At 45.9% G+C, this 72,089-nt stretch overlaps 2 protein-coding genes across 3 annotated transcripts; one reads left to right on the forward strand and one right to left on the reverse strand.

Moving 5' to 3' along the window:
* Positions 1–23,167: 23,167 nt before the first annotated feature.
* LOC123399086 (2-alkenal reductase (NADP(+)-dependent)-like) lies at positions 23,168–35,393 on the forward strand. The gene is made up of 5 exons (XM_045093505.1): positions 23,168–23,601; positions 32,764–32,941; positions 33,895–34,061; positions 34,686–34,768; positions 34,889–35,393. The coding sequence occupies exons 1-5, from the start codon at positions 23,368–23,370 to the stop codon at positions 35,265–35,267; spliced, it is 1,041 nt and encodes a 346-aa protein (XP_044949440.1). The 5' UTR covers positions 23,168–23,367; the 3' UTR covers positions 35,268–35,393.
* A 925-nt stretch (positions 35,394–36,318) lies between these two features.
* On the reverse strand, positions 36,319–43,348 carry LOC123451854 (F-box/LRR-repeat protein 3). Of its 2 annotated transcripts, none has more exons than XM_045128397.1 (7): positions 42,292–43,348; positions 38,726–38,851; positions 38,323–38,427; positions 37,738–38,137; positions 37,515–37,644; positions 37,124–37,425; positions 36,319–37,048 (listed from the first exon to the last, which is right to left on the reverse strand). In XM_045128397.1, the coding sequence occupies exons 1-7, from the start codon at positions 42,943–42,945 to the stop codon at positions 36,996–36,998; spliced, it is 1,770 nt and encodes a 589-aa protein (XP_044984332.1). In that variant the 5' UTR covers positions 42,946–43,348; the 3' UTR covers positions 36,319–36,995. The 2 variants fall into 2 exon arrangements, with proteins under 2 accessions (XP_044984332.1, XP_044984331.1); XM_045128396.1 differs by having other exon boundaries at positions 37,131–37,425; positions 42,292–43,333.
* Between the last annotated feature and the right edge of the window lie 28,741 nt (positions 43,349–72,089).

Raw genomic sequence — 72,089 nt, forward strand, 5'->3', positions numbered from 1 at the left:
ATACCAAACAATAAAAATTCAACTTCTTCTTCTTTTTTCTCTTCTTGTCCTTCTTATTTTTTTCTTATTCTCTTCTTCTCTTCTTCTTTACTTCTTCTCCTTCTTATTTTTTTCTTCTCTTCTTCTTCTTCTTCTTCTTCTTCTTCTTCTTCTCCTTCTTATTTTTTCTTCTCCTCCTCCTCTTCTTCTTCTTCTTCTTCTTCTTCTTCTTCTTTTTCTTCTCCTCCTCCTCCTCCTACTCCTCTTCTTCTTCTCCTCTTCTTGTCCTCCTCCTCCTCCTCTTCTCCTCCTCCACCTAACTAACCAAGCTAACTAACTAACCTAACTAAAACTACTAACCTAACTAAATCTACCACTAAAACTACTAACAATAACAACTACTAAAACTACTAAAAATAATAAAACTACTAAAAAATAATGCGGGTGGGGGTGGGGTGGGGGTGTGGGGGCTCACGGGGAGGGGCGGCTGTGGAGGGGCCGGGGTGTTGGGGGTGTTGGGGAGGCGCCGGGGGCGCCAGGGGTGGCGGCGCGACGGTGGTGGGGCAGCGGCAGCGGGGGCGAGGTGGGGAGAGAGAGAGGGGCGGCGGCGGGGGCGACAGGGGCGACAGTGGGGGAGACAGGGCGACAGGGGCGGCGACGCGATGGGGGCGGCGGCGCGACGGTGGTAGCGGCGGCCGTTATAGAGAGAGGGGCACGCGGGGTGGGGAGAGAGAGAGAGGGGCGCGTGGGGTGACCGTTACAGAGAGAGAGAGGGGTGGGGTGGGGGAAGGAGCCGTTAACGGTGTTAGAGTGTTGCCGTCTGCCGGCGGACGGCAAAGAGTCTAGACTATTTGTCGTCTGCCTCCGGACTCTTTGTCGTCCGCTAGCAGACGGCAAAGGTCCCACTCCAGTTTGACCTAGCCACCCCGCGGTCAGGTGGGCCTATCTATATCTTTGCCGTCTGCCTCTGGACTCTTTGTCGTCCGCTAGCAGACGGCAAAGATGTGACAGATGGCAAAAAGACTTTATGCCATCAGCCTGTGCTTTTCCGTCTGTTTTGCTGAAGCTGACGGCAAAGACACTCTTTGCCATCAGCTAGCAGACGGCAAAGACTAGGCAGATGGCAAAAAACTGTTTTCCAGTAGTGCCATACATATCACAGTGCATCACACGTACGCATGACATACTAGATATGCATAGATACAACAATGGCATCACAACATAACCATACAACATCACGACATTTATTTAGAAGACTCGGAAGAGTCTTGCATAATATGTTCATACAAGCACGGGTCACACGACCGGACACTCAAAGTCATAAAAACAAAGACATACAAACCAACGGAAGCATAAAAGTTGTCTGAGTACAGACAGTTGAAAGGATAAGACATAAAGCCTGACTATCTACAAATCCCTTCTGAAAGGGGCCAGATCGTAGCTGGGACACCAGCTACTCATCATCATCGATATCTAGAAAGAACCCACATGTTGGCTCGTGGGTATCCTCTGCAACAACTATTGAGCAAACATGGGTACAAAAGTACTCAAGACTTTAGAACAGATCTATCTACTCATGATCAGGTATCAATACAGGGGGTTGTGGTGTTTCATGCATCAAGCCAGCTTTGACTCTTGGCTATACTAAACTACGTTTTTCAATAGTTTTAACAACTTTGATTTCTCGCACACGAGTCCACTAACTCCACAACAATACACCATCATGGAATCATTCCTGTCTTCCTACGGAAATGCCATCCATGACACTCACACTTATCTTGATACTTTATGAGTAGCCATTAAAGTTATCTATGAACAACATATGTCTCCAAGTAGTCCATATCCGCGGACGCGGCTATTCGAATAGAACATAAGCCTACAGGGGTGTGCTTCTTCACACACGCTCTCGCCACTTATCGCCATGTGCACGTCATGCACCTCGGCAACCTTCAAGCGGAAGCCCGGCGAGGGAGTCGGCCACGACCGTTAACCACGCTAATACCTAGTACAGGTTTATCGCCTATTGGAGAGTAACCCGCACGGAAGTCCGGCCGAGGTTTCCGCTACGGCCCCAAACGATGTGCGAGGGTTCCCAAGCCCACCATCTGGGTGCCACTTGGTACACCGTGCCACTGTCTACCGCATCATAGCCTACCTCTAAGGTCAGCACTATGCACGGCCTCCAGCATGACTATAAACACCAGAAACTACTTGCAACTCCTCGACCGAGTACTAGGCGATTAATAAGTCGAGAGGGTCAATTAAGTATCCCAACATGTGGTAGTATCTAGTCTTGTATTACATACACGGAACTCAGTTCCTAAGGACGGTTCCAATGAAACAACCCGCCATGTACTCCTACATAGCCTTTCATCGGTACATTTACCAAATCAGGTTCCACACTTATTCCTTGTCATTAGAACACATTCATCCATTCCTGTTCATCACCCACATGAAACAAACATGACACAACTCTAGTCATAGCAAGCATAGAAGGAATAAACACATCATAGCTCAAGCATCTGCCAGGTATACTGGGTTGGATGGTTTGGCTATTTACTATGACAATGACATGTCATGCAAAGGAATAGGTTCAGCTACCGAAGTAAACATTTGAAATATTTTGTCCTAATGCAATAAGTGGGAGCAGGAGCAAGAACATGGGATTATATCGGGATGATCAAAAAGGGTGCTTGCCTTGTTGCTCAGCAGAGGGGTAATATCCGTCAGTCGGATATTCAAACGTATCCGGAGGGGCAGAGCCTACCGAAATAATAACAATCAATCAATAACAATTGTATGCAACAATATGATGCATGATCATGGCATGAACTGAATTGTAGCATGGGTTAAAGTGGCTATCAAACTTATAGGATGACACTGATTTGAAATCAAATTCAAATATTAATTGAATTAACATATTTATCATAATCATTTAGTTGATTTGACCTGATGATGTTTCATAATTTTGTTTTTCATGCATGAAAGTAGCACCATTGTGTTCATTGAATTTTTCTGATCAATTTGCATATATTATTTGTCAGATTTGGAGTTATAATTAATTTTTATGAATTTTCAAAGTTTTGAACTTATTCTGCAATTATATTAATCAGAATTGGAATTATTGCATGAGCATGACATCAGCAGGTCAGCTCGCCGTTTGAAAGTTAAACCTGACCAGTGGGACCCACTCGTCAGTGACTCTGGCCAGAAAATAGTTAAGTTTTAAACTAATTAAGTATTTAACAAGGCTGGACCCACATGTCAGTGTCTGTTTTACTTTTAATATAATCATTATTTTTATTTTGACTAATCTTAATTAGCCAGGGGGCTGGCCCCACTTGCCAGTGACTTAGGGGAGTAAACCCCACCCGCGATGGGGTCAAACCCACGTGCGGCGAGGCTCCGGTGACCACAGAAACGGCGGAGGGCGTCGGGTTTCTGCTTCCGGCGACCAAACGAGCGGCGGAGGGCACCAAACGAACGAGCAGATGATCGCGGTTCCATTTTTGCACGGCGCAGGGGCTAAGATGGCCGAGGATGACGCCGACGACGAGCTCGGCGGCTGCCAGAGCTCGGGCCAGGTTGAGGTCATCGAACCAGTGGCTAAAAGGGGCGGGGCTTAGCTCCTACGACATCTACACGTTGCACCGAAGCTGTTGGTAGCTTCAGAACGACCAGCCGATCACCAGAGAGCTAACGGTGACGAGCTCCCGCGGCGGATCTCGTTGGGCTCCGGTGGAATCGGACGATAGAGGAAGGAATCGAGCGGGAAAATTTTCTAGGCTCACTGGGATTCCAGGGGCGTTGAGATCGAGCTCTGAGATGGACTGAACACGGAGAACGACGGCGGCGAACTCCGGGGATCCGAGGAGGAAGACAACGGCGACAGCTCGATGCAGGGCTCGAGGGCTTGCGTGGCTCGCTGGGAAGCTTCAAGGGGTCGAGGTGGTTCTTATGCGCGGCTTAGGCAAGACGGAGGGGGACTGGAGCGACGGGGATCTCGAGCTCGAGCTCGCTCCAATGGCGGCCGAGATGGGAGAGAGCAGGGGGGCGAATGGCGAGAGGATGAGCACGGGGGGAAGCTGCGGGAGCTTATCTCCTTCACGCCAGCGCGATGAGGCGGCCAGGCAGGCACGCAGGTGCATGGCCGCACCGGAGGGAGCGGCGGCCACCTCCTCCTGCCGACTGGCAGGAGGTAGACGACAGGAGGGGAGGAGCTGGGCTAGGCCTGATCGAGGTATAACCTTTTTTTTCTTTCTTTCCTAGTTTGTGTTTTATCTTTTCTAACTTAGTTTTATTTTATTTTTGGCTCCAAACTATTTCTAAAATAGTTTGAATAACGCTGGGGTGTTATTTGGAATATTTCCAAACACATATAAAAGATACAACATTTTATGAGAATCTGAAATATTTGAAATCAAATATATAATTGATTTTAGTGACTTTTATATTTAAAATAAAATGCTAAAAGCATTTTGAAAATATATTTCACCCTTGATCTTTTGTTTCCAAGAATTATGAGAGAAGATGAACTTTTAAGAAGGCCATTTTGGGTTCATTGGTTTGTCACCTAGTTTGAATTGTTTTGAATATAGAGTTGCTAGGGTTTGCTCTTGTTTTCATTTCTTTCTTATGACTTCATTTCCTTTTCTTGGATGCAAAGAATAAAATATGAGCACAAACTTGCTAAACTCTATTAACGATTCAGGGATGTGACAGGAGAATGCAAGTTCGTCCACTCCTGCAAGATAAAAGCCACAAGCTCAGTCGACAAGGAAATTACAAGCACTCGGTTCGAACGCAAAAATATTCAACACAGCAGAACTAACCTTGTTTTCGACGGATTTTCAGCTGAGAAGGACAGGACCCTTTTCACTCCCATCGAATTATCATAAGGACCAGCTATTCCGCGGATCCACTTCACTACCGTGTCTTCACTCACTTCTTCGGGATGAGACCGAGTGGAGTTTTCAGGACCGGTGTAATGCCACATAGTGTGGTCCCAGGCCTGGAGAGGCTGGATGCGTCTGCCAAGGAAGGTCTCTAATAGATCCATTCATGTCACTCCATTGCGGACCAGACCAATCGGCGCTTTGACTAAGGGATCAACCTGAGTTCTCTCCTCCTTCGTCAACGCTAACGTCCTCGGAGCACTCAGTCGCTCTAGAGTAAAGGGAGGGATTCCACTCGACATGTTCGGGAAAGCAACATCATTACAGTAGAACCAAGTGGCTTTCCAATTGCAAACCAATTCAGGAAAGTTCATGGCAGGATAGCTACTTTTGGCCCTCTTCTGAAGCCCTAAACCCCCACACAACTGGATGACATTAGTCTTGTCATCAATCGGATTAACTTTCTTCACCGACTGAGACCGCACGGTGAAGATAGATTTAAAGAGTCCCCAGTCAGGAGGACATCCCAAGATACACTCACACAAGGTAATAAAGCAAGAAAGATGCGCAATGGCATTCAGAGGAAAATGATGCAACTGCGCCCCAAAAAAGTCCAAGAACCCGGAATGAAAGGATGGGTGGCACAGAGAAACCTCTTTCAACGTGAGCCAGGAGGAGAACCCGTTCTCCTTCCCGCGGCACGGGCTCGATTTCATCTCCAGGAAGCCTCCACGACTTGTCCGCCAACATGTCATGCTCAACGAGCTTGAGGAGATCCTCCTTCCGAACAGTGGATCGGAGGAAATCCCCCTGGATCCAACCTGGCGGCAGAGTTTGCTTCTTCGACTTGGCGACACCCTTCTTCTTCGCCTTCTATAGCTTGCTGATCTACCATTTCGTCATATTGCCAGCGCCGAGATTGGTTTCTTCGGTTTGCGTTGGTGGCTAAGGAGAAGGAAGACCAGAAGAGAGGAAGAAGGCGATGTCGTTCCAAACCCTAGCGCTCGAGGATTTTATAACCAGACGACTAGGTCTCTAGCAAGTGGGCCCTTGACTTATCCCTTCGGAGGCCACCACGAAACACGTGGCGGAGATAGAGGTGCTAGAATCGAGGCGACGGGATCCACTTGATGGCGATGACGTCATCACCGTGTAACATGCAGCAACCGAAATTTTCAAATCCAAGAAAATCCGGAATTGATAGGGTGATTGGTCACATCAAAAGATCCTGTGAGACGCGCTGTTTCGTTTGCTCACTCGGATCTTCAAATCCACTCAGATATTTTGTACCAAGCAGAATCGATCAAGGCGAATGACGAAGATTGCAATCGACATCCAATTCGGCAAAACTTTGAAGAGCATTCAAATTCAGTCTGCTATACCAAGATTTACAGTTAAACCTTCATCACTCGAACCTCGATCCATTCGGGGGCTAATGATGGGGTTATAGCCCTAGGGTAGTGTCATAGGCCTGACCTATAAGTCCTGCCCAAGGGCACCTCATTATTAGCTTGAGGATCACAAGATACCTACTGACTGGATTAAGACAACCTCTCGTCCACTCGGTAGAAAACCACTCGGAGGATTATCTTATACTCGACGACTCGATTCCACTCGGTGAAGACCATAAGCCAGTCGACATAGAAGGCCAGAAGCCACTCCAGCGAGACTAACAGTGAGACATTAGACTATTGTAGTTAATGTTATTTATGGCATATGTTACCGGTAACGTACGCATTCAATCTCACTTATTGCACCCTTGAAGGCTGGATACTTATGAGGAGCATCGCACTCTATATAAGCCACCCCTCCCCTCTGGCACAAGGGTTCGCATTCTGTAACACCTGTATTCCACTCAACACAAAAGCTCTAGAGCACTAAGACGTAGGGTTGTTACCTCCACCGCGGAGGGGCCTGAACTCATACAACCTTGTCGTAGCTAGGACTCTGCCCTCTACTTTCGTACCCTACACATCTACTGTCAAACTTATATCCACGGCAATGATCATTCCCATGAATAACATGCCATAATTATGCGTTATTCTGTCAATTTTCCAACACTAATTTGTTTACCCACCATATGTTATATTCCAGAGAGAAGCCTCTATCGAAAACTATGGCCCCGGGTCTACTTAAACATATTTACCAAGACCCTAAAATACCTATAATTTATTTACTATTTTTACTTTTTATATTTATATTATCTATCTATCAGTATTTAATCCTTGCGAGTAACAAGTGCAAGGGGCTTGAGAACCCTCTTGCCCGTGTTGGGTTCAAGTATTTGATTTTGTGTGTGCAGGTGTTGGAAAAAGGGAGTTTGTGTGAGTCTCTTATTGGTTCGATAACCTTTGTTCTCACTAAGGGAAATACTTATCTCTACCGTACTGCATCTCCCTTCCTCTTCGGGGGAAAACCCAACGTAGTTTACAAGTAGCAACCTCCCTCGTACTATGGCCTTAATAATCCAATGTCGTCGGGCCTTGAAAACTATGGTGGGAAGATCCTTTCCCATCAAATCTGGAGGTGGGAGTTTCAATTCCTCGATCAGATTTATGAGTTGCTCCATGAAAATGGTTATGGTCTCTTCCTTGGCATAGACGTGCTTGGTCAAGTCAGCCATCTACAATTTGAAAAATGAGAGTTCAGAGACAAGGTGAAGAGAGATATAAGGTAAACAAAATAGTTTTGTTTCTATGGTCTCGTTCAGTACTAGGGTTATGTCCAATAGTCAACACATTGCTTTGATGCCATCTGTCATGACTCACCTTTTCATGTGTATGGCCTCTCTGGGTTTCTATGCCAACCCCCGGATCGAATCTTTGCTATACACGGTAACGATGGTGTATCGTACACAAATCCGTCCTTCCTTACATCGTATGATTCAGAAAGCAAATAGTCTTACAAAATATAGCCAAAGGCTAGTCAAATACATAGTTATACAATAAGCAAACATAGTCCATAACAAGCGAAAACAAAAGAAAATCTAAGATAGATGTCTTGGTAATTCCATCAATACCACAGGGAAGCATGTCGAGTGGAGGCACAAAACCTTATGTAACTTACTCCTCATGATAACACCCGCAACATCATATGTCGCACTGTAACGACTAAGATGCGGTCCTTTCCGATCTGGGCATCGAGGCCCCGAATTGGAAAGGAGCGCATCTAAGCGTTTCGCAAACAAGATAACATAGCACATACATAATATCAACAGAATGACAATAAGGGATTCAATTGCCATCTCAAAAATATATCAGAGTACATCACGCATAAAATCAAGGTAGTTCCGCTATGGACTACAAAACATGGGAAATGACTATGCTACCCTGCCTGCTGGCCCACGATCACGACCACGCCTCAATCTTCTGGATAGTTCACGTACAGGTGGTCGCTCTCCTCGTCGTACTGCCACGCCAGCTGCGTGCCGTCGGGATCACCTGTGTCGAGGGTACCTGAACATGTTGGTGTTGTGAAGGAATCTGTGAGCCACGGGGACTCAACAATCTATGACCTCGGTGCCAGAACTAGTCAAGTTATTAGGTTGGATAGGGGGAGTATTTAGGTTGTAGCATCCTAAGCTTGATATGGTGGCTAACTTACGTAGAACATATATGAAGGTGGTCTATACTAGCGGTCGATGAACAACTGATCACTAAGTGATCCTAAACACCTACCTACGTCAATCATAACCCCACCGTGTTCCCGATCGAAGAGAGATCTTCGAAGGGAACAGTCACGGTTACGCACACAATTGGCAATTTTATTAGTTTATGTTTAAGTTATCTATTACCGGATGTTAACAAAATATTCCAAGTTTCCACATAACCGCGGGCACGGCTTTCCGAAAGATTAAACCCTGCAGGGGTGCTCCAACTAGTCCATCACAAACATACACGGGGCGCAAAGTAATCCTCTATCACGAATCTCGTGATCTCGTCGGATTCCTTAGAGGAAAACCTCAACTCTGGGGAGAACCAAAGCTTCACCGGGATTCCTATACGCAAGATATATCGCTAAGGTAAGACAAGACTAGCAGGACCTCCCGACGTGTCGACGACCCTGATAAGAGCCGCGTAACTCAGTCTCAGGACACGCCGGATGAGCACAACGTACAGTGGCCTAATAGACATCTCCCGAGTTGCCCCGGGTTGGCCCCGCACACGACTCTAGTTTGGACCAACACTCATGAGGAGCACTGGCCCGGGTTGTTGATTAAAGAGCCTCGGGGTGATCATTCCCTATGCAGATTATTATTAAGTGATTAGCAAATTAACACCAATGTTCGGTCCTGCCGGACAAGTCTTAACACTACGCGATTTATCGAGAGGGTCCCCATAACAACCCTGAACGTGTTAGGAGCGATCAATATGGAATCAAACACCGGTAGCCGGTAACTATGGCGGCAATAACGGAACAAAACACCCGGCAAAAGGCTAGGCCTTCCGTTATTTACCAAGTATATAGGTGCATTAATTACATAACAGAATTAAGATAATGATATCAAGCTCATGTTATCACATGAGACAAAGCACCTGCATCTAGCAACGCTAACATTAGTAGCTGAGCAAAGCCTACTTAGCCATTCATGATTTGCTAGGAAGGGACAAGTGTTTGGGTTTCATGGAAATTCAGGAGGCAATTATTTCAGTGGTAGTCAGCGAGCTTATGATGGAAGAAACGTAAACTAGCATAACAAGTCTAGAGATGGAATCAAGGTCATATCATCTTGCCTGTGATATCCTCAACTTGGAACTGTTCTTGATCGTCCTGCACGTACTCTCCCGAATCCACGTACTCGTTCTCTGATCCCGGTGCTACCCAACATAATAATAACATCCAATGAACAACAGCACCTCAAGATTCAACAAGCACATGATGCATGAGATGAATATGAGCATGCATCACTATTTCTATCACTAGCACAAGCATGAGAAGTAAATACATGTCCCTGGACAGAAACGCATTCTAAGATATATGGACATGCATGAGAATGACATGATCAGATGCGTCTCGAGAAAACGATGCAAAACCATATAAAGAACATTACAATCGGAGCTACGGATCAACGGGAATCAACAAAACAAGATATAAAGCCCTACGTGTCAAATTCATCACACCACACTCAAATGGCTCAACTCTGGTATTTCCAGGTAGCCAAGACATAAAACAAACCAACATGGATGGGGTGGAGCAAATAAGAACACCACATCATCAACTAAGCACTCACAAACATCAAAATACCTAAACTGCACAATCTGCCAGAAACTGCATCATAGCAGTTTGTGAGCTACATGCAAAGCACCTACAACCACCCAAATATGCCAAATAATATATGTGGTTGTAGCTATCCAAGAGTACTACAAGCACAAGCGAAAATCTCACACAAAGAAGTTAAACACGGAAAGTTACACAGCTGCAAACTTGCCCAAAAATATCAGATTTCAGGGACTTATTGAAAATTCCATATTCCCACTTTCTGTCTATGCTCTGAAGCATTTTGAAAGCAGTCAAAACAATATCTACAGGACTCCAAATGGAAAGAAAATTACAGGGAGCTAGACAAACATATCAGCTTCAACTTTCCAGTTGAAAGCTAAGGCTAGATCACAACACATTGACCTGCACAAGCTCATCTACACGAGAAGAAAATATAAACAGATTCTCAGACTTAGTGAAAATCTCAGATTTTCACTAATCTGGAATTTCAGCCACATGCCTACTTTGATTGAGTACAACTTGCACATATGGATTCCTAAATATTAAATGAAACTAACATGTGGTAGAGGGGGTCACCCTCTACTAGCACAACCAAGTAGCAAACCTTTGTGTTCAACAAATCACATGGAACCAAGCTCTAAACATGGAACAAATCTAAAATATGTAATCTCCATAAAATGTTCCAATGGCAAAAATGATTTCACCAATGGATTCCTGGGATGATTCTACCCCAAAAACATATAAAACACCTATGCACTTGCTTGGAACAAGTGAGCACAAACTAGGGAAGAAAAACTACATAGAATCACCTCTAGTGAATAGTGCATCATCACATGTGCTATTCACTAGAATAAAACCTACATAAGCATATACACATGACCACAATATCTATGGGGGTACATGAGGGATAGACCTCATGCCTAGGTGCCTTGGCACATTACCACCCCATCACAAACAACAAGCAAACATAATAACACCTACACTATCAAGGGAGTATGCACACACTCACATATGGACATGTGATGGTGCATACTTGCCCTAGTAGGTGGGGGTGAACCCACACACACCCACACTACTAAACACTCACATGAAGCTACACATGCAAATCTACTTATATCACATCTACACACACACTCACACAAGGCATGTGAGAAGGGGGGAAACCCATCTGCACACACACCACACTCTTGAGTTCATAAGCACAAACCACATCACTTCACTATATCTCATGAGAAGTAACTACACATGCTGCCCTAGATCAAGCTCACACAACCTCATGCACACCCTCTTACAAGTTAACAAAACAACCTACACATGCTACTACCAAGTATATAAACACACACACAAGTACAAGCATGAATATGCACCAACATGTAATCTTCACTTGCAGCAAACAAGGACACAACAAAAATATGAAAAACTAGCCTAACATATCCTGATCATTTGCACCTGCAATCACTGTTGCTAGCAGCAAAAATTACACAGCAAAGAAAAAATACAGAGAAAAAAATATGAAAAACTAGCCTAACATATCCTGATCATTTGCACCTGCAATCACTGTTGCTAGCAGCAAAAATTACACAGCAAAGAAAAAATACAGAGAAAAAATAAGAGGCTTGGGGGGGTCGAACCCAAGCTCTCTCTGCAACTACATTGCTATTGTTGCCACCCTGCTACGGCCATGGCTTCGACAGAGAAGGTGCAGCTAGCAAGAAATACCTCAACTTTGCTATCTACTGTCGAACAGGAAAGGAAAAACAGGGAAAAAGGGGGTGCACCACAGGGGACTCGAACCCTGCACCTCAAGGGAACAAACAGAGACACCAACCACTCGCTACGATGCGGGAGCTTGACAGAGTAAGGGAGCTAGCTCTGAAGAGCCCCTGCAACTACTGCAACCACCACGCGGTGACCTAACCAGAGGAGGACGGTGGCGACTACCACGGCGACCCACGAAGGCTACAAGCTACTGGGGCGACGTAGGATCCACAGGGGAATCCATTCCCGCCTTGAAAGACACCCGAAGGCGCATCTAGCAACGAGCCAAGCATCTACAGTACCACTGCGCTGCACTCTCCTCTCTGAAACCGAGCAGAGCAGTCCTCAACGAGGAGCTCGAGCCTACCGCGCTAGAGAGGGAAGAGAGGGGACGACGGCTGCTCACCGAGGGGGAAGGAGAGGAGACGACGACGGCGTTGCAGGAAGAAGAGACGGCGCCGATCCACTGCAGGAAGAAGCTGTCGGAGCCGAGGAAGGAGGCGTTCGTCATGGACATCAAGGAGGAAGCCCCTGCTCCGGCTCCGCGCAAAAATGGAACCCCTCCTGGGTCCTCTTGCTCGCGCGGCTACGGGGAGGCGACGAGGTCGACGCTACGCCGGCGTCGAGCTCGACCCGAAGCTAGCCATGGCGATGGGGACATCGAGGTGGTCTCTGGCGGCACTGGAGGGAGAAGAGGAGGGGGAGGAAGAACCCTAGCTGCAGGGGGAGGCGAGGAGCAGCTTATATCACCCTTGGGGGGCGAGCTGGAGCCGCTAGATCGAGGTATGGACGATCGGGAGGCTGAGGCTGGTTCGTACAAGCGTGACGTCAACGGGAGGAAGAAGAGGGACGGCGAGCTGGGCTCCTGTGCTGCGAAGAGGTAAGGGAGTGGGCCGGCCTTGTGAGAGGGAGCCCACAGGGTGGCGCCACTTAAAAGAAAAACACACTGGGCCTTGTCTATTTTAAAAGCAACGTCACAGAAAAATAATATCCCTAGGAAAACTATGTGTCTAAAAATAGAAACAAAATATCCCTAGGCATAAGGGAATTATGCCCCAAATAAATAAAATACCAAAATGACTATTTGGGCAACCAAAATAATTACCAATCAGATTTAATTAAATCTGAATTAAAGGTAAACCACAAACAAAATAAGTTTTAAAAACCCCTCTCCTACATGCCCACACTCCAACTAAAATGCACTAAAAGGGTAACATTTTTAAAACAGCATTCAAACAAGTTTCAAAATGCCTGTCAAAAGAAAAGGAGAAGGAGGAATGGTTTTTTTTGGAAACAACATGCTTCAAGATAATAGGATGCCCACACTCCACATACCCATCAATTCACAACCATCACATTGCTCACACATACAAGCATCAACACAACAAGAATGAGACAAGCATGCAAGGAGATGGCAAGGCAAAACAAGGCATGGAAACCCACATGGAATAACACATGGTATGCCAATCCCCATCACATCAAGCAACACATGAAATCACAAGTCTCAACCAAGACATGGAATGATATGGAATGCATGCATGCAAAGGAAGAAATACAACGGACATCTATGATAATAGGTTACTACATGCACTTTGGCTTGTGGGGTTCAAGGCTCTTTGCAAAAAATGAGTTTTGACCTATGAATGTATAATATAGTGGTCTATTCTAGTAGATGGTCGTACCATATCATGTGGTAGACATGGACATACTGTATCATGCGACAGTCCAATGCAGTTTGAGTGTGTGGGCCTCCGCATCTCACTTCAGCCCAAGCTTCCCTCCAGAGATCCTGTTTCACTCCCAGTCCTCTGAGGAACAGAGCCTCAACTACCTTTGGTTCAACCCATTGATTTTATAAGGAAGAAGTGGTGAGATCAAGCTGACAATTCTCATATCAGTTGCTCAAAGTTGTCCATAACCGGGGAAATAGATAAACATCATCAGTTTTCTACACTCTATAGAAGTTTGTGTACTTGACCCGTGATTCCTGATCACACCCTTCTACTACTAAATTCCACTCGTGAAGTATCTAAGTAGATCAAAACGGGACTTTTGGGAAGTAATCTCCCTCTCAAAATGAAAGACCCAATCCAGCCTAGACACCTACATATTTCGATCTGCCTCAGGAGGGTTCCCGCAACCTAGATGGTCCAAACAGGGCCCATATTTTCTCACGGTCACACATGGAAGCTACTCAACTTTGAACTCATACAATCCCTTTGAGCATGGTCGGTCGCCTACAAAACACGCGACCACCAAAGCTATATCGAAGCACTGCCCGGATAATTCATTAATTAAGTTGTAATTAAATAGTCAACCATAAGGTCATATGGTGGAATAATAATTATTGTTTTCCAATCCAATTGATAGCAACAAAGCAACTACTCGATGGTTACAAGGTCAGGGTAAGTTTGGGCCTAAGTGGTCAACTACTACGTTGTACAAAATTTAGCATCCTAAAATCACACTCCTATCATGGCAAAACTACAATGCAAATAAAATACTCTATGCAATGATGAAGTGCAACTTTCCTTGGTTGTTGTTGTCAGGGGTGCACTCCTCATAGTGAGAGGGGTTGCACTCCTCGTAATCTATCATTGACAAACAAGTGGCGCATATCAATCATAAGCAATCAATTCATCCAAAGGGAAAACTTGCATGAATACGAAAGCACAAATACAACACAAGGGTTCTATTCTTGATTTTACTTTTGTTCAATTTTACCTTTCAAATTGGTTTCCTTATTTGTTGGCATTTGTCTTCACTCAAATGTTTATTTTATTAGACAAACCAGGTTCATACCTAATCGTTTCAATTGGTCAACTGGTTGGGTTTGAACATATAAATAATTTAAGTCCTATTGGTCAATTTTCAATTGAAGTTTAAATAAGTTTTAAATTCTATTTGAACCTCATTTGACTTTTAAATAAGTTCTGAAACTATTTAAGCTTCATTTGACTTGACTCTCATTGTTTGGAAAACAATTGAAAATTGCTCACCCAAGTTTGATTTGAAATTATTGGAAAAACATTCTAGTCATAATGTTTCATTAAATGAGTTTTATTAATTCATTACATAAATATTCAATTTCATTTCATAATTAATTTGGGTTTATTCTTTTGTTTTTTCCTGATTCAAATAATTTTGAAATAATTCATAACATGTCACAATTTGTTCTAACAAAAATAGGAAATGTTTCTAATTTATTTATAAATTTTCATTTATAAAAAGAATTCAAATAGCTTTGAATTTAGAGTTTACAAGTTTCTATCCAAAAACTATTTAAGTAAATTTTATAATTTAAATCAGAGTGAGCTAAATTAAACTACATTTCAATAGTTTGAATTTGCAAAAGATTCACTTCATTTTGGCTTTGTAATTTGAAAGTTACTGCCTATTTGGTACTTAAATAATTCTGTTTGACATTCAAATTTTAAAAGTTCAAAATTTATTTTATTTTCTACAATTATTCAGAAACTACATTGCCTAAGGATTCAATTGCAAAAAGAATCATTCAATTTGGACCTCTCGATAATTAGTTATGATAGATTTAAGTTCTAGGAGTTATTCTACAAAAATACATTTTCTTTTTAATTAAGGAACTTCTTCTAGATAATATTTTGGATAATGTTGCCAATGTGGCAGCTTCTCGTTCACTTGTACCGGCTCGTTTAAGTGATCTATTGTGGGTTGTTTGATCCAGATCTAACGGCCCGTATTAAATAGAGGGTTTAGGGTTTGAGCTCAATGGAGATCGTCCCCGGAATCTCGTTGAAAAACATGAACGCAGCAGTGCGACGTTCGGTAGTCAAGGTTGCCGGCGTTCTAGGGGCTCATAGGTTGTGCGGGGGGTATGGATGGATACGGTGGTCAACGACGTTGACGATTGTGGCACTGGCTGGCCTTGGGGTGACAGAGACGACGACGAAGGGCTCGCTGGAGTTGCGGGCGGCTCGGGCGGCGATGGCATGCTCCAACGTGGGTGTTCCTGGATGGGTGGCTTGGTTAGAAACTGCGTGCGGCCATAGCGATGCGAATGGACATGGTGCGAGGACAAATGGGCGGTGGAGCTCACTCGAGCAATGACGGCGCAACGTAAAGCTTCGGACTCTGACAAACTCGAGGTTGCAGAGGGCCTCGGGCTCGTCGGCGATGTCCAAGGGGTTGGCCTTGGTGCGATGAATCTCCTGGAGGGATCGGTTAGTCGTGAGGGGATCGAGGTGGAGAGGGTGGTGGCGGTGTGGGTAGCCCGACGGCTCTCTTGTGAAATTGATCGGGGAAACGAACAAGGAGGTCTTGGGCTTCTTATAGGGCAGCTCGGATGATGTCGGGGTGCATGGAGACCGCGCGGAGTGAAGATCGTGTGCTTGGTCGTGCTCGGGTCGTGCGCGTGTGGGGCGAGGGGCGGTTGCGGGAGGTGGGCGAGGATGCTGACATGCGGCGCTCGCGTGGTAGTGAGAGGGGGAGAGAGAGCGTGGGGTGGCCTGGTCGACTAGCTAGCTGGGCCGGCCAGGCTAGGTGGCTGGCTAGGCCTTTTTTTCCTTTTTGATTTTGTTTTTTGTTTTTGTTTTTCTGCTCTGTGTTTTTTATTTTCAAATTTGAATTTGAACTTTTTTCCAAAAGAGTATATGTTTCTAAAATATCATGGGAATATTCCTCATCATATGAACATTTCTCCAAGGATTTTTGCCGCGCTAGAATAGTGACAGTGACTAATGGGCCTATTTGATTGTTTTTTATTTTCTTTTCTAGTATTCTGTTTTATTTAATTATTCTGGAACTTTACTTATAGCTTAATTGCCCAAATTAAACTATTTTCAACTTCTGGTCCACTCAAAACAATTAGGGCAAATATTATCATAGAAAATTCCTTTCCTGCCCTTATGCAAATTTTCAGAAAACATTTGGAGTCATTTTGACTTTCATTTGAATTCAAAATTGAATTTGAATCCAATGGTGGTCTTTGTTGGCCTCAAAATTCAAATATGCAAGGAAATCATGGGTACATATGCTCCTGTTTTCAACCAAAATTTAGAAAAAAATTAGGTTGTGAAAGTCTGGCAGTATTGACCTCTTCTCGTGCGTGGCGTAGGCCCTCACCACGTACGCTTGATTCTTCAGGATTGCAATGTTGTTGTACCAAGTGTACACCTCGTGCACATAGGAGAGCTTCGTGTTGTCATCATCGAGGATCTCCTACATAGCCTGGTCCCATCCGAGGCCAAACCCCATGGCGCGGTGGAGGTTTTCTTTGGTTTTTGCGGAAGAGGGAAGTTGGATGGAGCGGAGTCGATGGAGAGGTTGGTGGAGTGATGGTTATGTGTGCAAGGAGGGTGAATCAATGCAGTGTATGTGAAGACCGGAGTTTTCTAGAGAAACCGAACAGGTGTGGTCAATCGATCAAAGGGTTTCCCTTTTTAAAGAAACGAATGAGTAGAACGAACGTATCGGTCCAGTTTACGAACAAGTCCAGCCGAGTAGACAAAATGCACCGCTGCCCGCTTGCTCGCGGTCGGACACATCAAAACGAGTTCAATTTTTTGCTCAGTATTTGTTGTCACTGATAAATTTTTGATTCGGTGTAAAATGTTAGGTTTTTCGCAAGTCCTCGTATGAAAATGATGTTGTGTGAATTTAACTTCAACAACACTTGACTGCACACCCGAGGACGGTCCGTCGTCACATCCCAGCTAGCCCAACTGGAGAGTAGATCACTAGACTCAGATGATATCTATTGCATCAGAGGTGTTACACATATATACGCCCGGTGGGCAGTGTTACAACGGCCAAGGCCATGCATGCGGAGAGGTGGATCACGACTAGGGCGGCAGGAGGAGTGGTGCCGAAGGAACCAGTCCTGGTGCCGCAAGAAGAGGTCGTGGGGGTTATCGTGGAGGTGGTTTCCAACACCCCCCCCCCCCCAGTCGAAACGTGCGGATCGCCGATGTTGAGATTGGAGCGGAAATCGAGGAACACACTGGTCGACAGGCCCTTGGTGAATATATCGGCGAACTGCGAGCTCGTAGGCACGTGGAGGACGCGGATTTCACCAAGGGCGACGCGCTCGCGGACGAAGTGCAGGTCGATCTCGATGTGTTTGGTGCGTTGATGTTGCACCGGGTTGCTTGACATGTACACGGCGAAGATGTTGTCGCAGTAGACCACCGTGGACCGGGATGGCAAGTGGTGGAGCTCGGCGAGGAGTTGGCGGAGCCATACCGACTCGGCGACGGCGTTGGCGACCGCCCGATATTCTGCCTCGGCACTCGATCGCGAGACGGATGTCTGACGCTTCGAGGACCAAGAGAGAAGGTTGGAGCCAAGGTACACGCAGTAGCCCGAGGTGGAACGCCATGTGTCGGGGCAGCCTGCCCAATCGGCGTCGGAGTAGGCGATGAGCTCAGTGCCGGTGTCGTGGTGAATCCAGAGCCCCAGCTGAGTCGTGCCACGGAGATACCTGAGGATGCGCTTCACGAGCTGATAGTGGCAGTCGCGAGGGGCATGCATGAACATGCAACACTGCTAAATGGCGTAGGAGAGGTCGGGGCGCGTCAACGTGATGTACTGGAGTGCACCAACTAGACTGCGGTAGAGCGACGGGTCGTGGAAGAGAGGACCGGTGTCGATGGAGAGCTTGGCGGACGTGTCGACCGGAGTGGAGATGGGCTTGCAGTTCCGCATGCCCGCGCGGTCGAGGATCTCCAAGGCATACTGTTCCTGGGAGAGAAACAAGGCATGCGTAGTGGTGGTGACGTTGATGCCGAGGAAGTGATGAAGCGCACCGAGGTCAGTCATCGCGAACTCGCGGTGGAGCGACTGGATGACGGAGTCGAGGACCGCGGTGGAGCTGGCGGTGAGGATGATGTCATCGACGTAGAGGAGAAGGTAGGCGAGGTGGTCACCGCGACGAAGGATGAAGAGCGATGTGTCCGAGCGAGACACGACGAAGCCGAGTGTCCGGAGGTAGGCGGTGAAGCAGGTGAACCACGCACGCGGGGCCTGCTTGAGACCGTAGAGAGAACGGTTCAGCCGGCACACATGGGACGGTGAAGCAGCGTCGACGAAGCCGGAGGGTTGATGACAGTAGACCGTCTCGGCGAGGTGGCCGTAGAGGAAGGTGTTCTTGACGTCCAGTTGATGAATGGGCCACGACCGGCCGGCGGCGATGCTCAGGACCGCACGGATCGTGGCCGGTTTGACGACTGGACTGAATGTCTCAGCGCAGTCGACACCGGCCTGTTGGGTGAAGCCGCGAAGAACCCAGCGCGCCTTATACCGGGCGAGCGTGCCATCGGGATGGAACTTATGGCGGAAGATCCATTTGCCGGTGACAACGTTGGTACCTGCAGGGCGAGACACTAAACACCAAGTATTATTCCGCATCAGTGCATTGTATTCCTCAAGCATCGCAGCGTACCAGTTCGGGTCACAGAGGGCGACACGGTAGGACGAAGGAATGGGACTGATGGAGGAGGTGGTGGCGTGAAAAAGCTTGGGCTGGGCGAAGCCAGACTTACTACGGGTGCGCATGAAGTGTTGATTAGCAGGAGGATCGACGAGCACGGCGCACGGTGGGACGTGAGGCGCGCGCGCGGCAGGTTCTGCATGGGAGCTGATGGAAGGTGGGGTCGCTGGGACGTGAGGCGCGCGTGCGGGAGGGTCGGCAGAGGAGCTGACAGATGGTGGGGTCGCTGGTGGTGGGACGCATGGCGCGCATGTAGCGGCTGCATGGGCGCGTGGGGAGGCAGGAGAGGGAGGCGACGTGACGGTGGGGCCAGGAGTGCCGGGCAGGGGGGAGGCCACGGCTGGGGAGGTTGGTGGGTTGCCGCATGCAGCGGCCCAGGCGATGGGGCGGGAGGCACGGCGATTGGTTGTTGCACGGATCCAGGTGGATCGGGAGCGGATCCCGGGGCGTGGGATGGGCGGGAGCTGGTGGATGCGCGTGGTAGGCGCGGAAAGAGAGGAGGTGGGATTGGGTTGCGATTTTCTGTGACAGGTGCTGCGGGGGCAGATGGGTTTGTGGCAGTATGGTAGGGAAAACAGCGTTCGTCGAACGTGACGTGCCTGGAAATGATGACTTTGCAAGTGGCTAAGTCGAGGCAGCGGTAGCCCTTATGTTCCAAGGGGTAGCCAAGGAAGACACACTGGGAAGATCGCGGGGCGAGTTTGTGTGGGGATGTGGCAATGGTGTTGGGAAAACAAAGACGGCCAAAGACACGCATATGATCATACGTGGGGTGTTTTCTGAGGAGTCTGTAGTGAGGGGTGTGAAAGTGGATGGCGGATGAGGGGCGTCGGTTAAGGATATATGTTGTTGTGTGGAGGGCTTCTACCCAAAACGGTGGTGGGAGGGTGGCGTGTATACGCAGGACGCGAACGATGTCATTGGTGGTGCGTATAAGACGTTCGGCCTTGCCATTTTGTGGGGAGGTGTGTGGGCAAGAGAGCCGAAACGACGAGTTGTGGCGAGAGAAGAGAGTGCGCAGGGAGGAAGTGAGGAATTCACCGCCATTGTCGCATTGCATGCACTGGATGGTGACATGAAATTGCGTGAGGACATAGGCAAAGAAGCGAGTAATGGTGTCGGCGGTATCCGATTTGTGACGCGGCGAAAAAGTCCACGAGTAGTGCGCGTAATCATCATGTAAGACAAGGTAATACTGAAAGCCAGAAAAACTTTGCACGGGTGACGTCCACAAATCACAATGTATTAATTGAAAAGGGGCACTAGTCGTGGAGGTAGAATGCGGAAAGGGCAGCCGGGGCTGCTTGCCTAGTTTACGTGAAACACAAACATGTTGGCTTGGACGATTATTACAATTTGGAAGAAAACTACGGGCGATGGTGGAGACGGTGTTGTTGTTGGCGTGACCCAAGCGGAGATGCCATAGGTCGTCGGAGGTGATGGAGAGGGTTGTCTGCACGCCGGAGTTGCTGAAGAAGGGGTAGAGATCGCCGTGGCTATTTGATCTCATGATCACTCTCCCCGTGGCTAGGTCCTTCACGGAAAAACGAAAAGGGTCAAAAGCAATAGAGCAAAAGTTGTCGATGGTAAAACGACGTACTGAAATGAGGTTTTTGATGATGGTGGGAGAGATCAACACGTCGTTGAGAGTGAAGTTGGAGAGGGATGTGGAGCCAACGGCGGTGATGGGTAGGCGTGAGCCGTCACCGACGAGGATGCCAGAGGAATGACGCAAAGAGGGGGAATGGCACGAGGTGAGAGTGTTCGCGTTACCTGCAACATGCGATGTGGCGCCTGTGTCAAGGAACCAGTCCGGCGTGCCGCCGGCGTGCTGTTGTTGGAGCGTCAAGTTTTGGAGCGCCGTATACAGCTGGTGGTACTGTTCCCAGGACGGCCCGGGGCCAAGAGCGGGAGGAGCAGCCATAGGGTAGGCCTGATGGGACGGTGGCGGGCGGGGACCGAGTACACCAGCGCGTTGGGGGCCGCCCAGGGCGGGCGGGCGTCGAGTACGTTGGGGAGGAGGGCGCCGTAGGGGGCGAAGAAGACGGCCGGCGGTGCTGCGGGTCCTGGTGGTGGTGTGCCGCGTCCGGCAGTGGAGCCGCGCCCGCGTCCGCGGCCGCATCCACGGCCGCGGCGTCCTCTGCCGCGCTCGCCGACGGGAGAGGCAGTGGGGCTCTTGCCCCGGTCGGTGGAGGAGCGATCGCCGGAGGGGCTCCGATCGGCGGGAGCGCTGCCGGGGGTGTGGCCGACGGCGAGAGCGGTGGCGGTGGCCTCGGGACGCCCGTCGAGGCGGGCGCGTTCGTTGGCGGAGATTTCGTCCATGAGGAGCTTGGAGCGCGCTTGGACGAAGGAAGGGAACGGCGATTGCATGGGCAGGAGGGTAGCCATGACGTGGAACTTGCGACTAAGGCCGCGCAAGAGCTGGAGAGTGAGCGACTGGTCGGAGACAGGCTCGCCGACATCCGCAAGAGCGTCAGCGAGGGTCTTGAGTCGCCGGCTGTACTCGGCGATGGAGAGGTCCCCCTGGACCAGGTTGCGAAACTCGGCGCCGAGGATGACGGCGCGGCCGGGCTGGTTGTCCATGAAGAGGAGGTCAAGTTGTTGCCAGATGTGGTGGGCAGAGCTGGCGGGGGTGGCCACGGCAGCCAGAAGGTCGTCGTCGACGACGCCATGTAGCCAGAGCACGATGGTCAGATCGTCGTTGCGCCAGAGGGCGCTCTGAGCGAGTGGTTCGGCAGCGACGTCGAGGTGGTGTTGGACTTCGTGCTTGCAGCCGATGAGGTAGAAGAGCTGGCGCCAGCGGGTGTAGTTGTCGGACTCGAGTTGGAGCTTAGTGGTGAAGTAGTGGGCGATGGAGGAGGGGAGTCCGGTTGCCGTAGAGGAAGGGCCGACGTCGCCATCGTCGAGGTTGAGGGACGGGACGAGGGCGCGGTCCGGGCCGCCAAGATGGAGGCGGGGAACGGCGACGCTGCCAGCGGTGCGGAGGGCACCGACGGCAGGCCGGGTGACGGCGGCGACGACGGCAGGCGGCGACGAAGGGGTTGGCAGGCCGTCGTCCCGGACGGGGGTCTTGCCCAGGGCGGCAGGGGGCGCACGACGAGGTGCGGGGGCAGCGGCGGGAGCCGGTGGCCGCGGTGTGGGCACAGCGGGTGGCGTGGCGGCGAAGGGAATGGGGGTGGAGAGGGGCAGCGAGTCCAGCTCAGCCGAACGGGTGCGGCGGAGGAGACGGTGCATGGCTGGGAAGAAGGATCGTAGAGAGAGCTGATACCAAACTGAAGAGTAGATCACTAGGCTCAGATGATATCTATTGCATCAGAGGTGTTACACATATATACGCCCGGCGGGCAGTGTTACAACGGCCAAGGCCATGCATGCATATGCATGCGGAGAGGTGGATCACTACTAGGGCGGCAGGAGGAGTGGCGCCTAAGGAACCAGTCCTGGTGCCGCAAGAAGAGGTCGTGGGGTTATCGTGGAGGCGGTTTTGCAACAAGCCCATCAGTAGCTAGCGTGTCCGGCTCCTCGCCTCCTCCCCGGCTGCACGCCGGGCGGCCTCCACCCGAGCCGCTGGTGGCCGGCGCTCCCCGCCGTGCCGCCGGTGATCTGCGCCGGCATGGGACACTGAAGGCACGTACGAAACAAAATACAAAGTGTGCGTACATCTTCTCTCGCCTTCACGGTCACCGTCACCGACTGATCTGATCGGCGCCTAACACGACTCCCATCGTTCACACGAGGTCAACGGACGCGAATCGCGGGCGTTCTCCACTAGGCCACTACCAGCATCGTGGGAAGCGAGGCCGTGGCCTCCCTGTCCGATGCTGCTGCCAACTCGTTCCGAATCAATGGATATCCGGCTGACGGTTGACTGATTACCAGCTCTAAACGCACATGATCGCACCACCCGCTCCATCCGCGATCCGCCACATACAAAACGTGAGTACGCACCTCGCAGCGCACGACGATTAGAAAGGCCACTGTCAACACCCCCGTCCTCGCCGTCTCAATTCTCATCGGCGGCCTGATACGTCATCGAAGCAAGAAGGAGCAATGGCGGCGGCGGCGGAGGTGAGCAACAAGGGGGTGATCCTGAAGCAGTTCGTGACGGGGTTCCCCACGGAGGACGACATGGAGGTCGTGACGGGCGCCGTTCGGCTGGCCGTGCCGCCTGGGTCGGCGTCCGTGATGGTCAAGAACCTCTACGTCTCCTGCGACCCCTACATGCGCAACCGGATGAGCGAACACAACGAGGCCAGCTACATCGAGCAGTTCGTGCCAGGGGAGGTACCGTATAGTTACCCAACACGCCCATTATTTCCGACTTCTTATCAATGTTTGGGTTATTTCCTAATTCCTGCAGGAAATGAATTGTCTTTTTAGCAACCGGCAATGAACTGTTTTGTGTGAACTCTAGGCTATTACTAGTTGGATTTTTTAGGTAGCACAAAAATCCAACTAGTAACGAAACTGGCCCGCGTGCGCGCGATCCAGCCAGCGCGGCCGAATTAAGATAGAGGTTTCTTTTCCTTTTTGAGCAGAATACTATTTCTGGCGCCATCCTCTTTTGGCAACTTTCCTTTCACGGTGAATTTTAAAAACCATGTTGAGTGTTCAGATCAAGTTTTTTAATACTCCCTCTGTCCCAAAATAACTGTCTCAACATTGTACTAGCTCTAGTACAAAATTATACTAAGCTTAAGACACTTATTTTGAGACGGAGGGAATATATCAACTCGCTCCATTTTTTAAGTATATACAGTAAGGTTCCTCCACGTACCTGTCATGTATACTCTAAAAACAACTCTAACGGGGCGACCCAAACGGACGCGCGCTTTGTCCGTTTTTCGTCCGTTTGGGTCAACCAGGCGGACTTGCGCGTCCGCATTCTGAAATGGATCGGCTTGACCATCCAACGGGAAGGCTGATCCAAATATGCCGGCATGAAAAAAAATGCTCGCAGGAAATAAACTCAAAATAAACATAATTAAACATAAGTTGTCGGCCAAACCCCGGCCAAAGTCCACTTAAACATAATTAAAACATTAAAAAAAGTCCGTGCCCGCCTTCTACCGCCCCGCACGCTGCCCTAGACGTCGTCGGCCTTGCCCTTGCCCTTGGTGTCGGCGTCGCCATCGTCGGTGAGGTCGATGAAGGCGGGAGCAGAGCCAGCCCCCCGAACGCCGCCTGGTACGCTGCCAGGGCATCCTCCTCCGGTGTCTGCTGGGGCGGCGGCATTGCGGCTAGCCGCGCGTGCTCCTCCTCCCCCTCCTCGAATCGGAGCGCCTCCGCATCGCGCTGGAGCATGGCCTCGTAGCGCATCTTCTCCTCGTTGTCGGCGTGCTCCTGGCGGAGCCAATGCGCCTTCTAGCGCTCGAGGTGGGTGGCCTCCTGCTCCGGCGTCGCGGCGAAGTGGATGGGGGGCGCGCTCACCCACTCGCGATACTAGCCCGTCCACGTGTAGGCCTCCTCCGGCCAAGTGGGTGGAGGCGGGGAGCGCTTCCGCGTCGCCGGCTTGGGCTGGATGGTGGCGATGGTGCTTCCGCACGCGTACTTAAAAAAGGATGCTTCCTGAGGCTCACAAGTGGGCCCGCTGTCGGTGGTCGTCATAAATAAGACGACCGGTGTCGGCTAGGTGGCCTATAGGTGGGAACGCGGTGGACGTCGAGGAGACGCGCGGCGCGTCCGCTCCGCGTCCGCGCCGACGCATTCCAGGCGTAATTTTGGGACGGAAATGGATCTACGTGGACGCCAGACGGACGCGATTTGCGTTTGGGTCGGCACGTTGGGCCTCCACTTTTATCCGCGTCGACCCAAACAGACGCATGCGGATGAAATGGGTCGTTCCATTGAAGTCGTTCTAATATCTCAGCATATCATTAGGTTAAAAACCATGTTGAGTGCTCAGATCAAGGTTTTTAATACATCAACTCACTCCGTTATTTAAGAAGTACAGTAGGTTCCCCTTTGTATCTTTTTCGTTGAAATGGAAGATTGCCTCGGGCTCTGCATTAGTACGATGCATGCAGCCATGCTATTAAACAAATAGTTAATAGTTAATATGGTATGTTGTTTGATACAAACTCGTAAGAAGAGCGAAAATGCATTAAACATTAAAAGTGTCACAACCAGTGAAAATAAAAAAAGATGACTAAATACCTAGCCTATTGTTGGATCATCATCCAAATTGCTTGTAAGTATCTCGTGCAACCGTCTCCTAACGGTTGCATCCAATAGCCATATGCTTCTTGACTCAGGCATGGCCGAGTAAGGGTCACATACGGATTCAAGCAGTTGCTCTGTAGATGACCTGAAAAATAATGTAATAATTTGTGTGTTAAAAATCACATCATTTCAACAGTTCAATATAAGCTCAAAGTAATGCACACACTCTGACTTAAATATGTGCCGCAGTTTTAGACTTTACTCTAGGTAGCCAAGTCCCAAATAGGTGGTTATATTATTGGAAGGACTGGCCTTATAGGCCACATGTCCCTCGTATATCTACCTATATTTGGTTAAAAAGACGTACAGGAAAACATAAGAACATAAAAGAAATTAATACAAGGTCACAAGCTCTCTACAATAAGTCAGAAGAAAGCCTCTTGCAGCCCTTTGTATGTTTTCCTTCTAGATCAGAAACCAGCTATTTCATTTCCACTTTAAATCTCCACCGGCGTATGTACAGATTTGGCTGTAGACCTTGGAAAACGAAGTCATTTCTAGCATTTCAGATGATTCATGTCACCATGATGATGATCTTTATAAAAGGAAGAGGCAGATGCAACCTCTGCTTTCTTCTTGGAAGTGTCTTAGCAACTTTTTTTCATGAGTACGCAAATTTTGTGTATATTTTCATTGATAGAAGAAGAAAAAGCAAGACCAAAATATGATACAACACATGACACGAATGCAAGAAGACGTAGACATAATGCGCATAGCAGAGAGACATGGAATGCTGGGACCAAACAGAGGAAACGACACGACAAAACTCGCCTAGCATTGAGAAGCTTCCCAAATAAACCATGACGACCAACATCTCCAATTCCATCGGCTGGGATGCCACAAGCGAACAAGACATCACCTTCCTAAAGGGGAACAACGTCAAGATGCGGTCGTCGTCTAGTTCGAATAATCCGCCTAGAGTTTCCCTTGATGCTCAAAGATGGAAAAGATGAAAGCTATGGCAGCACCTCCAGGAAGGTGGTGACGGCACCCGTAGGTGCCACCGCTACCAGCATCGGCAAGCCGAGCAGGGATATTGCACTGGCCTTGGTCTGAGAAAACCAAGCGTTGGGATAGACATTAGAGAAGAGGAAGTCAAGTCACGAGCCAAAAACTTCATCGCGGGAAGGGGAGCTGCGCTCGCCACCGAAGGAGGCACCAGACGCATATGGATGGACGGGGTACAGATTTGGCGGGAGCATGGGCGAGGCTCAGATGTGGGCGGGGTTGGGCGGTCGGGCGAAGAGAGGAACGATGCAGGGGATGCAACGACGGGCAGTGACATGGACTGTCGATAAACAAAATGCATAAGTTGGGACCAAAGACTATGGAGTCTGTTTTTCAAGGCTATGCCAAACATAAAATTGGCTATAGTTTTCTTGTGATGAAATCTGACATACCTGACGTGAAGGTTGGTACGATCATGGTGTCTAAAGACGCTACATTCTTTGAGGATATTTTTTCCATGAGAGATATGCAAAGCACTTTTAGACTGAAATTTAATGAGACTTGTGAACCTGTCATTCTGGTGGAATAATATGAATGAACATGTGATGAAAATATTGAGGGGGTGACGAGGAAGCTCTTGGTAGGGGTAAGAGATACATGACTGCAAAGTCCTTTGATGGTGATTTACTTGTATACCTCATGGATGATACTCCCACTCTCATTCACAAGATTATGCATCTTCGGATGCTGACTATTGGAAGGATGCAATCCGTAGTGAGAAAGATTTCATCTTGGCTAACGGGACAAGGGAGGTCGCTGACCGTGCCTATGGAAAATCAATGGGATACAAGTGGATGTTCGAAAGGAAGATTAGGCTTGATGGTACGATTGAAAAGTACAAGATTTGGCTTGTGGTCAAGAGTTATACACAAAAATAAGAAGAAGAATTCTTCAATACATGCTCACATGTGGCCAGACTAGCAACCATTTGAGTGTTACTCATGTTTGGCTGCCTCCCACGGTCTCCTCATCCAACAGGTGGATGTTAAGACGACTTTCTTAAACAGAGAGATAGGCGAGGAAATTTACATGCCACAACCATATGGATTTGTATTGAATGGAATTAAAGATGTGTAAGTTATTGAAATCTTTCTATGGTCTGAAGCAAGCACCTAAGCAATGGCATGACAAGTTAGATAAAAACAATTGACATCTGCTTCCTTTGTTGTGAATAAAGCTAGCAAATGTCTATACTATCGTCATGGTGGGAGTCAAGGATTTATCATGTGTATGTATATCGATGGCATACTAATATTTGGAACCAACCTCAAAATGGTTGAGGAGGTTAAGGACTTTGCTTTGAAATGAAATACCTAGGTGTGAATGATGTTGTCTTGAACATCAAGCTAATGCGAGTGTAATTACACTTCTTCAATCCCACTATGTTGAGAAGATTTTGAGTCATTTTGGCTATTTGAACTACAAACCTTCTCCAACACCATATGATCCTAGTGTGCAGATTTAAAAGTTTGAACGATCGGCTATAGATTAGATGAGATACTCACAAGTTATTGGTTCACTCATGTACCTAGCTTGTGCTACTCGGCCTAACATCTCTTTTGTTGCGAGCAAACTGAGCCGGTTTGTTTCCAAACTGGGAGGTGTGTATTGGAATGTTGTTGAAAGAGTCATGTGCTATTTGCAAGGTACTTTGAGCCACAAACTTCACTATATCGGGTACCCAACGACACTTGAGGGGTATAGTTATGTGAATTGGATCTCTGATGCTGATGAGATGAAAGCCACAAGTATGTATGTGTTTGCACTTGATGGTGGTGGTGTTTCCTGGCAGTCTCGCAAGTAGACAATCTTAACGAGATCGACTATGAAAGTATAACTCACAACATTGGACACAACTTGTGTTAGAGCAGAACAGCTTCAAGAGCTTTTGATGGATTTGTTAGTGGTTCCCAAGCCAGTTTCGGCTATATATCCTTATGAACTATCACAATCAGACAGTGATTGTCAAGGCAAAGAGTTCAAAGAATAACATGCAATCCATAAAGCACATATGAAGAAGACTGAAATTTATGAGGCATTGAAGAAACTCCAGAGTTATAGCGTTGGATTATATCCAGTCGGCTAAGAATCCGGTACGTCCCTTCATGAAAGGGCTATCACATGTTGTGATAGAAAATGCATCGTCTGAGCTTGGTATGACACCCACATGAGTTGCCATGATGGTAACCCAACATGTGTGATCAAAGATCCCACGGATTAGTACCAGAGAAAAACAAACAGTGGTTAACTAAGTAGAGTATCTTTACTACCCCATGTCATTGGAGATGCAATATTTTCACAATATTTAAGGCATGTTGGCATTTGTCTTAATGTGTTCTGAAGCTCGTGTAAGCAAGATGCTATCCCACAAAGCGATTTTTGGAGGAGCACACGTATGTGACCCCGACTCCTCACAATCTATGAGATATGATAATCTCTAGGAAGCTCATAAACAGATTAGAAGTGTGACTAATATGCTCCACCGTTGGGGTTAGACTTCAACAATCAAGTATAATCTCATAATTGGTGCAACTTCTGCACGCTCAATTAAAAATTCAAGGCATAGTCCATTATCAAATTGCCAAGAAGTCTAGTCTTTTTCTCTAGGTGGATGTTCAACCCTAACCGTTCTCTAGGTGGATGTTCTCTAGGTGGATGTTCAACCCCAATTGTTCTCGCTAGCTGGATATGTTGTGTTCATGATTTGATTCTATGTTCTGTCCTGGCTGCGTCGAATTTCCCTTGTCGCTCTCGCGGGCGGCAGGGCGAACCCTAGCCACCGCCGGTCAGGACTCCCCCCCATTCCCCCTCCTCCCTGTCGTCTCGAGATGGCGCCTCCGGGAGAAACCTGGTGGCATCGCTGGCGGCAGGGCCTCCTTTCCTCCGTATCTGGTGAGATGCGGTGCGAGACGCAGGTCCCTGAAGAGGAGCACGCCGTTTGCACGGGACGGCGCGACGGCGACTTGGGCAGCGTGCCGATGGTGCTGTTGTTTGGCAGAGCGGCCGTGGCTGCGTGAAATCTGGTGGCATGGATCTGTGTGTGGGGAAGGAAAGTTTGCACACTGCGGCGGCACTCCTTCATCAGATCCAGACGACAGGGGCCACTGGCGTCCGGCTAGGCTGGGCCATCTTCCGGTGTGGTGGCATGTCAGTAGGTGTGCTGCTGGCGGGGGTCATCCTCGTTGCCCCGTGGGGCTGGGGTTGGGAGCGGGGTGCAGGCGGGCCTCGACTTTGTTTGGAGGGGGTGTGGTTGGTGGCGTGCCATGCCTAGGTGCATGGGTGCTCTCGGCAAGCCCCGCCCGGATCTGGAGTTGCCAGATCTTGCGGGTGGCACCGTTTGCCCTCCCGCGGCGGTGGGCAGCAGTGTGGGGATGGCCACCGTGGAATTCTCCTTGTTTGTGGCGTTTGCCTCTTCCGAAGTCTCGATTTTTTTCTCGTCTCCTCTGTCCGGGTCGAGGTTTGGCGGGTGGCGCGGTCCTCGGGTTCTTTTTACTCTAAGGTGATGTTCTGCCGGTTGACAATCCTTATGGACAATTGACGAGTTCCGGAATGCTTCGCAAAAGATCTTCACTAGGTGCTTGTCGCCTCTAGATTGCTGGATCGAATTGGATTTGGTCGTGTGCGTCTCAATTTCACACCGAGTGGCTTCGGGAGAGTGTGGTGCGAAGTTTTGGTTTATGTTGATGTTATGGGACACGTCGGTATTTTGATTTCCATGGTGAAGACAGTGACGGAGAACGTCATGGCGACTGAGATCCAATGCCTTGTAATGGCGGATCAAGTCATCGCAACAATGAGGACTTTGTTTGGTGATTCGTAACTCGTAGCAGCGGTATCGGCAAGTGGGGGCGCCAACACACGCGGAGTACAGAGTCTTAGCTTTCAGATGAAAACCAAAGGCCTGGCCTTAATTGGTTGTGTCTGGCAGTGAACTTGTTGAAGGCATTGTTTTGAGAGTGCATATCTTCTCCAAGATGAAAACCTAATATCTACAATCGGGCGGTGACAGTGCTTGTGCACTGTTTCCTTTTTGAAGGAGTTGCTTTTGAAGAATTTGGACTTCGGTGATGTCTAGGTGGTGGTTCATGCTGCAGCCACAAGAAATCGATCTCTGTAGCGGGATCTTTTCTTTATTTATATACCTTTTGGTTGTATGCATCTGTAATGTCTTTACGACATTGCGTTGTTGCGAAGACGTAATTGATATATTTATGATATTAATTTATTCTTCTTGTAATAAATGTTCAGTCCGGGCTTACATGTTTATGTTCCGCTATGAGCTTCATAACGTACTTGTCATGTTCATGTTTTGGTTAGGGATTAAATCAATCACAAAAGTGCTAATATATCCAGCAGTTTCTTACTTCTCCACTAGCGATGCCCAGCTAAACCCTTGTAAATATTAACTCTTTTAGTTCATCCTAGAGCCTTGTAAATATTAACTCTTTTAGTTCACCCTACTCTAGGGTTGTTTCTTTTTTCTCTACGGGCTATGCCTAACTAAACCCTTGTGTGTTCCAACTATCTTAATTAAATGAAACAGTCTCTAGTTTTCGATAAAAAATATTTGAAGGTGTTTCTTTTTATCGAAGATATTTATAACATGACTTATTGTGAATTGGAGGGAGTATCTTATCTATTATGGACTCCACTATATGTAGCGGCGCGGCACGTGCGCCTTGCCGCATGGCGGCCCAACTAATTACCAATGTAATGTAGCATGCAAAATTAGTGCCTTCCCTCCGCTGCTTTACTTGAAAAAGCCTGTCATGTCGTAGAAAATCCACGCTCTATCTCTCCCATGCATGCACGCAATGTTGTCATCATAATTTCCTCTCATGTTTGAAATTCAAAAAGTTTTATCTCTAAAACAGTTAATTTGATAGACGTTCTGTTTTCAGCATTGACTTTGTTGTGACGAGATCTTTGAAACTAGATCCCATATTGACATGTTTTGACAACAAAAAAATCCGTCCGTACTTACCATATTGTTGCATGTACTTGTCATATTTTTAAACACTCACTTGTCTGACAATAAATAACTTAATTCCCATATTTTTACAATTGCATGTAAAATATGACACTTTGAATTAATTAATTGCAAGCAGACAAAAATCTTTTTTGGCAATGACATGTAAAAAGTTGACAACTCATCATATCTAAAATTGGCAAGCACAATAAATCATTACTGGCAATCACCTGTAAACATGTCAAAAAATGTATGGTTATAACCACCAAAGGATAACAAATCATGGCAATTACTTATAATAAAAATCACAATTCGAGATAGTTAAACTGGCAAGCACATCTATGACATTGTTTTGAAAAAGCTATCTTTGATATGCATGCAGATTGAGAGGTGATAGTACAAAAAAATGATGACAGTTTATAAATGCAGCTAATTAGCTCCCTGCCTTTAGCAAATGCGAGTAGGTGAGTAGCAAAGTAAACAAAACGCAATGTAGCGTAGCACTGTAGCATTTAGCATAAAGTATTGTAACTAGACAGTGACATGTACACATTATAACATCGACGGGGCCACCGCATGCAAACGTGGTTGTGCGTGCCTGCCGGCCGCATGAAAAGGACGCCATGCGGCGTCTTTAATTTAGATTCTCCCATTTATTATTATTGTTATTTCATAGAAATACCCGTATTACTCACAGAAAAAAATCATGTCCATTTATTTTTCACTCAGACCGATTTATAACAGAGAATTGATCTCAAACTTTTGTGCCCTTTAGTGCTGTATTAGCGTAAGTTTTTTTCTGAGAATCGTATTCTATTAGACGTGTGCGACTAATAATAGTAATCAATCAAATTTTGTTGTTCATCCTATTCATGGTTGTTTTTTTAACCAAGAAACTATTTTCATACATAAATGTAAATAAAAAAGTATGTTACACAAGGTGAGGAAAAAAATAGAAAAAAAGGAAAAGAGTGCAAAAGAATATGATACGACTAGCAAATTCCTGCTCTAGGGAAACACTCCATTGATTAGAGGTTATTATCTACTCACTGTCTGAACATTTAACACTCGACACGGTGTTATTTGCAACTATAACCTGTAGCATACTCTATTGTCGTGTCAAGTATGAGCTACGGTACTTTTCTTTTACTGGATAACAAAGACATGAAGACTGTTGTGTTTTGTTCATTACTGTAGTTGGATTCTCTGAAATCGATCCAATGCCTCACCGAGTATGATTATTCCAGGTTTTGGCCACTTTTTCAGTAGGAAGGGTGGTAGCATCCGGGCACCCGAATTTCAAGTCGGGTGATCTTGTTTGGGGCATGAGCGGATGTGAAGAATACACTTTGATCACTAATCCAGAGTCTCTTTTCAAGATCAACCATCCTGAAGTGCCTCTGTCGTACTACACTGGTGTTCTTGGTGAGTAAACTTTTTATTTTGTCAGAAGCAAAGTGCCATATTTAATCTCAAAATTTCATTTTTCATCAAATGAAGCACGTACTTGCTTTTCTCATTGACTATATCTGGTTCACAAACCAGAATTTTGGTACAAGCTAGCGAATAAAACTCTCTTTTCTTTCATATAAAATAAAGATCGACCAAGGTTCTTTCGATTCACAAAGCAGAATTGCAAGAGTTCCCAACTTCTACCTATGGCACCCTAGTTTTTCTGAACACTATATGGCACCCTAGTTTGTCACCATTTATTTGTTCACTTTACCTTGTGGTGATGTTAATTGGCATGCTTGACTACTTGTTTTACATAAAACAACTTATATATAGAAACTACAAATGAACTTTCCAAAATTCTGGAAACATGTACTCCCTCCGTCCCAAAGTAAGTGTCTCAAGCTTAGTACAAATTTATACTAGAGCTAGTAGAAAGTTGAGACACTTATTTTGGAACAAAGGGAGTACATGGTATGCTAGTTACTTAATGTGGACAGGAATTGGAATAAAGATACACTATTGGACAGTAAGGGAATACACTAGTCCGAACTCTCATAAATCTAAGATGGAGATTCATATATGCATGCACCTTCCTTCAAGGAATCATACCTTGGAATTTGACAGCGACAAATCAAAATGGATGGCAACGTGCGGCAGGCTTGGTGAACCATCTTGAAATCATTCAAATACAAAAGAACCAAAATGGATGGCTAAATTACATGTAGCAAAAGAATAAGACATGAAGCTGGTCACTGCTATGATTTAGGCTCTTTGCCCCAAAACGGAAATTGGTATGATCTAAGCTTATCTTCTGTATAGTCTAACATGCGAGGTTACTACCTCTAGGCTCTAGCGATGTTTAAAATTTGATAAAATACACTATTTATTTTTTCATTAAATTTCCAAGAACTTTGCTAATGCAGGCATGGCTGGACTTACTGCATATGCTGGATTTTTCGACATATCAAAACCTAAGAAAGGTGACTATGTTTTCGTGTCATCAGCGTCGGGTGCTGTCGGGCAGCTTGTTGGACAACTTGCCAAGATCAATGGGTGCTATGTGGTTGGCAGTGCTGGTTCCGATGAGAAGGTCTTTTTTTGTTTGCATACTCATTTTTTCACTTGTTTTGTCTCACTGAGATGGTCTAATAGTTCACTCCCACACTTGAACGATGAATTGGTTGAACAACTTCAGGATATATTTTTTTCACTGACCTAAAATATACTCCGTCATGGTATGAAAATTAATGTGATGGCTTTTACAATGGTTTCATGATTTAACATAGGGATCACAATACTAGTTATTTCTAGTAACTGGATTATATTCGAGTATTCCATTGAGAAGAAGAAAGTCGAATGTATGCACAATTTCAACGGTAACCATTTTATAGTAACCTCTGGCCAATTGGCAAGGTGCTATTTACCGTTCTTGTCCTCTTGCCAAAGAAATCCTAGCCCTAAAGAAGTTAATCAGTGTAATCAATTCATTATGGATTAAAAAGATGGAAAGCATGTAGTCGGGAACATTACTCATACAAGTTCCAAGTGGAGCCATTTTACCTCCTGAAGTCAGAAATCTAGCATGCAAGTAACAAGTTATCCTCACTTTCTCTTCTATGGTTTTAATATTATGTGGAGGAATGCAAAAGTCCCATGGTTGACTTTGAAAGGTAAAAGTATGAGAAATTTGCTTTTGTCTTTATGGTAACCTCAGGTCAATCTCCTAAAAACCAAGTTTGGCTTCGACGATGCTTTTAACTACAAGAAGGAAGAGGACCTCAACGCCGCACTAAAGAGGTCTGAAAGCCATTTTCTTTATCTTCTAAGTTCCAAATATCGCCGATGGCTGCTAACCTCTTTCACAAAAACGAAATGAAAGCTAAACATAGTTCTCTCCCTCTTGATATTTCCTTTTAGATGCTTCCCGCGGGGCATCGACATCTACTTCGAGAACGTCGGCGGCGCGATGCTAGCCGCGGTGCTGCCCAATATGAGGATGAATGGCCGTATCGCCGTCTGTGGGATGATCTCGCAGTACAACCTGGAGCAGCCGAATGGTGCCCCTAACCTCTTCTGCCTTGTTGCCAAGCGCATCCGCATGGAGGGATTCATGGTTCTGGACTATTTCGGCACCTACAACAAATTTGAGGAGGAGATAGTGGGTTACCTCAAGGAAGGGAAGATCACAGTTGTTGAGGATGTTGCGGAGGGGATCGAGAACGTGCCGACGGCGCTCATCGGACTCTTCTCCGGGCGCAACATTGGGAAGCAGCTGGTCACCATCGCACATGAGTGACGGGACAGGCTAACGGAAAAGATACGGGAGTGCAATATATTCATATTGGATATGTGGAAGTGTCTGTGTTCATGACTGATCTATGTGTGTCGATGGAATGTCAAAAATGTTGATATTTTCTCTCTATTTTTACCTTTATATATATATATATATATATATATATATATATATATATACATAAAGTAAGATATTATTGTTTAAGTGTAGCACTTTGGATATGGATTTTGTCCAATGCTTTGGACCATTTGTGCGAATCAACTATGGCCTGTCACAGTGAGGACCCTAGAAATTTAACGAGAGCGTCGGGAGAAAATGGGAGAGAGGATGAGGGTGTATTCAACAATCATTTTGGCACCATAATGTAAACCTCAAACCAACATACACTAGGTATAAATTATCAGAAAAAAATGCACATAAGGTATAAATCTTTAGGCTAAGGTTTTGTGTTCTTAGAGGAACCATCGTACGCTGGAGGTAGCACCGTATGGAAGAAAGGTCACATGACTGCATTTCAATCGGGGCCAACACCAGGAGCCAACCTAATGATGGACTTGGCAACTACTACTTCTTTCATCATGATTTATTGGTCCCTTGTATCTTGAGACAAATTTTGGCAATATATTTGATTAGCAAAATATAGGATATATGCCACAAAAATTATGTTGTTAGATTCATGTACAAAAGAAGTTTTCAATGATTCCTTATGCCACAAAATGTATGATTTATCGGAGTAGTTTATATTTTGCTAGCCAAGTCTATGGTCAAAGTTTAACCAAAAAATATAAGGACTAATAAACCCAGACAGAAAAAAATAGTCCAGTGTATCCTAGGTTTTGCTTATTCGAGCATCTAGCTGAAATGGCCTTTCATAACCTTCAACAGCCAGCCTAAACTTGTACAGAGGGATTGAAGAAAGTCAAGACCACAAATTTTGTCAGCTCTCTTTGTCGGTCCTATTTGTGATGAGTGATCCGTTGTTTAGCTAAACATTAATGTAGAATCATATGTTCTCTAAAACCATAAGAATAGACGATTGGTGAAATCAGTCAAATTTAGAAAGATGCATCAGAATTCACTGATTATGATTCACATTTGGCATCTTATTCTTTTGCTCAGTCCACAACATGTTTTCGACCAAGTGACTGGTAGAATCAACATAGGTACAACATACAAAATCAACTACTTCAGGTTCCCTCTTTTACAGCATATTTTTCAGGTTCCTTCACATCAAGTAGAGAACTCCAGTTGCACAACTCTGCTATGCAAAAGGGCTTCACTGTACATCCCGTCCAAAAAAAAGGGCTTCACTGTACATGACATATATTCGACAGCAGCTGCCATGTTTACTCGACATCTCAAACAGACATGATCTTGACCACACCTTAGGGATGGCATTGACGAGGCGTGTAGTTATTGTGAATTTTCTAACAGGGCTACGCAGCGATGACAAACTTGGCAGCGATGACAAACTTGCCGAACGGATGAACAATATGGTACTTCTCAGATCAGATGGCATCCTTGTAGACAAGAGGCTTGTTGACCCATCTGATGCGGCAGCCGCAGGCTTGCAGAAGCTGGAGCAGGTCAGGGGATAGCACGGACTTCAAACCGCCGAGTATCTTCAGCTTCTTCAGCCTCCCGCAAGCGGCTCGCAGAGCCATCTCGAACCCTTCTATGGAAACCCATGACAGGTGCACCATCTTCACGTCCTGGAGGCACCTCAAGGAGCTAAGCAGGTGGCACAAGCCTAGGCCAGTAACTTGGCAGTATGATATGGTGAGCTGCAGAATATGGACAAGCTAATAAGGTTCCTGCCTCGTTAGAACTTGTGCAGGAAGAAGCTAAATTCTGCATACCATTTACCTGTCTAAGGTTTAGAGCATATCGGGCAAGAGCCCATAGCCCAGAATCATCGACAGAATAGCAGCGCTTCAAGTCAAGTTCTACCAGGCTCTTACAGCCAATGACAACGGAAGAAATTCCGATGCCTGTAATGCGGACGAGGCACCTCAGCTCAAGGTTTGTGAGCTCCTCAAGAGCGCCCAGGTGGCTCAAACCACTATCAGTTATCTTGTTGCAGTAACAAAGGTTCAGCAGCTTAATTTTCTTGCAGCCGTTGGCTAAGGCTGCCAGCCCATCATCAGTGATAGAACTGCAGCTTTAGGATAGGAAGATAATATGCAAGTTATTATTGTGCATGGAAGATGGCTGAAAGCCTATAATGAACAAACAAGGAGATCAAATTACCGATAGAGGTCAAGTTCAATGAGCTTCCCACACTTTGAACTAATAAAACCAAGGCCTTTGTCCGAAATACTTGAGCTCAGGCCTAATTTCAATATCAGCAGTTCAGAGCACTTCGCCAAATGATGCAACGCTGCAAGAGAGTTAACTTCATATGACAATGCTCAAATTATGGACATTCTTGGATGAAAAAAGAAGCAAAGATGCAGTATGCAGTATCACAAACCTTCGTCGTTCACTCCACAATCAGTGAGATCTATCTCCTTTAGATTGGGGCAACAGCTTGCAATTCTCTCTAGTCCTTTCTCGTTTATAGAAGAGCAGGACTCCAACCGGAGGCATTCAAGCATCTTACAGTTGTCAGCTATTGAATCAAGGGAATCGTTTGTGACTAGATTGCAGCATGTGAGATCAATTTTCCTTAGGTAGCTACAGCGAGCTACAAGCGAAGAGATGCCTTCATCTGTAACACCGTTGCATTTGCTTAGTCCAATCTCAACCAAGTTGGTACAACCTTCACCAATCGCTGAAAGAAGAGAGGATGACACTTCAAAGCCGTCAAGTCTCAACACGGTCAAGGTTGCCTTCAGTGTTACCAACTTGGATAGAAAATTCTGTCCAATCTCCTACAAAATTTAAGTAGAAGGTCAATAATCATCAGCAATTATGTATTAGTCATGTATCCTCTTAGATTATTAATTCGTTCATTCATCATTGGGGCCAAGTCTCCCCCAAAAACATGCCATCATTTTAACGAACAGTACAGCCAATGTGTGCAGCAAAGCAAGTAAAATTAGGAATACCAACTCACATGCAAACTATCTGCGGCATTTAACTTCTGGAGAAAACTGTGACCATCTATCAGTGAAGCTAACCCCTGGGAAGTCACGTGATTGCATCTTGAGACATCAACACTCTGCAATGGAAGACGATATTTAGAATGGATCGATGCTTGGTAAGAGGTAAAAGAATAATCGAACACCAAAAATTGCAGGTAAACTTGCACACTAGACCTATCCAGTTTAAACTTTAAAGTGTGACGAGAGAGTAAGCAATAATTTCAGATGATCAAAGATGTGATAATGCTCATGAGACGAAATCATTATCTATATACCATGTTTGACGAGAGAGTAAGCCATATGATTTCAGATGACGGAAGACATGATAATATGCAAGAGTATCCCTACATGAGACTACAATAATTATCCATATACCTGCAATGAATTGCTTCCTCTGCTAAGCAATTCCAGGCCTTCATCATCTATACATGAGCAAGCAACCATGGCCAACTCCTCTAGCTTCTCAAGAGTCGATATTGATCTAAGGGACTCATTGCTCACCTGCAACAGAAAAGGGAAATTAAGTAAATCATATGTAGAGCGCAAGTAGGTGGCCAAACTCATAATTAACGCATAGCGCTCTTTTGAATTTTGGATGGAACCAAACTAAAAGTTTGAGTAGAAAGCAATTTGCTCATGAGTAAACAGCAGTAAACAAATATACACTTTCAGATATAAACTGCTGCTACTTCCTTTCATTAGTAGATGAAATTCAGAACTAATCAAATGCTGACAAAATACTAGATTATACTCCCTCCGTCCAATAATATAAGTGTTTTTGACACTACACTAGTGTCAAAATCGCTCTTATGTTATGGGACAGGGGGAATATTACTATTATATAGTTTATCACAGTGCAAGAAATTAGTATATTTTCTGTAAGCAGGAGGACTTCTCAATTTCCCCTAAAAAGGAGACCTCCTCACGTTACAACGGTGCCATGTGTCGAAGTGAAATTATGTTGGCAAAAACATTCCTCGTCAATTTAAGTTTTTCGTTGAACGTGCATTAAACTTGTTAACATGGGTTCCAGAACAAACACCATATGCCTCAAAGTCACCAATAATATGACTAACCGTTTAATGGTGCAATTTCTTACAAACTGCAACAGATGAAGACCAAAGGTATATTTGGGGTTAGTCTATCATGTGGTTCTTCCTAGTCTCCCCCACTCAATTGCCTAGATTTTCTTTTTTACCAAAACTCACCCCTTTCCAGCAGCAGCATACCAAAAGGGTCTGCTGGAAAAGGTAGTAGAGTAAAGTTTTTTTATGTTAGGAATATGCAACTTATGTTTATTGAAGGCCCAAGGGGCATATATATATTACACAAGACTTGAGGTGCAAGGAAAGTAAACATAGACTAATAAGGACTCCTAGACTAATACTAATAGACTAATGAGGACTCCTAGACTAATACTAATACTTCCTAACACCCCCCCTCAAATGCAAAGCGTATGCAATAGCATTGCATTTGAAGAAGTGTAATACTGAAGAAAAAAAATGATAATCCAAATCCGCGTCTTGAGAGTGTCGTCATAGCATGAAGAGTCTTCAAAACTTGTCGAGTCGCCGAAGGAGATAACGAAGAGATGGCACATCAGAGGTAGACACCGCATCACTTGAAGATACAAGATAAGTATCAAGAGAAGATGGGTTGTCAAAAGAAGATGTCACATCAAGAGAATAAAGCATTGTGCAGAAAATCATAGTCCACGACAACCGTCGGCGAAGGAAGCTCGGCGGATAAGGCACGATGGACGTAGATCGGTCATGCAAAAGAAGTCCAGAAAATCCTATAGAAAACAACAAGGGCAAATAGGCCACAAAAGTTGCATAGAAAGGATAAGGACCGGAGAAAGGCTCACGGACTAAGTTATGGTGGACTCGCATGGCATGAGAAAACACAAAATATCAACGGATTTGGTGGACGCAGCGGAAAATAAAGAGAACTAAAAAAACTAGGAGCAACTGGGACATAAGCAGCAGCACGTATAGGAGGAAGCAGCTAGCAGCAGCACGTATAGGAGGAAGCAGCTAGCAGCAACACGTAGCAGCAGAACGCAGCAGCAGAATTTTTTTTTTTAGGAATCAGCAGTAGCAAGCCGGATCCAATCGAGATCAGGACGGGATTGGGGCGGCGGCTGGCGGTTGCTGCAACAGGAGGCAGATCCGAGTCGGATCGCGAGAAGTAGCCGAGCCTCGATCTGGTGCGGTGGCTGCAGGGAAGACAGCTCCGTCCGATGGGACCCTGGAGCTGCTTCGATCCAGTCCAGGGGAGACAGCTCCTCCCGATGAGAGCCTGGAGCTGCTTAGATCCGGTGCAGGGAGACAGCTCCTCCCGATGGGACCCTGGAGCCCCTGTCCCGCGACTGGATCGGGAGGAAATCGATTTGGCGGACGGGAAGCAGCCGCCTCGATCTGGCTGTGGAGAGGAAGCCTCCTCGATCTTGGTCGGGAGGGAGCCGCTCGAGGCATGGGAGGGAACCGCCTCGATCTGGCGAGCGACGGGAGAAACGCGGAGGGAGCCGCCTCGATCGGCCTCGATCTGGCGAGCGACGGGAGAAAACAGCAGCGCTCGGGATCCCGTCGAGAGTAGAAGGAGATCGGCAGCAGCTACTAGACGAACAGCGGCTGCGTGGAGAAGATCGGAGCACGAGTTGCGCGTGCGAAAAAAAAACCTAAGGCTCTAATACCATGTTAGGAATATGCAACTTATGTTTATTGAAGGCCCAAGGGGCATATATATATTACACAAGACTTGAGGTGCAAGGAAAGTAAACATAGACTAATAAGGACTCCTAGACTAATACTAATAGACTAATGAGGACTCCTAGACTAATACTAATACTTCCTAACATTTTACAGTGTCAAAAAACGTCTTATATTTTGATACGGAGGGGGTAATACTGAACAACATGGTACGATGACACATGACCCAAAATAAAATTTCTCTGAAGTGACCAAAATACACTATTCTTAGAGTAGCAACAATACTAGGAGGGGTAGGAGCCGACCAAAGTTGACATGGGGGGAGGTGATAAAAAGAGGCTTGAAGGATTGGGATGTACCCAGGGATTTGTCTCTTGATAGGACTACATGGAATGATGGAAGTCAGTAGTTCATGTACCAGAACCTTGATTTATTTTGTTTACTTTTACTTTCTCTATTCTCTTTTGGGTTCTTACTGTTTTCTGTTGGGTTTCATCTCTAGCCTACCCCAAATTGCTTGGGATAAAAAGGCTTTGTTGTTGTTGACCAAAATACTATTATAAATTCCACCGAGATATAATGAGTGCACTCCATAAAATGAGCCAAGTCTGATCTACACAGCAACAGAGTCAGATTCAACATATACGGAGGTAAACTTCAACCAACGCATCATAATTTCCTAGTCAAAAGGACCAAGAACTAGTCCAGGTCAAAATCCATATTTTCCCCCTCTAACTCCTACAATACATAGCAGTACCTATCATACGGTACAGTTTTTTCAAATGTATTTGCCATCTGGCACCAAATTTGAACTTTTCTTGGGAAGGAAGATGAAACTAAAGTGTGATCCAAGAGGTCACGAGTTTTTTTAAGAGCCTATATACTAGCCACCAGAACAGATATGCAAGAAAGTTTCCTATTCCAGCTGCATTCTTCCAAAGGTGTCTGCATAAATTGACCCATACTACCCTACAAGACACCTAACAAATGCATCAATCTCTAAACTGGATGAACCACCTAATAAGTCCAATGGTCCAATACCCCGAATCTCTTTGACATTTTCTGGGTCTAAAAGCAATCAATAAACATCAAAGTCCCACTCTTAACTCTGTTGGTCGCCACATCGTTTCTCCTGTTTATCAAGGGTTCTAGTCCTAACCCGAGAGCCCGAACCTAGACCTTTCCACTGCATAGGGCAATGAGTTCAAACAGCTCATATGGGAGTATAACCTTTAGGTAGGAGATGTCAAGGCTGCGGAGGTCGCGGCACTTTTTGACAAGCAGATCGACGCCGATGTCAGAGATTTCACGGCACCACTTGAAGCTCAGAGTCTCCAGTCTGGGGCAGCCCACGGCTACCTTGGCGAGCCCCATATCAGTGACCCCAAGGCACTTTTCCAGATTTAGCTCCCTCAGCCCAGAGGCGGCGGCCAGGGCGGCAGCCTCCCTATCCCCAGCACCGACGCAGTGCGACAGGTCGACAGCCTCGAGCCTGGGGCAGGCGGCCACGAGGGCTTCCAGCCCGCGCCAGCCCACTCCGCTGGCCCGCGCCAGGCAGACCTGTCGGACGGTGCCGAGGTCCGCGCCGGCTAAAGCGGCTGCAAGAGACGCGTCGTCGAGCGAGGCACAGGCTGAGAGATCGAGGCGCTCGAGCGCCGGGAAGGCGCGGAGCAGGCGAGGGAGCGGCTCCCGGCGGAGCACCCGGAGGGCCCGGCGGTGCGCGGCCTCAGCGCGCGCGAAGGCGCGGCTGACGAGGCGGCAGGCCTTGCGGTCCCGCCGCTCCAGCACGCGATCGAGCACCTGGCCGAGCAGATCCACGGACAGCGCACCGACGCCGCCGCCGCCGGTCCCGCCGCCGTACCTCTGCGCCTCCTCCTCGCTCATCGCGGCTGACGATTCCACCGGGCAGCTCCGGCGGCGAGGGCCGGCCTGTCGGCGAGGCGTGGAGCTTAGGTCGGGATGAAGAGGAAGGAGAGGGCGACGAGGTAGGGGTGGCCGCCGGGGATCGGGAGGCGCGGTACGGCGGCGGCCCTGCGGGGTCGGTATGGGGCGCAGCGCCTCAGCATGGTAGGATCCGCGCGCAGGGCGGGAGGCGGCCGCACGGTGCGATCGTTCCTGATCCGGGCGGCGGAGGAGCGGCAAGGCGACGGCCGGTGGTGGCGAAGGTACGGAGGGAGGAAGGTGGGTAGATGGGTGGGGAGTGGGGAGAGGGAGGGAGGATGGGAGGAGAAAGATGTGGATAGGTAGCACCTGTCGGAGTAGCGCCTGCCTCGGCCCACAGGTGGAGGTATCACCTGAGACGGAACAAGATGACCAAAATGTCCAACGGACGGCCGCCCCGCCCATGGTTTTCTTTGCTTTGCTTTTCTTTTCTTTTCTTTCCGACGACGGCAGAGATGATGATAGTACTGCGTCCGTACTGCTCTGCATTAATCTATGGACGAATTATTATGACTCACTCTCTTAAGTGCAGTGCAGCAGCGCAGGTCCGTCCTTGTTTCTCGGCAAGTGGGTGGTCACGTTTTCGGCATCGTTTTCCTTCCGATGGAGCGCAATTTGGGTTCTGGAATGTAAAGCCAAGAAAACGTGGCCAAAAAAATTGTCGAGCGCGGCCACGCTCCGCTTGCTTCAGTGGTATATTCCCTGCTCACAAAGAATATCCCTTCTCTTCATCTTGTTCTTTTTGCTAGATTTAGGCCCTCTTTGATTTGCTGGGTTTTCAAAACACAGAGTGGATGTACACTTGAATTCTATAAAATTAACACAGAGTGTTTGATGTCATCGGAAAACAAATATATTAGAAAACAGATATTGAAGTGGATCTTAGATTTTCAATGAAATATATAGCACACTTATTAATTTCATAGAAAAAATCATATAGGATCGTGTGAATCGAACAACAAATGTATGGACAAAATCTTAGGGATTCTTATCCTCCAGAAATTCTATGGAATTCTTTTGAATTGGAGGAGGTCTTGTTCTTTACTATTGCATACACTAGAGGATAGTAACAATGTAACAAGGATCTGTTTGAAAATTCGGGAGAGCTATAGTATTTATCTACTCGATTTAGAAAGATAAAGGTAATGAATAATGAAGATTACTCATGAGGTGTTATTTGCTATTAATTCAAGACAGACCCCGAATGAATGGAATGACACAACTATTGTCATGATTCCCAAGATTGACAGTCCGGAACTGGTAACTCAATTATGTCACATAAGCTTGTGTAAAGTTTTTTATAAAATCATCTCTAAAATGCTTGCACTTTGGTTGAAAAATATATTGCCTGAGATTATCTCCCCCGCCCAAATTGCATTTGTTCCTGGAAGGATGATCACGGATTATATCCGTATAGCTTATGAATGTGTGCATAAAATAAAGAACAAGAGGGCTGGTCAGACTGGACTATGTGCAGTTAAATTGGACATGCACAAGGCATACGACACGCTGGAATGGTCCTTTTTGCATGATATGATGGTGAAGTTGGGTTTTCATGAACAATGGATTGAAATGATAATGGCTTGTGTTGGCTCTGTTAGATAAAATAAGGCTTAACTCTCAGGAGGCGGATGTATTCATCCCGACTAGGGGTATTAGGCAGGAGGACCCACTCTCCCCTTACCTTTTTCTCCTTTGTGCACAAGGTCTTTCTAGTTTATTGCAATTTGAAGAAGAAGCTGGTGGCATAGAGGGAATTAGAGTGTGCAGAAATGCACCATCTAAATCACACCTTTTATTCGTTGATGATTCTCTGATTCTCATGAAAGCAGACATTTTAAATGCATCTTCCTTAGAGCATGTTCTAGATGCCTACTGTGAAAGTTCGGGACAATTGGTGAGTTTGGCTAAATCTAGTGTATTTTTCAGTCCTAATACACGTGCAACTTCTAGGACTGAAATATGCCAGGAGTTACACGTTGATACTAAGGCATTATCAGATAAGTGCTACATGCTATGGTTGGTGCAGATAGGAGTGACTCCTTCAGGCATTTTTATGACAGAATAAAATAAAAAGTAAAGGGGTGGATGGAGAAACAGTTGTCTATTGGGGGGGAGAGATATTACTTAAATCTGTAGCCCAGGCTATCCCAGTATATGCAATGTTTGTTTTCAGCCTACCCAAGGGTCTATGCAAGGAGATAACTGATTTGATAGCTCAATTTTGGTGGGGCGATGATGAGGAACACAAACAAATGCACTGGTATACATGGTGGAAGCTTTGCTACCCAAAAAGTGAGGGGGTATGGGGTTCAGAGATCTCTATTCTTTTTATATCGCCATGCTCTCAAAGCAAGTTTGGAGGTTGATCACTAACCCGGATTCCCTTTGTGCTATAGTATTGAAAGCTAAATACTTACCCAATGAAAGTTTATTACAAGCTACCCTGAAGAGTGGTGCTTCATTTACGTGGAAGAGCATTATGAAATGTCTTGAAACATTTAAGCTGAGGTATATCTGGAGGGTTGGTACCGGTGAGAACATCAACATCTAGAGTGACCCCTGGATACCGTCTAGTCCAGACAAGAGGGTTTTATCTAACCGGGGGCAAACTCTGATATCATGAGTTCATGATCTAATTGACTCTATGACTGGATTTTTGAACGAGGAACTGATCAGATCTATATTCATATCGGTTGATGAAGACAGGATATCTTCCAAATTCTCCTCAACTATGGGGATTTCGAGGACTTTATCGCATGGCACCCGGATCACAAAGGGGTTTTCTCTGTGAAATCAGCATACAAAGTTGTTGGGGCATAGTTTATGCCTAAGTAATTTTGGTGATTGATGACAGTACCGTACAAGACTAACCGTGTGTGTTAAGGTTTCAGATAGCACACGTCAACGGCACAAGACGACACATCTCCTCGCTCATGGAATGGAAGCACGGCGCTCTCTACGATTCTCTTTATTTGAGTCATAGGAAAGCCGTACTATTAAGAGGGGATCCGTAGTGGAAAGGTTTGGGTGGAATCTATCTTTACACACGCACACTCCACATTCTCCCTTTCCTTTATCTTTGGAGCGGCCCTCGCCTATTTGTTTTGAGCATATCTGCAAAATGGTCCTCAGCGGTAGTACCGCTGGTTCCAGCGGTAGTACCGTTGGACTACTAGCGGTAGTACCACTGCAGCCAGCGGTAGTACCGCTAGCTGGCGGTAGTACCGCCCCTGGTCAGCGGTAGTACCGCTCCAGGTGCCTTGTTCCACCTACCTAGCGGTAGTTCGTGGACGGACCCTTTTGCGAAGACTTTCTCGGCGGTAGTAGTGTTTGTGCACTACCAAGGGGCCAGCGGTAGTACCGCTGGTGTCAGCGGTAGTACCGCCGGAGGCCCAGCGGTAGTACCGCTGCATCCAGCGGTAGTACCGCTGCATCCAGCGGTAGTACCGCTCCTGTTCAGCGGTAGTACCGCTGGAGCTCGGGCAGAGAGTGGGAAAACGGTCTGAATTTTTCCCCCACTATATAAAGGGTTCTTCTAGCTGAGGAACCCTATCTCTTACCTCTCTAAGCTCCATTGTTGCTCCCCAAGCTCAAAAGTGCCCGATCTCTCTCCCTAGCCAATCAAACTTGTTGATTCTTTAGGGATTGGTTGAGAAGGCCTAGATCCACACTTCCACCAAGAGAAAAGTTGATTCCCCCACCAATCCCTTGCGGATCTTGTTACTCTTGGGTGCTTGAGCATCCTAGACGGTTGAGGTCACCTGGAAGCCATATTCCATTGTGGTGAAGCTTCGTGGTTTAGTTGGGAGCCTCCAAGCTTTGTGTGGAGTTGCCCCAACCTTGTTTGTAAAGGTTCGGTCGCCGCCTTCAAGGGCACCTATAGTGGAATCACGGTACCTTGCATCGTGCGAGGGCGTGAGGAGAATACGGTGGCCTTAGTGGCTTTTTGGGGAGCATTGTGCCTCCACACCGCTCCAACGGAGACGTACTTCCTGTCAAAGGGAAGGAACTTCGGTAAGACATCCTCGTCTCCATCGGTTCCACTTGTGGTTATCTCTATCCTTTACTTTGTATTTGCTTATGCTTGTGACTATATCTTACTTGTCTTAATAGCTCTCGTTGTTAGCTTCTATAGGGTTCACCTCATTGTCATATTATTTGTGAACCCGTATAGTGTTTACCTTAACTTGATAAGATTAATTTAAAAGTGGTAGTTGTCTATTCACCCCCCCCCTCTAGCCAACCATATCGATCCTTTCAATTGGTATCAGAGCCACGTCTCTTTATTAAGGGTTTAACCACCCGAAGAGTATGGAAGGCGGAGAGGAAGTTAACCGTGGGCAACCCGAGGACATGGACTTGACTTCGGTCACAAGGGACGACTTGAATACGGCTATGGCAGCCCTCAAGACGTCCTTGACGAGCGAAGTCAAAACCATGCTTAAAGAATTAATTGATGGTCTTAAAAGTTCACCCGAACCGGCTTTAGTGGTTAATCCCACCATTTCCGATTCGGAGGCCAACTCCTCTAAGGAAGCGGCTAAAGGTATGCGACCTACTTCACCTCACGAAAAGGATGGGACTGGAAGATATGCCTCAGTTCCACCTCCCATGGCATATGGAGGACCCGTTCTCGCACCTCGTCTTAATCCTGTTGGTCCTCCTCCTAAACTTGTGAAAGGTGACTTTGCTAACTGGGTATTTTCTATTAAGTCTCATTTGAATCACAGCTCAACAAACTTGTGGAGAATTATCGAGCAAGGATATTATCCCCATGACCCAAGCAACCTCACTCCAAGAGAAGATGCAGACAATCAATATAATCACTCTGCGTTGTTTATTCTCCAGTCTGCTGTGCCACCTGAAGATCTTCCCCACTTACGTCCTTTCACATTGGCCAAGGATTGTTGGGAGCATATTATGGTTTTGTACAATGGAAGCTCAAGTATTCAACGATCCAACTATGAAGTGATACTTGATAAGGCCGATGAGTTTGTGATGAAGGAAGACGAGGACCCTCGTGATCTCTATCGGAGGGTGACTGTTATTGCTGTGGCACTAAAGGATCATGGGAGTAAGGATGTGGATGATACATGGGTCAAGCGCAAGTTTCTCAAAGCCATCATGCCTTTCAATAAAGCCATGTCATCTGTCATTCGTCAGCGGCCAGACTTCCACTCCTTGTCTTCCAGTGAAGTGTTGGATGAGTTCATTGCAATGTCAATCATGAACGAAACAGTCGACAATGCACTTGCTCGTGTTCGATCAAAGACAACTTCAACCAAACTTGCGTTGAAAGCAAGAGCAATGCTTGAAGAAGAAGAAGAAGATGAGGAAGAGGAGAGCTGCCCTGAAGACACAAAGTATGCTTATCATGAGCACATGGCTCTTGCATCAAGGCAATTCTGGGGAAATAAAAGGAACTCAAGACCCACCTTCACCAAGAACAACTCGAGTGGATTCAAACCCAAACAACGAGTAAGGACATGTTATAACTGTGGCAACGTGAGTCACTTCGTGGCAGAATGTCCCTATGAGAAAAGGGAAGACAACGGAGGCAAGCTCATTCGCAAAGACAAAACCAAATCATTTCCTATCAAGAACAACTTTGTGAAGAAACCTCACCCAAAAGGGATGGTGGCCCTGGAGGAGTATCCTTCTGATGATGATGGTGATGATGATGATACAGTGGCAACGGCGACTGTTGCTATTGCCACTACCTCTTCCCAGAAAGTGTCTCTCTTCAATGCCCCCAACGAGAACCACATCACCAAGTGCCTCATGGCAAAAGGTACCAATCAGGTAACTCCCATCATTAAGACCAATATTGCTTCTGCTCCTTCATTGTTAAATTGTGTCGAAGATAGTGATGTTGGAGAACTTAATGAGCATGATCTTGATAAGTTTCTGTGCACTATTAAGGGAGAACCCAAGAAGCACTTTGTTGCTCTCTTGGAACAACTGAGTGAGGCCACTGACCTCATTGAGTCTCATGAGGAGACCATCTCCGAGCTTCAGGGACATAGTCGTGACTATGCCGATGAAATTGCCGAATTATCTAGTGCTTTAGAAGAAGAGCGCACTCTTCGTTTGGCTCTTGAGGAGTCATATAACGATGACTGCGCTAAAATGCAAAAGAAACTAGATCATTATGTTGTTCTTACTCGCATGCTTAAATCTGAAAAGTATGCTCTTGAGGTTGGCCGTGACAGACTCAAAGAAGAGTTTGACATACTTGACAAGGTCCACAAAGCCTTGAAAGGTGTTCATTTCTCTCTGAAAGAGTCTCATGATCAACTCCAAGCAAAGCTTACCAAGGAGATCTCTACTTGTCCTCCCTTTGTGTTAATTGATAATACTTGTGCAACTAACCCCTGTTGTGAGCATGTTCATCTTGTGGAGGAAAATGCCAAGTTAAAGGAGAAACTTGAGAAGGGCCTTGTGGCATGCAGACAAGGTGAGAAGAGTCTGAACGATCTCTTGAGCACTCAAAAGGGTGTTGTAGGAAAGGAAGGACTTGGACTTACCTCCAAGTCAAAAGGTAAAAGGAAGAACAAGAACAAACGATCTCTCACCCTCATGGACATCTTTGTCAAAGAGGGTGAGGGGACTCAGAAGGTGAACAGGAACAAGGTGGACTATGGGAACCACAAGAAGGGCAAAACCGTTCCTACTAACACAGCCGGCAAACTCAACTCTTCTTATGTTTTATGTTGTGCTAGTGATGGGCATGTTTATGCCAGATTTGTTGGTTCCTACGATGAAGATATTGAATGGGCTATCTGGGTTCCTAAGACCCTTGTCTCTAACATGAAAGGACCCATTAAAAAATGGGTACCTAAAACCAAGCCTTGATCTATTGCAGGAGTTTGCTTCCGGTGGGGTGTCATGGTTGCTCGATAGTGGAGCAACAAATCATATGACCGGAAGCAAGGACTTAGTGGTGGATGTGCATCCTTCTCCATCTATGCCCACCCATGTCCAATTCGCCGATGCATCCTCATCAAAGGTATTGGGATTTGGTAAGGTGGTCGTCTCTCAAGATTTATCTATTGAGAAGGTCATGCTTGTTGAGTCACTTGCCTACAATTTACTTTCGGTTCGTCAACTTGCAATCATGGGTCTTTCCACATTCTTTAATATTGACACTGTGGTCCTCCTAAGGAGCAAGACTCTTAAAGTAGCCTATGTTGGACATGTCGAAAATGGTCTCTATGTGGTGAACTTCTCAAAGCGACCCACTAAGACTGCGACATGTTTAATGGCTAAAGTTGACGTGGGCTGGCTTTGGCATCGCCGTTTAGCTCATGTCAATATGAGATCTTTGCAAAGTCTTCTGACAGGGGACCATGTTCGTGGACTAACAAATGTGAGCTTTGCTAAAGATCGTGTTTGCAGTGCTTGCATTGAAGGAAAGATTCATGAAACTGCTCATCGTCCAACGACTCTTATCTACACTAAGAGGCCATTGGAACTTCTCCATATGGATCTGTTTGGTCCTCCAACATTTGATAGTCTTGGAGGCATAAAATATTGCTTAGTTATTGTTGACGACTACTCAAGATATACCTGGGTATATTTATTTAAAAGGAAGAGTGAAACTCAACAAACGGTCATCAACTTTGCTAATGAAGCGCAACGTCAACATGAAGCAAAGATCTTGATGATTAGGAGTGACAACGGCACCGAGTTCAAGAACTACACCCTAGATGAGTTTCTAGGTGATGAGGGAATAAAGCACCAATATTCTGCACCATATACCCCTCAGCAAAACGGCGTGGCAGAAAGGAAGAACCAGACCTTGATAGACGCTGCAAGAACAATGATGGCAGAATTCAAATCTCCATACAACTTCTGGGCAGAGGCCATCAACACAGCATGTCATGCGTCCAATCGGCTCTACATCCACAAAGGCTTGAACAAGACTCCGTATGAGATTCTAACTGGAAACAAACCCAATCTCAAGTACTTCCGGGTATTCGGTTGTAAGTGTTTCATTCTCAAAAAGGGAGCTCGGTTAGCTAAATTTGATTCTAGAGCACATGAGGGTATCTTTGTTGGTTATGCTACAAACTCTCATGCTTACCGTGTCCTCAACAAGTCCACCGGACTAATTGAGGAGACGTGTAACGTAGAGTTTGACGAAAATAATGGCTCCCAAGTGGAGCAAAGTGGTCTTTGTGATATGGGTGATGAAATTCCTCCCGAAGCCATAAGAAGAATGGGGATTGGTCAAATACTCCCCATTGAGGAACCCCTTGTGGCCGAAGGAGAAGGACAATGCTCTACTAAAGTGGAGCCATCATCCCCACAAGCCCCACACGCTTCCGATGAACAAAGAGAAGACTCTCAACAAGTTGATCAAGCTCTCGGTCAAGATCAATTGCCTAACAATGGTGATGTGCCCCATGATATTCAAGCACTACCCCAAGACCCCGAACCTACTCATGATCAAGATCAAGTGCAACCCCGAGATCCAGAACAAGTAGAAGCACAAGATCAAGATCAAGAGCAACCACTAATACAAGATCAAACTAGTGAACCTGCTCAAGTCGAAGGACAAGATGATCAGGAGACTGTCTCACAATTCCCGTCTGGAGCTCCAACAACCGGCTCAAGACGCAAGGGCAAACAAAAGAAACAAGTCGATGCTCCCCCGTTATCTAATGAAGAACTCTTGGAGCGTCGAGCAGCCAAGAATGCGAACAAGCTGAGAGTCAAGTCACATCTTATGAAGAATGTTCTTGGTAGTTTAAAAAGGGGAGTATCCACCCGTCAACAGCTTTGGAATTATTGTGAGCATCACGCGTTTGTCTCGTATTGTGAACCTCAACAGGTACAGGAAGTGCTCGATGATGAGGATTGGCTTATGGCCATGCACGAAGAACTTAACAACTTCGAGCGCAACCAAGTCTGGGATTTAGTGCCTCGGCCAATGGAGGAACATAATGTCATCGGGACCAAATGGATATTCAAGAACAAGCAAGATGCAAATGGAATTGTGATTCGAAACAAGGCAAGATTGGTGGCTCAAGGCTACTCCCAAGTCGAGGGTATCGACTACGGTGAAACCTTTGCCCCTGTTGCTCGTCTAGAATCTATTCGCATGTTACTTGCATTTGCTTCTCATCATAACTTCAAATTACAGCAAATGGATGTGAAAAGTGCATTTCTTAATGGTCCTTTGAATGAGTTGGTCTATGTCAAACAACCCCCGGGATTCGAACATCCCAAGCTCCCCAATCATGTGTACAAACTCAATAAGGCACTCTATGGCCTTAAACAAGCCCCACGCGCGTGGTATGAGTATCTTACTGAGTTGTTACAAGATCGTGGGTTTGAAATTGGGAAGATTGATCCCACTCTTTTTACTAAGAGGGTTAAAGGGGATTTGTTCATATGCCAACTATATGTTGATGATATTATCTTTGGCTCCCCTAACATTTCATTCAATGAAGAATTTGCTGCAGTAATGACTGAGAAGTTTGAGATGTCCATGATGGGAGAGTTGAAGTTCTTCCTCGGGTTCGAGATTAGACAAGGTCTAGAAGGGACATTCATCAAACAAGCCAAGTACACTCAAGACATGCTCAAACGGTTCGAGCTCGAAGATGTCAAACCGGTCAAGTTCCCCATGCCAACCAGATGCAAGCTTGACAGTGATCCCAATGGTAAAGCAGTGGATCAAAAGGTATACCGCTCCATGATTGGATCCCTCCTTTACCTCTGTGCATCTAGACCGGATATTATGTTGAGTGTAGGGATATGTGCACGTTTTCAATCCGCACCAAAAGAAAGTCATTACATGGCTGTCAAACGAATCTTTCGATATTTGGCTCATACCCCAAACTTTGGCCTCTGGTATCCCAAAGGAGCAAACTTCAATCTAGTTGGCTATTCTGACTCAGATTGGGCTGGAGATTGTGTGGAGAGGAAGTCAACGTCTGGAGGATGCCAATTCCTTGGTCGCTCTTTGGTAAGTTGGTCTTCAAAGAAGCAGAACTGCGTCTCCTTATCATCCACCGAAGCTGAGTATGTGGCAGCTGCAAGTTGTTGTGCACAATTGCTATGGATGAGGCAAACTTTAAAGGATTATGGTGTCACTTGTGACAAAGTGCCTCTTCTATGTGACAATCAAAGCGCCATCAAGATTTCCCTCAACCCAGTGCAACATAGCAAAACCAAACATATTGATATACGTCATCACTTCATTCGTGAACATATCAAACTAGGTGATATTGAGGTTCACTTCATCCACACTGAAGAGCAACTTGCAGATATTTTCACTAAGCCTCTAGATGAAGCAAGGTTCCGGGAGTTAAGGCATGAGCTAAATATCATTGATTCAAGTAATGTGGATTGAAACTAGGCATATTGCACCTCTCTTTGCATTCCATCTTGGTCTAGATGTAGGCACGGACATAGGGGGAGTGTTGTTCTCTCAATGAACTTTCCCTCCCCCCATTATGCGTAAATCAATCTAGTCTTTCACTTTAGCCATTGTCAAAAGGCACTTGTGCTTCAAAGACGAGCATTGGTCATGAACCCAAGGATAATTCTTCGCGGTGTCATACCATTGTCTCAAACATAGGTGGCCTCGGCCACCGCCCCTCCATCCTTTCTTGCGTATAGAAGAAAGGATATACAATGACAAGTCAGTACATTTTCTTGGCTGCCATCTCTTTTTACTCACTTGTCATGTGCCCAAGTTCATCCTTTTTCCTTAGCCGTGTTGCAACATTTACAGCGGTACTACCGCCAGGGTAGCGGTACTACCGCGAGGACCCCAGCGGTACTACCGCCAGGGTAGCGGTACTACCGCCAGGACCCCAGCGGTACTACCGCCAGGATTCAAAATCTAACACGACCGACTAGAAAATTTCTAGGGTTTCAAGGGGGGAGCGGTACTACTGCCAGGGGGAGCGGTACTACCGCCAGGACCCCAGCGGTACTACCGCTGCACCCCAGCGGTACTACCGCCAGGTCAGCGGTACTACCCCTGCACCCCAGCGGTACTACCGCTGGCCCGTACCCCTTGGGCTATATAAAGGGAGGGGGAGCCCGATTTTCTCATCTGTTTCTTCTTCCTCGCGGCCCCTCCCTCCCCTAGCCCGAAAAATCCCTGATTGGATCTCACTTCGTGGAGCTCCTTCTCCCCGTTGGTTTGGAAGGGTTGCTTCATCTCCTCTTCCTCCTCCAAGAGCCATGAATCCCAGTAAAGCTACTCCCTTCTTCTATTTGGTTGTTGTTCGTGTTCTAGGGTTAGGAGCATTGGGGATTGGATCCATATCTTTGATCTTATGGCTAGTTCTTGGATGGCATGAAGGAGATATTTGAGGGGAGTATAGGTCCTATGGTTTGTTGTTGAGTTTGTTGCCATGTCCTAGGATTTACTCGTTTTAGATCTAACACTTGAACTTTTGGATTAGATCTAAAACGTGCTCTCTCTTGCCTAGGCATGTACTTATTTCGTGTTACTAAGTGTTCCTCATGACAGTAGGGCTGGGGTGTAAGTCTTAGTGTTCATATTCAGCCCATGCCCTCGAAAATGATTCCTATATGTCAGATCTGAAAGTCAAACCCCCAGCGGTACTACCGCCAGGGGTAGCGGTACTACCGCCACGACCCCCAGCGGTACTACCGCCAGGGGTAGCGGTACTACCGCCAGGACCCCCAGCGGTACTACCGCCAGGGGTGGCGGTACTACCGCCATGGGCATTCACTATGTATTTTCTGTGTCTTTGCTTAGCAATGAGTGTTTACTTGTTTTGCGTTTTCAAGATTCACTGCCTTGACTCTTCTTGTCGCCTCTTTTTCGCTATGTGTTCCGTGTCACAGGTGGCTCTTCTCGCCGTTCGAAACCCCCCACGGGACACTCAGTCCAAACAGTATCGCAACCAAGAGGCGCCCGAGGGGTCTGCTACCTCAGGTCTGCCACCAAAGAAGAAGTCCTTCAAGAAGGTTGCTCACAAGGATAAGCGGGTAAATGTTCGAATAATGTCCCCCAAGGACTTTCTGCAGTTTCGCACCAAGAACCACTATCTCAACGAGAGGGATGTGATCAAGGATGTTGACCATGTCTGGGCAAAGGACCAGTGCAGGATCTACCGGGATGTTATTGCTCATTTCAAAAAGAACTATGTCTCTGTTCAGTGGATTGATCTGGCACATCTTCAGCGGAACATGGACTACTTTGGTGATGACCTCTCTCTGGTTGACAAACTGGGCATCAAGGACATCATCACCTTCAAGACGGACTTTGATCCCACTGCAGTTGCTCAGTTTTATGTCACAGTCCATTTTTCTCCTGATGAACAGCGTTCCATGGTGTGGATGACTGGGTCAAAGAAGATGACCGGTACCTGGACTGAGTTCATGCAATTCCTTCACATTGACTTTTAGGGTGCTCACACTCCTCTTGGGCTGCGTCCTCATGCTGCAGCCCCCACCGATAGGCCCCCCGCAAAGGACAGACTGCAGAAACTGTATCTGAGGAAGGGGGTGCTTCCCAAGCACCTGGACATCATGCATCGGATATTTCGCAACACCCTCTTCCCTCGGAGTGGTAACTTCGATGAGGTCCATGGCTCCTTGGCTGAGATGCTGCTACTTTGTGAGGAGGCTATGTCTCAGGAGTCTGCTCAGCTGGATATTTCTGATGTGATGTTCACAGAGCTCTGGAACTGCATCATCATGCGTAAGGTTCCTATCTACGGGCCTTACCTGTTCGCATACATTCGCCATAAGTGGCAAGAGGCTTTTCCGGAGGAGCTGCTCTACGCTCAGTCTGATTACATTGTGCATGACCCGATCAGGCTTCGCGTCAAGGACAAGTGGACCAACCCATCTACATCCTCTCAGCACATGGATACTGATACAGAGACTGCTGCTAACAGAGGAACTGCCTCTCAGTCCCGCTCGTCTGCCATGCCATCTTGGGCTATCAAACTGCAGGACAAGATGAAGACACTTTTCTATATGCAGGCCAAGGGTCAGTACCAGACACACGTGGCTCAGAAGCAGAGCCGCCAGAGGCATAAGCGTGTTCTCAGGACCTTGGATGTGGACATCTCCAGCGGCTCAGAGGACGACATCACTCCTGAGGCTACTTGGATGTAGGCTCAGGGGTACCAGTGGTCTGGCGATGAGGCGGAAGAGGAGGAGCAGACCGACCAGGAGGGGACAGACGAGTCTGGTGATCCTGAAGACGAGGAGTAGTTACCTGTGGCATTAGGTGTGCCCCTTTTTGGTGTCTTGTGCCAAAGGGGGAAAGAGTCTAGGATTTGCTTTCATATTCGAACTTTGCATTGCTTTGCTTTATTTCGTATGGTTTGCTTCAAACTTGGTTTGCTTCTAGTTTGCTATCTTTTGTGAGACATGATCTTATGTGAGATTTATTTCCATCATATGCTATGAGCCATATGCCCCGTATTGTCATATATATCTATCCTTTTGTTCTTATATTATTCTCTGTGCAAATCCGGTATTGTCATCAATCCACCAAAAAGGGGGAGATTGTTGGGGCATAGTTTATGCCTAAGTAATTTTGGTGATTGATGACAGTACCGTACAGGACTAACCATGTGTGTTAAGGTTTCAGATAGCACAAGTCAACGGCACAAGACGACACGTCTCCTCACTCATGGAATGGAAGCACGGCGCTCTCTACGATTCTCTTTATTTGAGTCATAGGAAAGCCGTACTATTAAGAGGGGATCCGTAGTGGAAAGGTTTGGGTGGAATCTATCTTTACACACGCACACTCCACATTCTCCCTTTCCTTTATCTTTGGAGCGGCCCTCGCCTATTTGTTTTGAGCATATCTGCAAAATGGTCCTCAGCGGTAGTACCGCTAGCTGGCGGTAGTACCGCCCCTGGTCAGCGGTAGTACCGCTCCAGGTGCCTTGTTCCACCTACCTAGCGGTAGTTCGTGGACGGACCCTTTTGCGAAGACTTTCTCGGCGGTAGTAGTGTTTGTGCACTACCAAGGGGCCAGCGGTAGTACCGCTGGTGTCAGCGGTAGTACCGCCGGAGGCCCAGCGGTAGTACCGCTGCATCCAGCGGTAGTACCGCTCCTGTTCAGCGGTAGTACCGCTGGAGCTCGGGCAGAGAGTGGGAAAACGGTCTGAATTTTTCCCCCACTATATAAAGGGTTCTTCTAGCTGAGGAACCCTATCTCTTACCTCTCTAAGCTCCATTGTTGCTCCCCAAGCTCAAAAGTGCCCGATCTCTCTCCCTAGCCAATCAAACTTGTTGATTCTTTAGGGATTGGTTGAGAAGGCCTAGATCCACACTTCCACCAAGAGAAAAGTTGATTCCCCCACCAATCCCTTGCGGATCTTGTTACTCTTGGGTGCTTGAGCATCCTAGACGGTTGAGGTCACCTGGAAGCCATATTCCATTGTGGTGAAGCTTCGTGGTTTAGTTGGGAGCCTCCAAGCTTTGTGTGGAGTTGCCCCAACCTTGTTTGTAAAGGTTCGGTCGCCGCCTTCAAGGGCACCTATAGTGGAATCACGGTACCTTGCATCGTGCGAGGGCGTGAGGAGAATACGGTGGCCTTAGTGGCTTTTTGGGGAGCATTGTGCCTCCACACCGCTCCAACGGAGACGTACTTCCTGTCAAAGGGAAGGAACTTCGGTAAGACATCCTCGTCTCCATCGGTTCCACTTGTGGTTATCTCTATCCTTTACTTTGTATTTGCTTATGCTTGTGACTATATCTTACTTGTCTTAATAGCTCTCGTTGTTAGCTTCTATAGGGTTCACCTCATTGTCATATTATTTGTGAACCCGTATAGTGTTTACCTTAACTTGATAAGATTAATTAAAAAGTGGTAGTTGTCTATTCACCCCCCCTCTAGCCAACCATATCGATCCTTTCAAAAGTACAATGGGTACGATCTTTCGAGACACATGCAACGGTGATGGCGCGACCTCGAGGCTCAAGAACTCCGGCGGTATGGAGTACACTATGGAAACAAAAGGTCCCACGTAAAATTCAACTTTTTTGTTGGCGTGATCTACATGGTATTATACCGCTAAAGTCCATACTCATGAACCGTCATATTGGAACTAATGGCGCATATACTATATGTCATCAAGATGTGGAAGATGTCCGCCACCTATTGTTTGATTGTTGCCATGCCAAGCACCCCTCAAAATGCCTAGGCATTGCGGGAATTATTGAGGAAGCAAAGTTGATTGATCACTCAGGGTCAATTATATTGGAACATCTACTCCTTGCACCATATTTACCGTTGTCACTGATACCGAATATTACTGTCAAACAAGCTCTTATGGTGGGCAGTTGGTACTTATGGTGGATAATAGGTGAGCTCACTCATGCTGGTAGAGGACCACATCCCATGCGGTGGCATATGTCCGTCCTCGCAATTGTTAGTGATTATCATGAAGCTAATCGCAAACAAAATGCTAATAGAGAGATGAAGTGGACGAAACCAGACCTCGGGTTCATAAAGGTAAATGTTGATGCGGCCTATTTTGCAGATGAATGTGCACGAGCTTCGGCAGCTGTAATTAGAGATGATAAATAGAATTTTATAGCAGCATGATGCAAATATATACCGCATGTTGCAGATGCAATGATGGCCGAAGAAACGACGATGTGTGATGGTCTAGTGTTTGCAAACTCCCTAGGGTTTCCTCGTGTGGAGACGGAATCAGATTCCTTAAACGTCATAAACTTTTGTGATGTCCAATCAAGATGGTGGGATGCTGCACTAGCCATTTTTGCGGAGTGTCTCGATGTTTCTTCTTTAATAGGGAAGGTTGTCTTTAAGCATTGTTTTCGTTTTTCCAATCAAGTGGTGCATGTGCTAGCTAACTTTTCTTATTGTAATAAGTGTTAGGGAACGTTGCATGGGAAACAAAAGATTTCCTACGCACACGAAGACCTATCATGGTGATGATCATGGGTGCTAGCTAACTCTTCTTGAAGTTACCCTTCTTTCATTTGCCATTTTTCTTGAAACTAGTGGTCTTATTGGCCAGCAACACTTGATACTCTTTCAGGATTTATGACTCTACAACTTTCAGCATCGCAAATAGCTCGGCGAGTGACTTATTCATCCGTTGCATGTTATAGTTCAACACGAAGCTCTTATAGCTAGGTGGCGGTGATTGAAGAACTCTGTCAGTGATAGCCTCTTGCGGGAGTTCAATCCTGAGCTCAGCTAGACGGTTAGAGTACCCAGACATTCTGATTATGTGTTCACTGACAGACCCGTTCTCCTCCATCTTGCAAGCATAGAACTTATCGAAGGTCTCATACCTCTTGATCCGGACATTCTTCTCAAAGATAAACTTCAACTCATGGAACATCTCATATGCTCCATGACGTTCAAAACGCCTTTGAAGTCCCAGTTCTAAGCCATACAAAACTGCACATTAAACCAATGAGTAGTCATCCTTACGCGGTTGACAAGCGTTCAAAACATCTTGGGTCGCCGTAGCGGGTGGTGCATCACCTAGCGCAGCATCAAGTACATATTGCTTTTGGCCACCCGTGAGGATAAGCCTCAGATTACGAGCCTAGTCAACAAAGTTGCTTCCATCATATTTCAGCTTAGCTTTCTCTAGGAACGTATTAAAATTCAGGGTTGCTATTTCGTGATCCATTGATCTACAACATAAAAGTTTGCAAGGATTACTTAGACTATGTTCAAGATAATTGAGTTTAGCTAATCATATTACTAATAAACTTCCAGTCAAATAGACATCCCTCTAGTCATTCGAGTGTCGCATGATCCAAATCCACTAACTCAAGTCCCATCATCACGTGAGTTGAGATTAGTTTCAGTGGTGAACATCTCCATGTTGATCATATCAACTATATGATTCATGCTCGACCCTTCGGTCTCTTGTGTTCTAAGGCCATGTATGTACATGCTAGGCTCGTCAAGTTTAACCCGAGTGTTTTGCGTGCGCAACTGTTTTGCACCCGTTGTATGTGAACGTTGAGTCTATCACACCTGATCATCACGTGGTGTCTCGAAACGACGAACTGTCGCAATGGTGCACACTCGAGGAGAACACAATTTTATCTTATAATTTTAGTGAGGGGTCACCTTATAATGCTACCGTCATCCTAAGCAAAATAAGGTGCATAAAAGGAATGACATCACATGCAAATCAAAAGTGACATGATATGGCCATGAACTTGTGCTTCTTGATCTCCATCACCAAAGCACCGTCATGATCTCCATCGTCACCGGCGCCGCACCATGATCTCCGTCATCGTGCTGCCATCGAGGTTGTCGCGCTAGCTATGTTGTTACTACTAAAGCTACTGCCTAGCGATATAGCACGAGCATCTGCAAGCGCAAAATAAATTTAAAGATAACCCTATGGCTCCTGTCGGTTGCCATAGCATCGACATGCAAGTCGATATTTAACTACTACAACATGATCATCTCATGCATCCAATATATCACATCATGTCATTGGCCATATCACATCACAAGCATACCCTGCAAAAACAAGTTAGACGTCCTCTAGTTTGTTGTAGCATGTTTTACGTGGCTGCTATGGGTATCTAGTATGATCGCATCTTACTTACGCAAAGCCACAATGGTGATATGAAAATTTCTATTTAACCTTCTCCAAGGACCGCCTCGGTCAAATCTGATTCAACTAAAGTTGAAGAAACAGACACCCTCCAGTCATCTTTATGCAACAAGTTGCATGTCACTCGATAAAACCGGTCTCTCGTAAGCATACGAGTAAAGTTTGTCCGGGCCACTTGAATCCAACAATGCCACCGAATCAATAAAGGCTAAGGAGGGCAGAAAATTGAACATCAACGACCACAAACTCTTTTGTGTTCTACTTCAGATGTCATCTACGCATGAACCTAGCTCATGATGCCATTCTTGGGGAACGTTGCATGGGAAACAAAAAAAATCCTACGCACATGAAGACCTATCATGGTGATGATCATCTACGAGAAGGAGATCGGATCCACATACCCTTGTAGATCGCTAAGCGGGAAGCATTAAGAAACGCGGTTAATGTAGTGGAACGTCTTCGCGATCCAAATCACCGTCATCCCACGATCCGTCCCGATCTAGCGCTGAACGGATGGCACCACCGCGTTCAGCACACGTATAGCTCGACGATGATCTCCGCCTTCTTGATCCAACAAGAGGGGGCGGAGGGGTAGATGAGTTCTCCGTTAGCTCGACATCGTGACGGCGATGGTGGTGGAGCTAGTCCAGCAGGGCTTCGCCTAAGCACCGCTGAAACTAGACTAGAGGAGAAACGGATCTAGAGAGAGGGTAGCACATGGCTGATTGTTGTGTGCAAAACCATCAAAAACCTCTAGTATATATAGGAGGAGAGAAGAGGAGGCAGCCTTGGCCCCTACTCCAAGGAGAAGGGGTCGGCCGAACCAAGGAAGAGTCCACCTTCCCATAATACTTTGGGAGGAATCCTCCTTCCCTTCCTTTTAAAGGTCTTTTACCATTTATCTCTTCTCCTAGCCACATGGGCCTTTGAGAGAGGCTTCGGCCAGCCCATCAGGGGCTGGTCCACCTCTTCTCACAACCCACAAGGCTCTTGGGTCGTCACACCCCTCCCGGTGCTCCCCAGTACCCTCCTCGCACTCCCGATACACTACCGATGAGCCCAAAACTTTTCCGATGACCAAAGCAGGACTTCGTATATATCAATATTTACCTCCGGACCATTTAGGAGCTCCCCGTAATGTCCAGGATCTCATCCGGGACTCCGAACAATCTTTGGTCACCAACACTTATAACTCAACTATACTGAAACATCACTGAACCTTAAGTGTGCAGACCCTGCGGGTTCGAGAACTATGTAGACATGACCGAGACACTCTTCGGTCAATATCCAATAGCGGGACCTGGACGTACATATTGTATCCTACATATTCTATGAAGATCTTATCGGTTGAACCTCTATGTCAAGGATTCACACAATCTCGTATATCATTCCCTTTCTCCTTCGGTATGTTACTTGCCCGAGACTCGATCGTCGGTATCGACATACCTATTTCAATCTCGTTACCGGAAAGTCTCTTTACTCATTCCATAATACAAGATCTTGTGGCTAACTCTTTAGTCACATTGCTTGCAAGACTTGTTTGTGATGTTGTATTACCGAGTGGGCCCCGAGATACCTCTCCGTCACACGGAGTGACAAATCCCAGTCTTGATCCATGCTAACTCAATGGACACCTTCGGAGATACCTGTAGAGCACCTTTATAGTCACCCAATTCGTTGCGACGTTTGATACACACAAGGCATTCCTCTGGTGTGATTGAGTTACATGATCTCATGGTCATAGGAATGTATACTTGACATGTAGAAAACAATAGTGTCAAAATAACACAATCATATGCTACGTTTATAGTTTGGGTCTTGTCCATCACATTATTCTCCTAATGATGTGATCCTGTCATCAAGTGACAACACTTGTCTATGGCTAGGAAACCTTATCCATCTTTGATCAACGAGCTAGTCAACTAGTGCCTCACTAGGGACATTGTTTTGTTTATATATTCACACATGCATTTATGTTTCCATTCAATACAATTAAAGCATGTATAATAAAAAATTATCTTGAAACAGGAAATATAATAATAACTATTTTATTATTGCCTCTAGGGCATATTTCCAACAGTCCCCCACTTGCACTAGAGTAAATAATCTAGCTTCACATCTCTATGTGATTTACAATGTAATGAATCTTACATCCATACAGTTGTGGTGTTGATCATGCTTTGCTCGTGGAAGAGGCTTAGTCAGCAGATCTGCAACATTCAGATCCATGTGCACTTTGCAAATATTTATGTCCTCCTCCTTGATATAATCGTGGATGACACTGAAGTGTCGCTTTATGTGTCTGGTCCTCTTGTGAAACCATGGTTCCTTGGCTAGAGCAATGGCACTAGTGTTGTCACATAACAGATTGATTGGGTCAGGTGCACTTGGCACTAATCCTATATGTGACATGAACTACTTCATCCAGACACCCTCCTTAGCCACCTCCGAGGCAGCTATGTACTCCGTTTTGCAAGTAGAATCAGCTACGATGCTTTGCTTGGAACTCCACCAGCTTACTGCACCCCCGTTAAGAATAAATATGTATCCGGTTTGTGACTTAGAGTTATCCAGATCAGTGTCGAAGCTTGTATCGACGTAAACCTTTACGATGATCTCTTCATCACCTCCATAAACGAGAAAACATTTCCTTAGTCCTTTTCAGGTACTTCGGAATATTCTTGACCGCTGTCCAGTGCTCCACTCCCGGATCACTTTGAAACCTGCCTGCCATACTTATGGCAAGGCTGACATCCGGTCTTGTGCACAACATTTCATACATGATATAACCTATGGATGAAGCATAGGGGACGACACTCATCTTTTCTCCATCTTCTGCAATTACTAGGCATTGAGTCTTACTCAACTTTATACATTGTAACACAGGCAAGAACCCCTTCTTGGATTGTTCCATTTTGAACTTCTTCAAAAAAATTCAAGGTATGTGCTTTGTGAAAGTCCTATCAGGCGCCTTGAACTATCTCTACAGATCTTTATGCCCAATATGTAAGTAGCTTCTCCCAGATCCTTCATTGAAAAACTTTTATTCAAGTAATCCTTTACGCTTTCCAAAAACTCTAGATTGTTTCCAATCAGCAATATGTCATCCACATATAATATTAGAAATGCTATAAAGCTCCCACTCACTTTCTTGTAAATACAAGCTTCTCCAAAAACTTGTATAAAACCGAACGCCTTGATCACCTCATCAAAGCGCTGATTCCAACTCCGAGATGCCTGCACCAGTCCATAAATGGATCGCTGGAGCTTCCATCCTTTGTCAGCATTTTCTGGATTGACAAAACCTTCGGGTTGCATCATATACAACTCTTCCTTAAGAAACCCATTAAGGAACACCGTTTTGACATCCATCTGCCAGATTTCATAATCGAAAAATGCAGCTATTGCTAACATGATTCGTACGGACTTAAGCATCGCCATGGGTGAGAATGCCTCATCGCAGTCAACTCCTTGAACTTGTGAAAACCCCTTTGCCACAAGTCGAGCTTTATAAACGGTCACATTACTGTCCACGTCCGTCTTCTTCTTAAAGATCCATTTGTTCTGAATAGCCTTTCGACCTTCAGGTAATACTTCCAAAGTCCATACTTTGTTTTCATACATAGATCATATCTCGGATTTCATGGCTTCTAACCATCTGTTGGAATCTGGGCTCACCATTGTTTCTCCATAATTCACAGGCTCATTGTTGTCCAACAACATGATTGACAAGTGAGGATTTTTGTACCACTCAGGAGCAATACGTGCTCTTGTTGCCCTGCGAGATCCGATAGCAACTTGGCCTAGAGATTCATGATCGCCATCATTAGCTTCCTCTTCAACTGGTGTTGCCTCGACAGAAATTTCTTTCTGCCCTGCGCCACCATCTTGTTGAAGTAGAGGTTCTACAACCTCATCAAGTTTTATCTTCCTCCCACTCAATTCTTTTGAGAGAAACTCTTTCTCAAGGAAAGCTCCGTTCTTAGCGACAAACACTTTGCCCTCCGATTTGAGATAGAAGGTATACCCAACTGTCTCTTTTGGGTAACCTACGAAGACGTACTTTTCCGCTTTGGGTTCCAGCTTTTCAAGCTGAAGCTTATTGACATAAGCATCACATCCCCAAACTTTAAGAAACGACAGCTTTGGCTTCTTGCCATACAATAGCTCATACGGTGTCGTCTTAACGGATTTTGATGGTGCCCTATTTAAAGTGAATGCAGCTATCTCCAATGCATAGCCCCAAAACGATAATGGAAAATCGGTAAGAGACATCATAGAACACACCATATCCAATAAAGTACGATTACGACGTTTGGACACACCATTCCACTGTGGTGTTCCAGACGGTGTCAACTGTGAAACAATTCCACACTCTCTTAAGTGAGAACCAAACTCGTAACTCAGATACTCACCTCCTCGATCAGATTGTAGGAATTTGATCTTCTTGTTACGATGGTTTTCAAGTTCACTCTGAAATTGCTTGAACTTTTCAAACGTTTCAGACTTGTGCTTCATCAAGTAAATATAACCGTACCTACTCAAATCATCGGTGAAGGTGAGAAAATAACAATATCCATCACGCGCCTATATTCTCATTGGTCCGCACACATCAGTATGTACGATCTCCAACAAGTCACTTGCACGCTCCATTGTTCTGGAGAACGGAGTCTTAGACATCTTGCCCATGAGACATGGTTCGCATGTGTCAAGTGATTCAAAATCAAGTGACTCCAAAAGTCCAGCAGCATGGAGTTTCTTCATGCGTTTTATACCAATATGACATAAGCCGTAGTGCCACAAGAAAGTGGCGTTATCATTATTAACTCTATATCTTTTGGTCTCAATGTTATGGACATGAGTGTCATCACTATCGAGATTCAATATGAACAAACCCCTCACATTGGATGCATGACCATATTAGATATTACTCATATAAATAGAACAACCATTATTCTATGACTTAGATGAGTAACCATATCGCAATAAACAAGATCCAGATATAATGTTCATGCTCAACGCAGGCGCTAAATAAAAATTATTTAAGTTCATCACTAATCCCGATGGTAATTGAAGTGAGATTGTGCCGACAACGATTGCATTAACCTTGGAACCATTTCCCACGCGCATCGTCACTTCATCCTTCGCCAGCCTTCGTTTATTCCACAGTTCCTGTTTTGAGTTGCAAATGTGAGCAGAAGAACCGGTATCAAATACCCAAGCACTACTACGAGAGCTGGTGAGGTACACATCAATAACATGTATATCAAATATACCTTGTTTGGCGTTAGCCGCCTTCTTATTGGCCAGATACTTGGGACAGTTTCACTTCCAGTGACCAGTTCCCTTGAAATAACACTTAGTTTCCGGCTTAGGTCCAGCCTTGGGTTTCTTCGTCGGAGGGGCAACTGAGTTGCCACTCTTCTTGGAGTTACCCTTCTTTCCTGTGTCGTTTTTCTTGAAATTGGTGGTCTTATTGACCATCAACACTTGATGCTCTTTCTGGATTTCTGACTCTGCGACTTTCAGCATCGCAAACAGCACGGCGAGTGGCTTATTCATCCCTTGCATGTTATAGTTCAACACGAAGCTCTTATAGCTAGGTGGCAGTGATTGAAGAACTCTCTCAATGATAGCCTCTTGCGGGAGTTCAATCCCCAGCTCAGCTAGACGGTTAGAGTACCCAGGCATTCTGAGTATGTGTTCACTGTCAGACCCGTTCTCCTCCATCTTGCAAGCATAGAACTTATCGGAGGTCTCATACTTCTCGATCCGGACATTCTTCTCAAAGATAAACTTCAACTCCTCGAACATCTCATATGCTCCATGACGTTCAAAACGTCTTTGAAGTCCCGGTTTTAAGCCATACAAAACTGCACATTGAACCAATGAGTAGTCATCCTTACGCGTGTGCCAAGCATTCAAAACATCTTGGGTCGCCGTAGCGGGTGGTGCATCACCTATCGTAGCATCAAGGACATATTACTTTTGGCCAGCCGGGAGCATAAGCCTAAGATTACGAGCCTAGTCAAGAAAGTTGCTTCCATCATCTTTCAGCTTAGCTTTCTCTAGGAACGTATTAAAATTCTGCATTGCTACTGTGCGAGCCATTGATCTACAACATAAAAGTTTGCAAGGATTACTTAGACTATGTTCAAGACAATTGAGTTTAGCTAATCATATTACTAATAAACTCCCACTCAAATAGACATCCCTCTAGTCATTCGAGTGTCGCATGATCCAAATCCACTAACTCAAGTCCGATCATCACGTGAGTTGAGATTAGTTTCAATGGTGAACATCTCCATGTTGATCATATCAACTATATGATCCATGATTGACCTTTCCGTCTCTTGTATTCCGAGGCCATGTATGTAGATGCTAGGCTCGTCAAGTTTAACCCGAGGGTTCCGCCTGTGCAATTGTTTTGCACCCGTTTTATGTGAACATTGAGTCTATCACACCCGATCATCACGTGGTGTCTCGAAACGATGAACTGTCGGAACGGTGCACACTCGGGGAGAACACAGTTTTATCTTGAAATTCTAGTGAGGGGTCACCTTATAATGCTACCGTCGTCTTAAGCAAAATAAGGTGCATAAAAGGATTAACATCACATGCAAATCAAAAGTGACATGATATGGCCATGAACTTGTGCTTCTTGATCTCCATCACCAAAGCACCGTCATGATCTCCATCGTCACCGGCACCGCACCATGATCTCCATCATCGTGCTGCCATCGAGGTTGCCGCACTATCTATGTTGTTACTACTAAAGCTACTGCCTAGCGATATAGCAAGAGCATCTCCAAGCACAAAATAAATTTAAAGACAACCCTATGGCTCCTGCCGGTTGCCATAGCATCGACGTGCAAGTCGATATTTAACTATTACAACATGATCATCTCATTCATCCAATATATCATATCATGTCATTGGCCATATCACATCACAAGCATACCCTGCAAAAACAAGTTAGACGTGCTCTAATTTTTTGTTGCATGTGTTTACGTGGCTACTATGGGTATCTAGTATGATCGCATCTTACTTACGCAAAGCCACAACGGTGATATGCAAATTGCTAGTTAACCTTCTCCAAGGACCGCCTCGGTCAAATCCGATTCAGCTGAAGTTGAAGAAACAGACACCCGCCATTCAGCTTTATGCAACAAGTTGCATGTCAGTCGATTAAACCGGTCTCTCGTAAGCGTACGAGTAAAGTTTGTCCGGGCCGCTTCAATCCAACAATGCCGCTGAATCAAGAAAAGGCTAAGGAGGGCAGAAAATTGAACATCAACGCCCTCAAACTCTTTTTGTTCTACTCGAGATATCATCTACACATGAACCTAGCTCATGATGCCACTGTTGGGGAATGTTGCATGGGAAATGAAAAAATTCCTACGCACATGAAGACCTATCATGGTGATGTTCATCTACTAGAGGGAGATCTGATCCACATACCCTTGTAGATCGCTAAGCAGGATGTGTTAAGAAAGTAGCTGATGCAGTGGAACGTCTTCGTGATCCAAATCGTTGCCGTCCCACGACCCGTCCCGATCTAGTGCCGAACGGATGACACCTCCGCGTTCGGCACACATATAGCTCGACGTTGATCTCCGCCTTCTTGATCCAGCAAGAGGGGGCGGAGAGGCAGATGACTTCCTCGGCAGTGCGACGGCGTGACGACAATGATGGTGGAGCTAATCGAGCAGGGCTTCATCTAAGCATCGCTGAAACTATACTAGAGGAGAAACGAATCTAGAGAGAGGGCATCACGTGGTTTATTGTTGTGTCCAAAACCCTCAGAAACCTCTTGTATATATAGGAGGAGAGGATAGGAGGCAGCCTTGGCCCCTAATCCAAGGAGAAGGGGTCGGCCGAGCCAAGGAAGAGTCCACCTTCCCTTAAGGGAAGGTGAACTACTTTGGGAGGACTCCTCCTTCTCTTCCTTTTAAAGGTCTTTTACCTTTTATCTCTTGTCCTAGCCACATGGGCATTTGAGAGAGGCTTCGGCCAGCCCATCAGGGGCTGGTCCACCTCTTCTCACAGCCTGTCAAGAGTGTGTCGGTCACCAACACCTATAACTGAACTATACCGAAACATCACCGAACCTTAAGTGTGCAGAACCTGCGGGTTCGAGAACTATGTAGACATGACCGAGACACTCTCTGGTCAATATCCAATAGCGGGACCTGTACGTCCATATTGGATCCTACATATTCTACGAAGATCTTATCGGTTGAACCTCTATGTCAAGGATTCACACAATCACGTATATCATTCCCTTTGTCCTTCGGTATGTTACTTGCCCGAGATTCGATTGTCAGTATCGACATACCTATTTCAATATCGTTACTGGCAAGTCTCTTTACTCATTCCGTAATACAAGATCCCGTGGTTAACTCTTTAGTCACATTGCTTGCAAGGCTTATTTGTGATGTTGTATTATCGAGTGGGCCCTCAGATACCTCTCCGTCACACGGAGTGACAAATCTCAGTCTTGATCCATGCTAACTCAACGAACACGTTCGGAGATACCTGTAGAGCACCTTTATAGTCACCCAGTAATGTTGCGATGTTTGATACACACAAGGCATTCCTCAGGTGTCAGTGAGTTACATGATCTCATGGTCATAGGAATGTATACTTGACATGCACAAAACAATAGCATCAAAATAACACGATCATATGCTACGTTTATAGTTTGGGTCTTGTCCATCACATCATTCTCCTAATGATGTGATCCCATCATCAAGTGACAACACTTTCTATGGCTAGGTAACCTTAACCATCTTCGATCAACGAGCTAGTCAACTAGAGGCTCACTAGGGACATTGTTTTGTCTATATATCCACACATGCATTTATGTTGCCATTCAATACAATTATAGCATGGATAATAAACGATCATCTTGAAACAGGAAATATAATAATAACTATTTTATTATAGTGTCTTGGGCATATTTCCAACTATAAGACATATTTAAACTAGACAGATGAGCCCCGGGGTTGTTGATGACTATGATCTGCGTTGGGTTTGCCGTGAAGAGGAACGGGTTATCACACCACAATGCGGGTAAGTATTTCCCTCAGTTATGATACCAAGGTTTATCGAACCAGTAGGAATATCAATCCTCAACCATCTTCAGCGACTTCACACAAAGAAACTAACAACTTGCATCGAACACATGCAAGAGGGTTATCAATCCCCTTGATCTCATTATTTGCAAGCAAATGATGTGTGTAGATAATTGTTGATTATTGTAAATTGCAAAATAAAATAAAACACAAATAATGGCAGAAAGGTAGTAGTAGCATTTGTAAATATATAAGTGAATAGACCCCGGTGTCGTAGTGTTCCCTAATGGCATCTCTCATGGCAAAGGCATATGGTGGGTAAACAAATTACTGTTGGGCAATTGATAGAACATCGACTAATTATGCGATTTTCATGGCAATGATCATGTGTATATAGGCATCACGTCCATAAGAAAATAGGTCGACTCTTGCCTGCACCTATTACTATTACCCCACTTCAAGAGCGCTTCTATGCTTGCCTCTCTACGTATTAAGTAAAAACAGAGTAATGCTTGGAGAACAATGACATGATGTAGACAAAGTAAACTCAACTAATATGAATAAACCCCATCGTTTTATCCTTAGTAGCAGCAACAGGAAGGCGCATCTTGTCCCCTTCTGTCAGTGGGATACAGAAATTCGTCGGGTTGAACCTACTACAACGCACCACTCCCACTGAAGAAATATTAATCTAGTTGACCAAACTATCTCAATAGATCAGAGAGCATTACAAAGCTGTGATGATCATGCAATTAAGAATCATAATAATCAGAGGTGACTCAAATACTTTTCATGAATAATCTGAACATACACCCACAATCCGTGGGATCCCAACAAACACACCATACATAGTGATTACATCGGATAGATCAAAGCGAAGATGCGATGAACATGGTATTGAAGATCATAAGAGGGAGAGATTTCCATCTAGGTACTGCCTACGGACCCGTAGGTCTATGATGAACTACTCACACATCATGGTGAGGGCAGCAAGGTTGATGTAGAGGCCCTCCGTGATTGATCTCCCCTCCGGCAGATCGTCGGAACGGAGGTTTAGATGGCGTCCAATCGGACCAGAAACTTGCGGTGGCGGAAAAAGTGTTTTGGGAGTGCTCTTAGGGTTTCAGAATGTTTGTGAATTTATAGGCCAGAGAGGGACGTCGGGAGGCATCCAGGGGGTCCATAAGCCATCAAGGCACAGGCACGCCCTGGGCCGCGCCCTGCTGGCTTGTGCCTCCCTCGTGCGGCCCCTCGGCCACTTCTGACGCTTCCAGGTCTTCATATAGTTGAGATAAAATCATATTAAAGTTTCTTGGCATTTGGACTTCATTTGTTAGGGTAAACCAAACCTGCAAAGCAAAAACACGCAGAAAACATGAACTGGCACTCGCACTGGGTCAATAGGATAGTGCTCAAAAATATTATAAACTGGTATATAAATGCCCCAAAAGTATCCTAGAATGATAATATATCATCATGGAACTATAAAAATTATAGATACATTGGAGATGTATCAACATCCCCAAGCTTAATTCCTACTCGTCCTCGAGTAGGTAAATAATAAAAACAGAATTTTTTATGTGACATGCTATCCATATTGTAATCTCTTGTATGTATGATCATTGAGAAATGATGAATTAACAAACAGCGACATAATATTATTTATTAAGTATAAGCAACACAATTATTGATTTTCAAAGTACATGATCCTAAAAGAATGTTTACCCCGTATTCTTTATTGTATTAGCAAGGCATGACTCCGTCTTCACCACATAAATACAAATGTTAAGCACCACGGTGTTCAAGTCAGGCAATTGGATCGTACTTTTTCAATATGCATCAACTTGTTATTCTTCACACGATACATGAGCGTGAACCATTAGACATAACATATAGGTGGAATATAATATGGTGGTAGATATCAAAGGGGTAAAAGTGGAGAAGATAATCTCACATCAACTAGGCGTACCAACGAGCCATGGAGATGCCCTTCGATAGATGTCAACGCAAGGGGTAGGGATTGCCATGCAAATGATGCACTAGAGCTACAAGTGTATGAAAGCTCAACTGAAGCTAAGTGGGGTGTGCATCCAACTTGCTTGCTCATGAAGACCTAGGGCATTTGAAGAAGCCCGCCATTGGAATATACAAGCCAAGTTTATTATGATAAGATAATTCCCACTAGCATATGGAGGTGACAACATAGGAGACTCTTGCTATGAATATCATGGTGCCACTTTGAGGCACAAGTGTGGTAAATGATAGTAGCATAGTCCCTTCTCTCCTTTTCTCTCATTTATTTTTTATATGGTGGGATTTTCTCTTTTTGCCTCCCCCATATTTTTTTACATGGTGGGCTCATCTGGCGTCCCCCATTTTATTTATTTTTCGTCTGGAGTCTCATCACAACTTGTGGGGGAAT

This window comes from Hordeum vulgare, chromosome 5H, assembly GCF_904849725.1.
Source record: "Hordeum vulgare subsp. vulgare chromosome 5H, MorexV3_pseudomolecules_assembly, whole genome shotgun sequence".
Lineage (NCBI taxonomy): Eukaryota > Viridiplantae > Streptophyta > Magnoliopsida > Poales > Poaceae > Hordeum > Hordeum vulgare.

Coding starts and splice junctions, on each gene's coding strand:
- LOC123399086 (XM_045093505.1), top strand. CDS start 23,368: ATGGCGGCGGCGGCGGAGGTGAGCAACAAGGGGGTGATCCTGAAGCAG. Junction 23,602..32,763: donor AGCAGTTCGTGCCAGGGGAG/GTACCGTATAGT, acceptor TGATTATTCCAG/GTTTTGGCCACTTTTTCAGT. Junction 32,942..33,894: donor GTACTACACTGGTGTTCTTG/GTGAGTAAACTT, acceptor TTGCTAATGCAG/GCATGGCTGGACTTACTGCA.
- LOC123451854 (XM_045128396.1), bottom strand. CDS start 42,945: ATGAGCGAGGAGGAGGCGCAGAGGTACGGCGGCGGGACCGGCGGCGGC. Junction 37,645..37,737: donor TTGTGGAGTGAACGACGAAG/GTTTGTGATACT, acceptor ACTCTCTTGCAG/CGTTGCATCATTTGGCGAAG. Junction 37,426..37,514: donor ATTGAACTTGACCTCTATCG/GTAATTTGATCT, acceptor CCTATCCTAAAG/CTGCAGTTCTATCACTGATG.